This window comes from Polypterus senegalus, chromosome 3, assembly GCF_016835505.1.
Source record: "Polypterus senegalus isolate Bchr_013 chromosome 3, ASM1683550v1, whole genome shotgun sequence".
Taxonomy (NCBI): domain Eukaryota; kingdom Metazoa; phylum Chordata; class Cladistia; order Polypteriformes; family Polypteridae; genus Polypterus; species Polypterus senegalus.
In genome coordinates, this window is record NC_053156.1 from 243606961 (window position 1) to 243679049 (window position 72089).

Consider the following 72089-nt stretch of genomic DNA (forward strand, 5'->3'; position numbering starts at 1 on the left):
GCAGGGTGATATTAAAGCAGACAAACAATCAAATATCAATATGGTATCAGTTTTCAAACTTTCCAAGTGATCATGGCTTCCCCCACCTCTTTATCAACCTGCTTTGGCTCGGTGTCCAAACTGGTAAGGTTCCAATTCCTAAAAGAATTATGAGATATGAGAAGTTAACATGACCTGATTGATGCCATTAAGGGTTTTTGGATGTGCAGTTGTAACAACTGGAATAACACTGGCCGGATTCCAGACTTTGGACAATTGTTGTAAACGCAGAGCCATCTTAAATATGCAAAGAATAATTGCGTACAGTCTTTCTTCACAGAACTCAAGAAGGAATCCACATTTTCTGTCTGGTGTAGAGCTTTTTTTTACTTTAATTTGTTTGAAGAACCTTTTTTGACATCATTTTGATCAAAGAAAATTGACTTCTAGCTCCAGTCCTTCATTTGCTTAACAAATTTTATCTCAGACCTTAGACTGAATTCACTGAATTTTTGAGCCAACTGATAAACAGATTTGACCCCCACCATACGCATTTGATTATTACTTTTACTGTGAATGCCAGCCATTATTTTCACGCATGTCTAAAATGAACCCAGGCTGTCAGTTTGCACTTCACTTTGAGTCTTTATACTTCAGCTTTGTATACCTGATTTCTGATTTGGTCAACTAGAGTTTCTTGACAAGCACCAGGGAATGACATACTGAGAATTGCACAACAGTTAACAAAAGCCTTTTTTAATGATTTTTCTCATCAGAATTGTTTTTAATCAACCAATGCCATAACACATGAATATCCTTAATTAGATTAAAAGTGCACAAATTCATGAAGTTCATCCAGTTTATTTCTGTAGAGCCTAAACATTTACCATGATGAAAGTCAGTTAGTAGGGTGGTTGCCTCACTTTAATTTTTTCAACCTCTTCTTGCTCTTTTAAATTCTTTTTCTGCTTATGTATCTGTTGTAGCAAGTTAGTGAATCGAAAATAGAGGCAAGGATTGATTAGGAATTTGGTGGTAGATACAGTACACATGTTTAGGTAATATCCCTAAAACAACTACTCTGTACTCTATGTAATATGTGTAAGCTAGTAAGGAAAGGCAGGGACACTAGGCTACCACGTTCTATAGCTCCCAGTGTCTCTACATTCCTGTTAACATCAGTTGACTTTAAACAGCATGGACTCTCAGGCAGTTTTTAGGCTACATGCCATAAAAGAGCAAAATGGCTTTTGTCTTTCAACACTAGGATGTTTAGTTGCTTTATCTTTGCCAGTGTATGCATATACAGTATCTTCCTGAGGGCTCAGCCAAAGCTGAACTTCTGCTGTTTCACACCTTGGTGGTCCCTTTGTCCTCCAGGCAACTTACTAGCTGGAAACCTCTTCACAATATGGTCACAAAGATTCAAAGATGAACAATAATAAGAATATCAGAGCAACTGTGATAGTAGCAAGCTATTCAGCTCAGCAGAGCTTGTCAGTCTTGGTAGGTGAAGGTAGGTAGAGGTGCCACCTTATAGATCCCTTAATATTCTCCTCCTTTTTGACTTAAGTGCAGCATTTGACACTATTAATCATGAAATCCTCCTCTCACTTCTCTCCACTGTAGGGATCTCTGGCTTAGCCCTTCTATGGTTTACCTCATATGTTTCTAATAGGCAACGGTTTGTCACACTTGGCCGATATAAATCCTCCACCTCACCTGTGTCGCATGGTGTCCCTCAGGGTTCAGTCCTTGGGCCATTACTTTTTCTACTTTATATCCTTCCTTTAGGTCAGATTATTTGCAGACATGGCCTTAACTTTTCACTGTTATGCGACAATATACAGTTACAGTATATCTTAGTACAGACTCCCCTACAGATTCACCTCCCAGCACACTCATTGACTGCGTCACTAATCTTAAGCTATGGATGGAAAATAACTCTCTCAAACTTAATGCCAATAAAACTGTAGTGTTACTGGTAGGTCCAAAATCCCAACTTTCTAAGGCATCCAATTTCTCTATGTCTGTTGATGGTAAACTTGTCAAATCTGCTCCTGTTGTCAGAAATCTTCATGTTTTGTTTGATTCATCACTTAAGTTTGAGCTACACATTAGATCTCTTTCCAAAATTTCATTCTATCATCTCTGTAACATTGCCAGCCTCCATCCATTCCTGTCCTTTAATGATGCTCAAACTCTGGTTCATTGTTTCATAATGTCTAGTATTGATTATTGTAATTCCCTCTTCATTGGCCTCCCTGCAAAATCTATACAGAAGCTACAGTATATTCAGAACTCCGCAGCCAGAGTCCTCACCCACAAAAAGAGTCTTGCTCACGTGTCCCCTGTTCTCTCCCAGCTTCACTGGTTACCGGTTCCATCAAGGATTAAATTCAAGATTCTGCTTCAAAGCCCTACATAACCTTGCCCCCCCTACCTCACTCAGCTACTAGCTCCTTACACTCCTTGTCGCTCTCTCAGGCCTTTGAGCAGTAATCTCCTTACTGTCCCATGCACCAGACTCTCCACCTTGGGAGGCAGGTCCTTTAGTGCTATAGCCCCTCAACTCTGGAACTCTCTTCCTCATTCTCTCCGAGATTGCTCCACTTTCTGCATTTTCAAATCTCAACTGAAAACTTTCCTCTTCTATGAACTTTCGTCATCTGTGTAATTTTTTTTTTTTTTTACTCTGTATGTAAAGCGACTTTGGGTTTGTGAAAGGCACTCAATAAATGTAACTTATTATTATTATTTGTACCTGGTTGTGGTTGGTGTGTTTCTTACAGGTAGTCAGGTTTCTCATATACCTGAAGATGTGTAAGTTAGGTTTACTATGAATTCCAAAATGACACTGGGTTAAGTGTGAGCATGTGCAAGAGTGAGCACTGCGATGGACAGGAACCCTGTCTATGATGGTTTTTTGCCTCATGTATTCTTGCTCCCAAAATGCCATGCACTGAATCAGAACTATTTGCAGTGAACAAAATGAAGCACATGGAATTGAACCACTTTGCAAAATTAATTCATTGTGCCATTAGGACATATTTTTATCTCATCTGCACCCTTTTTCTTGATGTCCAAAAGCATGACATATTTTAGACTTGTGCAGAGCCTCAAACGGGGCGTGCAGCTAGACAGAACTTACCTGCAAGCACTTCGGAGCTGCTTATAAAATATATTGGCCAGGGTATATGGCCACAGGCAAGCCTGGAAGGAATACTGTTTGGATTGACTTACAAGGTTGGGAATGCAAGGTCTGGTGGTGTGATCTGTGGTACCAAATGAGTGGTGCGAAAGAGCACTGGCAGCATGAATGTTTTGGCAGGCAGTGCAAGAGGGAGATGAGAATATGTATAGTTATATGGAAGTAGCTGTGGAAGATCATGGAGGTTGTGGAATGAGGTCAAAGAAGAATAAAAAGCAACACTATATACCACACTACTTTTAACTCATTCCATGTATTCATATTAGCCTGTGCAAAAAAGTCTAATATTTATACACAATTTATTGTTAACCTTGTTCCAACTGTGCCCCTATGCTCGTGTCAAGGAATTAGATATATATTAAAATCGAGTACCCACTGTACTAAAATCCTTTCATGTGTCTCAACTTCTACTTGCTTAAACTTGAAAGATTTAACTCCTTCAGTCTTTCTTTGCAGCTAACTCCTTCAAAGTGGATATAATTGCTAATCTCTTTAACTTCAGACAGTACTAGAGTTCATTACACCAGCAACAGGCATAACCTCACAGCATCATAAATATAGTGACTTGGCAGTTATTTCTGTTCAATAATGGGATTTAAGCTTAATTAATATATCTTGACCCTCATATTTATCTCAATGGTAAAGGAATAAAACGTAACAAATTTCATAAAACTACAGATTTAAACGCAGGCTTATTTCTCCTTGAGACACTATTTAATTGTTTATAACCAAGACAGTGCTAATTCAAAGATTACTGCCTTTTATCCAAACATTGCTTTAAAAGAAATAAAATTATTTTATTCAGTATTAAGCAAGCAGCAGAATGCAGAATTAATACAAAACAAATTAATATTGTCTATAGGCTTACTTCATGTTTTTGATCATTTGCAGTTTAAGGTGACAAAAAACAGCTTATGTCTTTCTAAGCCTTAGAACATAAGATTAGTGCTGGTAGCTTATGAGTTGCCGATGAGACCATTTTTCTCTTAGGCTAAAACGTCAGCAACACAAGATACTGCATGCCGAATCACATTTGTATTGATCTGTAGAACTTTTCTTGAACGCCGCTCAATCCAAATCCCTTCCAGCTAAATGACCATCTGCTGAAATGCAGGCTCTCTGACAAATGACTCAGGAGTTTCTCACCCCAGGCAGTCAGAGTCTTGCTTCTCTTTTCTCAGTTACTTGCTATTAACAGTTTATTTTTCTTGCTACCTGTACAAATTATAGAAATCCAGTTCTCAACTGTCTGGTTCGTACATCTGTCTCATTTTTCATAAAAAGTGCCAAGCTACTCTGTATGAAAATGGAGTGTTTACAGTACAATTACAGAGTGTGTTTGTTGACAGCTGCAATACATTCATGCATGTCTGCATCTTGTAAAGCAAGCCTCTTGACCAATTTACTCAATTGCTTACAACTACAAAAATAATAAAGAGTAGACTTCAAACCAGTACCCTCTAAAAGACTGGTATCCTATCCAGTTCATGACATGATTCCAGGAACTGCTCCAGTTTCCTGAAACCTTGTATTTGATACAGTAGAATATTAAGAATGTTCTGTCAAGGAAAACAACAGATATACTGATAAAATATATATAGAGAGAAATATTCTCTATATATGTATGTATTAATGTTATCCTGTATTTAAGAATTTAAAAAAGGGGATGTGCCCAGAGTAAAAATTTGTTTCAGTAACTGATACAGCCAAGGCAGAAAGCACTAAAATAGTGTAGTGTATCTTCTGCAGATATCATGTTACTAAAATTGAGTTAGTGATGTTTTTTACTGTGAACCTTTCTTGTATCTCAGGAAAAAAAGATATTTGTTATCAAAAGCATCCAGAGGGCCTGCAATACCTCAGGGCTCCAAAAGCAGAGACAGGCATGATTCCATACAAATGCATTTATTTTCTTTTATTGATTGTGTTGTTTAGAAAATACCTTAGCATAAGAAATGTTGAAAAACCCTAAATTAACAGCATATCCTTTATAAGGTTACATGTTTGTGAGATGGATACAAAGTTTATGCCTCTTTGTATTTTAATTATTAAAGCTAAATCTATGAAATAAATAATACTAATACTAATTTTCACATTAGTCAGACACAGCTTCTTCTAGTCACAAGGATTGAATGAATATTTAGTCTTAGTAATATTAGACTGATGCATCAAAATATCAATTTAAATTGGCCATTTAATTCAAGTGGGAAGTTAGGGGTAACCAGAATTATGTGGTGCAATACACTAGACAAAGAAACCATGAAAATACCATGTACGCAGTGACTGTGCAGGGAATTAAACCAAAGAAGCAGCACCAAAATCTTATATGCTAACCATTTGTCCTGCAGCACAATCTTAGGAATTTAAATTCTTTTTTTTTTTTACACTAGACTGTGTTCAAATACAACAGTCACCATAACAAAAAGTGAAAGAGTATCAGTCAATAAAAAGCACTAAATAGAAATAAAATCCTGCTGTACTTCTTTATATTCCTTGCTTTGTACCCCAATAGGTATATAGGTCATAGCCAGTATACTAACAACCCAATTGTGCTTCACTCATTCAGAATATGGAACCAATGTAGAAAGTATTTTAAGATAGAGAAGTTTTTATCTGTGACACTCGAGGAGCACCTTTTCCCACCCTCTCAAACGTATGCTGTTTTTAATGTCTGGAAAACATTCAGGATTAAATCACTTAGAGAGCTGTACATAGACAATGTATTTGCATCCTATGAACAATTACACTCCAAATGTAACTTTCCAGCAACACATTTCTTTCACTACCTTCAAATCAGAAAGTTTGTTAAACAGAACCTGCCCAATTTTCCTCACCTCCCACCTACCTCTATTCCAGAAAAAATATTGATCACTTTTGAGGACTCAGAATGCATCTCCATAATATGTAAAACCATTTTACAGTCCCTCCCTTTCAAAGATCCAAGAGGACAATGGGAAAAGGATCTCTCACTCAACATCTCAGAAAAGGAGTGGAAGGTAGCAATGCAGAGAATTCACTCGAACTCCATATGCGCAAAGAATACAATTATTCAACTTAAAATGATATTTTGAGCACATCTGTCTCGTTTAATATTGTACAAAAATTTTCCAGGGCAAGATCCAACCTGTGAATGTTGCAATCAAGTTCCAGCCTGATTGGGCCATATGTTTTGGGTGTGCACCAAATTAACATAATTTTGGATAAAAATCTTTAAACGTCTTTCAGACAGCCTTGGTGTTCCAGTCCCTCCTAATCCATTAACAGCTGTGTTTGGTGGACTTCCAGATGGGCTTAAAGTGGAGAAGTACAAACAAACTGTAATTGACGTTACTATACTACTGGCACGTAGACTTATCTTGCTCAACTAAAAAATCCAAACTCACCTACTTTATGTCAGTGGGTAACTAATGTTATATATTATTTGAAATTGGAAAAAATCCAATTCTTACTTAGAGGACCTGTACAAAACTTTTTCAAAACCTGGTAGTATTTAATCAATAACATTTTAAAATAAGCATTTCAATTAAGGAAGCAGATTCTCTCCCCTCTTTTTTATTCTATTTATTTTTATTAATTTATCTATTTACTTATTTTTAATAGTTTAAAGTTTTAATCTGCTGGCCTAGCTCTCTTTCTCATGGGTGGGTGTTAATTTGTTTCGAACCTAGTTTTGTTAAACTTAACTTGCTTGTAAGGAATGTTATTTGATTTTCATAAAATCAGTAAAACTAACCAGATGACTGGAAATCTGATTGTATTTAGTACACAACACTACAGAAAACATTTTTAATTAAAAAGGAATATCTATAAGTGATTAAATAAATTTATTTTTCGCTTTAGATTTGTTGTGTTGATGTTAATTGTCTGCGTTCTGAAAACACTGTTGCACGGCCTCGCTATTTAGATATTTTTCAACTTTCTGTTAGATTTAAGTTCAACCATTCTACTCTGACCAATCTCATTAACAAGGTGTTTTTTCACACATGGGACTGTGATTTAAGGTAGCATACCGGTGTACTTAATAAAATGGTCCTGAATGTATATTAAAAACTTTAAGATTATGTATAAACCACTCTGATAAGAATGTCTAGAATGTTCAGGAAAGTATCCATCTATCCATCCACCTACCTTGTTTAGATCTGATTAGGTAAGATATTGGGACAGCTTAGGTGTTAGCTAAACAAATGAGCTTGATGAACTGAATGGTCTCTCGTTTCTTAGTTTATTATGTTCCTGTGTTCTCATATTACTAAAACAAACAACCACTAATAAATGTAGTACTTTTAACAGAGATCATTTAAATTAACAAAAAACATTTTATTTGGTGGAACATAGGAACTAACTGCCTACAAAAATGCTAATATGCATAGCATACATTTCTTATTCCATTTGTCAGTTAATAACAAATATGATCTGAGATTTTTGAGGTAAGAATGACAGAGATGTCACTTTAAGGCAGTTATACTCTCTTTAATGACAGACGACATGTTGCATGCGGATTCCTACACAAAAGTAAAAATATCACTGTACTATGTACATATGACCATAATGATCATATAAACCTCTTGTCACACACGTGCGATTGGAAGGCAGCTAAAGGGCCTGAATAATAGTAGTACCATGCCAGACCAGGTGGTGGCGAGCTGTACTGACTTTCTCTCTCAATCCTCTGCAGACCATTCACGTGAAATCCCGCTAGGGCCTGGCACTTCTGTTCCCAATGACATCACTTCCTGTCCCATCCTTTAAAGTCACCATATTTACACTTTTAAATCAGTTCTGTTTTGGACTCCAACCTGTGAACAACTCAACCAAAAATACCCATTTGCAGCCAGGGCATAATATACGGGTGGCTGCTCCAAAACGTTTTGATGTCTGTGGATTGTTATTGTGACACTGTAATGGCTTGAAAGAGAAGAAATGACATCAGGTTGAAACAACATAGAATGAAAAGTTTAAAAAGAGTCTAAATGCAATACATACAGATAAATAAATGGGGAAATCGAAACAGACATACGTTGAAATTATTTTTATTCCCATTTACTTGATTTAATTACAAACCTTGAAGTCTTCATCTTGAAACTGGATAGAGAAATATACGGTGTAGCATGTACAGTATCAAACCATGCACTCGTATACTGTATATGAATCCTAATAACCTACAGTTGTATCTGTCCAGTTTTTTTTGGTGTATTAAAAACAATATGAAGATTTAAACACCACACAAAATATTATGTACATGTCTGTTGTACAAATCCACTAATGGAGCAGTAGAGTGATGCAGATGTCTACCAATTACATTTACCATGGTACAAGGAGGCAAAACCTTACCTATTCACAGTGGTGAAAAAAATGAATGTGATGGGTGAAAGATGAATTTTAATGAAATACATATTGTAAGAGAAAGACAAGACCAACATAAAGATTTGGGGTATCACCCTGGTAACCCTGTATATTTCATAGATTAAAAACCAAAAGAAAATACACAACAATTGTAGAAACATCTTCACAGATGTGAGTTCATTAAAGAACCAATTTAGTATTGCTGATCTTCTGAGTTCAAGTTCTTCCCGCAGGAAGATGTGGGTCCAGTTAGACACACATTGGAAGTGGTGTCAGTGATTTTATAGCTGTCAATTTTCCGGTCTTCAGAGGGAGGAAGAGAAAAGGCATTAGGATACAGTGCCAACCCCAAGAGAGACAGGGAAGTACAATCATTAGAGCCCTTGAGCTGTCCTCTATATGCCTGTGTATGACAATATCTTGATTAAAAATAAACCTGTCATACTGTATTAAGTGAAAGTTTAAACCTGGTGAAAACCAAAAATGATTCCTAAAAATTGACAGTTAACACAAAAAACTTTCATTTAGTTCAAAAAGTTTTATCCTACAATCTGATCTCTTTAATAATACATGGGTTGATTATAATTTACAATGAAGGCATTAGCATATAAAAGGTTACTGAATAACTCAAAAGTGCAGCAGCAAAGCCAGATTTCTTGGTTATAAACAAGACAAAATGATGTCACTAGGCAGAAGTCTATAGTTTTCAATGTGATGAGAAGATAAGTAGAGTAATGAAAATCAGTACCATGAATGAAAACCTTTGAAGTGACAGTATAAGTCTGATTAACTAGAAAAACGGACCAAAAAACTGAATGGCATGGTGATGCATTGGTTAGTACTGCAGGTTTACAGCATCTAAGGTTCAAATTCTAAACCTAGCTGTTTACATAAGCAAAAACAAAAGTTTTTGTTCTCCCCTTGTTTTGGGTTTTCCTCATACATCTCCCTAAAGATATGTAAGTTAGGTTAACTGTTGATTTCAAACTGGCCCCATGTTGGCCTGGCCCCCTGTCCAAGTTTGTTCTAAGCCTTGCACTGAGTGTTGGTGGAGTAGGGTTTTGCCCCTTATAACCCTGAATTGGATTAATTGGGTTTAAGGGTGTTACATTATATTACAGATGAAAAAAATGTTTAAAAAATCATTTTTTTTAATTTCATCCATCAATCCATCCATTTTAGAAACCTGCTTATCCAGAGCCCTTCCCAGGAAGCATCAGGTACAAGGATGAAAGAGCAGAACATCTGTCCATCCATCTATTGAACTTTTTATATATAAAACAGTTTTATGGTGATAAATCATAAAACTGTGGGGCAAAGGAACATCTACATATACTTCAGTAAAATAAATCCATTTTATGTGTGAATGTGTATATGAGTAAACTTAAATTTCCCATATGAGATAGTTTTACCTTCTTGCATATCAATTGATAAAATCTTCAGCTTAGTTCTAACCATCTGCCCACTGTGTAAATAATAAAACATCCAAGAATCAAAAAATTGACATTACTTTTTTCATGTCAAGAAATTTCAAAGAAGTACACTAGTCTTTGATTTGTGGACAGACAATTTCTCCTTCTCTCAAATGATATTGAATCATCCAGCAACAACAACAACTGAACACTTTTTGATGGTATAAAGAAAGAAAAAAAATCTCTTGCTAGACAACTTCCACTCTGTCTAAAACAAAACTGACAGCTGCTCTCAGCCTCTTGTTTTATAATGGGATAATTTCAAACCCCTGCTGGCACTGGTGCAGGTATACGTCAGTCTTCAATGTCAAGATGTGTTGTTGGGATGTCAATACTGCTGGTGAGGAGAATGAGAAAATCATATCACACTGCATTTCACATAACCTAGTACCCATGAAAAATAAACAGAAAAACAAAATGCTGTCATGGCATCATTTTACATTTGTTGCGGCTGAAAGAAAGACAAAATACATTGCTACTTGATGACCTTATTCGATCAGAAAAGTATGCAGCTTAACAAAACAGAGAACATTACATCTGAATTTGTAAAGTATTTTTTATGTACAAAAATAACAATAGTGAGATAAATGTGCCAAAATATACATCAACTTATTCTTTTGAATAGTTTGTTATGGGATGTCGGAGCTCTTTCTGCAAGAATAGGAAATAACTTTTTAAAGGCACACCAGTCCTTCTCAGGTAAAACAGGACAACAAAGAGCTCACTGCCAGAATACTTTTGGAAGTATTTATGGATTGTGGCCTGCTGATCACAAAAAAACACTTTTAAATTTTCCTATCACATACTGTTTTGTATTTTTATAATTTCTTTTGCATCCAATGCGGGTTGTGCAACAGGCAGCGGATATACTGAGGCTTAGGCATACCTGGACATGCTTGGTCTGGATGGATGCTGTTAGGACAGGCTAAAAAAGCAGCTTTCATACATAGATGTTTTGCATTACTTGATATCAGTTTCCACATATGCAGATGCACACATCTTCCAGGCTTGTACAGTGTATGCAATTACAGCAGAAATGTCTCACCAATGTAACTACAGCGATGTTACTAATTTATTACTATTGTAAATTTAGGAGAAACTTTATTCAAAATGACTTACAAGATCAGGATAGAGTACAGTTAAACATTTTCTAAAAATGGAATACATTTAGATTAAATGGTTTTCTCAGGGTAACACAGTTAGGAAGCAGCAATTGAACCAGTAACCTTGTGGTATGAAGGAGAAGACTCGATGACTAGATTTCACTGGCTGGCTCAGAATTACTACATATCTGACATATTCTCCAGAAGGAAGACAGCATGCAATGACAAACAAATACAACTTTAGAACAAAATAGGTTTTACAGACAAGAGAAGATAATTTATTTGGGGTGGCCCAATTATACTATGTAGATACTTAAAAACTGAAGGTTTCTACCTCAACCATATCATTCCATAGTTTTTCCAGAGTCTCACAATATTTGTACACCTTGGGAGAGGATGCTGGAACACACATGTTGCTGCTGCTCCTCTCTGTTAACAATAGTTTTCACTAAAATTTGCATTAAATGTGTACTTCTTACATTTCTTTTGCTTTTTTATTGTATATATAGTTCATGGATGCATCTGACTCTACTGTACTGATTTGGATATATTTTTATAGACTTTATGGACTTTGCCTTGACTGTATTCCCAGTCTTGGGGACAACTGAATCTTTCTGTGGTTCACAGAATTAGTCTTATGAATATTTCTTTGCATTGTGGCAATCTAGGAGCAAGGGATGGCCTGACTTCTTGATTGTAATGGATATACTGAATTGCTCTCCATACTTCCATATCTGCTTAATGACTGAGGAATTATCTGATTTTACACCCACCTGGCTTGTGGCTCTGGGGAGATTACACCTGTAATACTCAGCATTATGTGTATGAGGCTGTAAGCTGGAACCTCCAAATTCTGGTATCTTCATGTGCATCTTGTAATATCTCCTACTTTGCTTCTTCAGCTGCTTGCTATTGCTATTCATCTGTACCGTCCCACCCCACCCATCTCACCTACTCCACTGTGCTGTGCTGCTTCTCTGCTACTTTCAGATAAGTATTGCTCTGTATTATGCTAAACTACTCACCTGACAAACTCCTTCATATTAAACAGCTTGTCCAGAGCTAATGTTCAGACTGTAATGTCCTAAAAGACATTGGTATTGAGTGACGCTCGAAATATTTACATTGCAGGTCAGGTCACCACCACTGCCAGACTGCAAATGAAAAGTTCAATGGCAGCATTTGTTCAGGAATATGCTGTCCTATTCATGGCTTTGGAAATAGGAGTGTCAGTGTGCTAAATTTCCAATTTGTTAAAATAAACTCTGATCATGGATCTGTCAAAAATGAACCCTTGTCAGCTAAAATTGCATTGTTTAACTCAAGATTTCATAATGGTAAAATGCTGGAGCTATCAGAATTCATTACAGACTCCAGCCATGACATTCTAGGCCTAACAGAAACTTGGCAAAAAACAAATGATATTACGTCTCTCACGAAGGCTACACCATCTGGATACATTTACTTCTCAGAGCCTCACAGCTCAAGACAAGGTGGAGGAGTCGAAGTAATTGTTAGAGTGAAACTAAACATCATTGTCTTTTAAGTGCTTGGCTCTTAAGCTAATACCAAAACCAGGTCCTGTCCAGGGGCCTCATGCATAACACCGTGCGTAGAATTCACACTAAAACATGGCGTACGAATAAAAGCGGAAATGTCCGTATGCACAAAAATATACAGATGCATAAATCTGTGCGTTCGACAACTTCCATGTTCTTCTGCTACATAAATCCCAGTCAGCGTGAAAAGTAACGGACATGCACGCGCTTCCTGCTGCTCCCCAACTCCTCCCAGAATTATGCCTCTTTGAATATGCAAATCAAAATAAATAGCCCCTAAGCTCAGCGTTCTGTGAAAAGGCAATGGCAAAAGCACGGGGGAAAATAGAAAAATTTCAGCGAATATCAAGTGGAAGCAAGGAAAAACGTACTATTTGTTGGTTTAAACAGTGGTATAAACAAAAGGAAGTTGATCGAGCGACATAGAGTGTCGGAGAAACTCGAAAGCTCAAGTTCACAAGTATATATACTGGACCTGATCTGTACATCTGGCTTATCTGTCAGCAATGCTTATAGCAGAGATTTATGACTCTCTGTTCTTAAAGCAGTACTTTTCACTGTCTCATTAGCTCTCTTAGCTGTAAATGTCAATTTTCTTTTAAAAACATTAAGAATATCTGTCCTTCTATACTTGCTTGTTCCATTTCTGATCTTTTCCTGTCTTCACCTATTCCATCAAAACTAGATTATCTTGTTGACCACTATACCACAGCCCTTCTTTCAGCACTAGATAAAACAGCTCATTTTAAGAATAAAGAAGTTTCCTTTAAGTACTCAGCTCCATTGTACAATTCAGACCTACGGTGTATGAAAAAAAAAGCTAACACGAACCAGCAACAGTGAGCACATAATATCAATCCTACATTGCCTCCACTGGCTACAACCTACAAAGCTTTAAATGACCTCACACCGGACTACATCAGTGTCCTTCTCCATCACTATGCTCCTTTTCACCCATTAAGGTCCTCAGTATTGGCAGTCTTGTTGGGCCCCACACTAACCTACACTCTATGGGTGACAGGGGCTTTAGCTGTATAATAGCGAGTCTTTGGAATTACCTCCCTAAATTAATTAGATCAGCTGACTCAAATCATTCTTTTGAAAAACAACTTTAAGCTCATCTGTTCAGGAAGGTTTTTAACCTGACATTCACTTTCCGTCTTTCTATCTGTCCAGATGCTCAGTATAATTTGTGTGTGTTATATCATAAATGATGTTATTTGTTAAGCTATTCTTTTAATATTGAATTTAGTATTTTAATCTGGTTTATTGTCTTTTATTTTATTTAGTGCTTTTGTTTATCCTGTATCTAGCTGTTTTAATGTTCTATTCTGGAAAGATTTGTATCCAATGTTACATATACCTGCTGTTTCTTTATGAGACTCTGTAGCTCAGTATAATTTGTGTGTGTGTGTTATATAACTAATGATGTTATTTGCTAGTCTTTTCTTTTAGTATTGAATTTAGTATTTGACTCTGGTTTATTGTGTTTTATTCTATTTAATGATTTTGTATATCCTGTATCTATCTGTTTTAGTGTACTATTCAGGAAACATTTGTATCCAATGTTATGTATACCAGCTGTTTCTTTATGAGACTCTGTGGAGCAGCTTGAGCACAGGAAAGGCACTATATATAAATAAAATGTGTTAATTGTCTGTGAATACTAGGCTTTATTATTTACATGATCTATGAGCTGGCAATCAGTTCACTATTTCCAGTATGACTTAACAACAGGTTCAGTCTCTCCCAAATGTTTAGCTTGGTAAATGGTCAGTCTTGTTTAATTTCTAGTTAACACAAATTTATTTTCCTTCCATCATGTCTTCCAAGAGTAGATACATTTATTTGTTATTTGTCCGGCAATAGTTAGAGAACCACTGTTCTCACTTTGTATATAATTATGTGAATTTGACACAAATGATTTATTTAGAATTCTATAAAATTTTAAGCAAATAATTTTAGCGTTCATTAAATTTTAAATAAGCAGGGAATTGTTTTAAGCTATATGCTTTCGGATTTTTTTAATAATATTTTTATTAGATAACTATAAATTGAATCATATAACAGAAAGCAAATAATAAATTTGCCATGTTCCGTGCATCTATTGTTGAGGCGGCTGACTGGAGCTGAGGCCGTAAGGCAGTCGGTGCCTGTCGTGGCAGCAATCCCCGAACCTGTTGGTGGATACCGGCAGTGAGGGATGTTGTCAAGCTGAAGAAGAAATCCTACAGGACCCTTTTGTCCTGTGGGACTCTGGAGGCGGCTAATAGGTGCCAGCAGGCCAAGTGTAATGCAGCTTCGGTGGTTGCTGAGGCAAAAACTCGGGCGTAGAAGGAGTTTTGGGAGGCCATGGAAAATGACTTCTGGATGGCTTCAAGGAGATTCTGGTCCACCACCTGGTGTCTCTGGAGTGGGAGGCAGTGCAGTGTCAAAACTGTATATGGTGGGGATGGTGCGCTGCTGACATTGACTCGGGACTTTGTGGCTTGGTGGGGGGTGTGCTTCGAAGACCTCCTCAATCCCACTAACATGCCTTCCAATGAGGAAGCAGAGCCTGGTGACTCGAAGGTGGACTCCCCCATCTCTGGGACTGAGGTCACCAAGGTGGTCAAAAAACTCCTTGGTGGCAGGGCCCCGGTGGTGGATGAGATATGCCTGGAGTTCCTCAAGGCTCTGGATGTTGTAGGACTGTCTTGGTTAACACGCCTCTGCAACATCGCATGGACATTAGGGACAGTGCCTCTGGATTGGCAGACCGGGGTGGTGGTCCCCCTCTTTAAAAAGGGGGACTGGAGGGTGTGTTCCAACTACAGAGGGATCACACTCCTCAGCCTCCCTGGAAAAGTCTATTCGGGGGTCTTGGAGAGGAGAGTCCGTCAGATAGTCAAACTTCGGATTCAGGAGGAACAGGGTGGTTTTCGTCCTGGTCGCGGAACAGTGGACCAGCTCTACACCCTTGGCAGGGTCCTTGAGGCTACATGGGAGTTTGCCCAACCAGTTTACATGTGTTTTGTGAACTTGGAAAAGGTGTTCGACTGTGTCCCTCGGGGAATCCTGTGGGGGGTACTGGACCCCCTGATAAGGGCTGTATGGGCCCTGTACAACCGGTATCAGAGCTTGGTCCGTATTGCCGGCAGTAAGTCGAACCCGTTTCCGGTGAGAGTTGGACTCCGCCAGGGCTTCCCTTTGTCACCGATTCTGTTCATAACTTTTATGGACAGATTTTCTAGGCGATGCCAGGGCGTTGAGGGGGTCCGGTTAGGTGGGCTCAGGATTGGGTCTTTTTGCACAAGTAGTTTATATATTACACTTTGTAAGCTACATTTAATTGGCGTTAGCCCAGATTTCCTCTGTCACTTCTGCCTGGATGACATCCCAGGAATATTTATGCACACATATTGGTTTTATTTTCTTCTGGCTACCTCATGCATAACGCCGTGCGTAGAACTCACACTATAACATGACGTAAGCATAAAAGCCAAAATGTGCTTACGCACAGAAAAATCCAGATGCAGGAATCTGTGCGTTCGCCAACTTCCACGTTCTTCTGCTACATAAATCCCGGTCAGCATGAAAAGTAACGCTCGTGCACGTGACTGCTGTCCTGCCCCAACTCCTCCCAGAATAACGCCTCTTTGATTATGCAAATCAATATAAATAGCCCTTAAGTTCAACGGTCTGTGAATAGACAATGACAAAAGCAAAAGGGAAAATGGAAGAATTTCAGCGAATACTAAGTGGAGGCAAGGAAAAACGTACTATTGGTAACAGTGGTATAAACAATAAAAGGAAGCTGATCGAGTGACATAGTGTGTCGGAAAAACTTGAAAGCTCAAGTTCACAAAGTCACACAGTGCCCGAAATAAAAAAGAAATTGTGAAATATCAAAGTCGCAGTGAAAAGGCGAGTCATAACCCCCTGTCTGAGTGTCATATGAAAGCTTATCTGTACAGAGAAAAAATAGGCACACAGTGGGGAAAGAGCACGAAATGTCAACTTCAATCTCGAAATTTCCACTTTAATCACATAGTTTATTTTGTCATTAAAGCAGAACATCATAAACTTCATCTTAAAATCGTTTAATTAACTAGTTTCTCAAATCACATTGTAAGTAAAGTAGCACATTAAATGCTTTGTTTTGTATGTGTTCTTCTATGTGCTCTATGTGTGTGAATCACTATGTGCTTCTTAAACTGGCTTTTTCTACCTCTGACAGGACACAGAATCCCTTACATTCGTGATATTACAGCCCTCTGAATAACTAAAATACTAAGATGTATACGAGATATAATTTTCATGATGATGGGAGTTAAAGCACATTACTAAACATGGGAATACGGTGGCCCAGTGATTGTGTGCGACCTTCGATGAAATAGTTCATTGCAGCAGTACTCAGGGGTGACTCTAGGCTTGTGGCGGCCCTGGGCAGAGAAAGAATCGGTGGCCCTTTCGCCAGCCAATGTCAATATGGTATCTTATGCACAGCAGATGGCCACTTCCGTTGTGGACACTGCATAGCCACCTCGTGCTCATGACACAAGCGTTTAACTTTTGCCGAAATTTGCCGCTGCATTTTTAGCTGTGTCATTATTTTCTCTATCTGTTTTATATTCAATATATATTGGTATGGCGGCGGAGAGTAATATGGAAAAAGATGATCCGCTGTGGCAACCCCTAATGGGAGCAGCTGAAAGAAGAAAAAGAAAGTGCAGTGAGAGTAACAACGCTAAAGCAGCTAAGGTATTTAGAATAGTTTGACCATTCCGTGGACCATTATATTGTTACTGGTTAATTACAATCAGATGCATTAAACTAATAAACAATATGCGGTTAATTTCAGTGTATTTATAAAGCCGCGTCAGGAAAAGAAAGGATAACCGCACAGGAACAGTAGTACTGCTTTGACGCTGGGTGCCGCCAGTCTGCAAAACTGAGCGGAGAACTTGCATACGACAGGGTATGAGGTACCGTGGAAATGTGCGTGGCTTTACGCCAAGTTTAGGTTTTATACATCGTGATTTGAACGTGGAAACGTTCTTACACAACATTTCTGTGCGTACACACCGTTTATACATGAGGCCCCTGGTCTTTATCTCTTGCTCACTCTTTTTGATGCCATCAGTACCTGTAACCTTTTTCTACCCCTGGGCATTTCAAGCTTCTCTGTCTATGTGCAGCAGTGTAAACTCTTACTTTTGTGCAAATTATTTATTAGTCTTCTCCTTGTTGCTAGATAGAAAAATCCAGATCTAATTAAAACAAAGAATACACTACTTACTATTTATAATTTGATTTTTCTAAATGTGTGGTGCTGCCATTCCTGATGGTATGGCGCAGGACATAGAATGAGGAACAGGGTGAGAAAGGGATCCTGTTTCAGTTCATTTCACATATTAATTGTTTCTCATTCTGTAATGTCAATTTCCATTCAATTTTTTTTTAATAAAATAACTCAGTTCATGCGGCGCAGTGGTGCAGTGGGTAGCGCTGTTGCCTCGCAGTTAAGAGACCTGGGTTCACTTCCTGGGTCCTCCCTGCATGGAGTTTGCATGTTCTCCCTGTGTCTGCGTCGGTTTCCTCCGGGTCCTCTGGTTTCCTCCCATAGTCTAAAGACATGCAGGTTATGTGCATTGGCAATTCTAAATTGTCCTTGGTGTGTCTGTGTGTGTGTGTTTGAGTATGTGACCTGTGGTGGGCTGGCGCCCTGCCCAGGTTGTGTTTCCTGCCTTGTGCCCTGTGATGGCTGGGATTGGCTCCAGCAGACCCTCGTGACCCTGTAATTAGGATATAGCGGGTTGGATAATGGATGGATGGATAACTCAGTTCATATAAAGAGAAATAAAAACTTAGTGATTAGATTCTAACATTTTTCAGGAGTGTCAGCCAATTAAACATGATTTTGTACTGTTGCTCTGTAAAGTTGTTTTTGATTTTCCTTATTTTTTCGTTTTTTTTTTCTTTCAGAAGACAGTGCCGTTATGTAATGCCATTAGCACAGTAAAGCCAGGCATTGTGAGACATCAAGGCAGGAATTTTCTCTTCTACAAAAGCACACCTGAAAGCAAAGTAAAATTATCATCTCTTCTCATTCTTTTAAAAATGCCAGGCTTCATCTTTCAATATCTAACTGCTATTTTCTTTTAAGCTTATTTTCCATTTTTGGCAGTTTATTCTGGAAGTAAACTGCTTTAGTATTTTGAGCAGATTTTGTTTTGCTTTGTGTTCTTATTTATTTCCATGTTTATGTCTGTACACTTTATACATTTTACAATTCTGTGCTGCATTTTGTTCTTAAAGAGTTATGTCACAGAAGTACTTGAAACAGGGCCTTGTTCAATGAATCTCTCACATGTCAACTTAAAGGAGATAGTACAGTACAAACATACAGCTCCATAACTGAAATAAGCAGTTTCTCTGAATACAGAATGCCTACTACCCAGGACAAAACACGACAGCAGGGCTAACAACATTTTTATAAATTAAAAATTGTAAAAGAATAGACAAACAACACAGAGACTGCCTACCACAGTGGTGACCCCAAATAATAGAAATTTAAAAAAATAAAGAAAACACACAATTACTGCAGAGAAATCATTCCAGATGCGAGTTCTCAATTAAAATGCCTCAATATGGATCAACATGGATCTTCCAAGTCTTAAGTCCTTTCGGACAGGAAAAGGCGGGTCCAGGTGGGCGGGCACCAGAAGTTACATCAGTGTGTTATAGCTGTCAATCTTCTGGTCTTCAGAGGGAGGAAGAGAAAAGGCATTAGGACACAGCACCAACCGCTGGACTGGTGGGGAATTACAATCATCAGAGCCCTTATGCTGTCCCCTATGCACACACAACCAAAATTATACGAGAACAAAGAATTCCTACTAAATTCTCTTGACTATGTTTGCTGTTGTTGCTAAAACCATGAGGCTCCTTTCTGTGTCACCCTGTACAACATATGATCCCACCTTCTGAAACTATAATCTTGAAAAACTTTATGAGAACAGTTTATAATTAAAACCTTTTCCCCTCACAGAGATTCACATTAAAATTATAACCATTGAATAGAAATTAGTGTTAATGACTTCTATAATGAAGCTCAATAGCAAATGAAAGACACATTCAGAAAATTCAAAAAACGAATATGTTCAGCTCCAGAAATTTGCTTTCAAGTAGGCTGCAGGTAACAGTCAGGCTATCATTAGTCCATCAATGGATATTTTTATGTTTTGAAGTAATCAAACTTAGTAGTGTAATTTAAATTCCTTGAAGTCAAATGAAAAAAAAAAAGAATATTTGTATTACAGAGGCATATAGTGCAGATTTATAAAACAATTGTTTGTACCTTTATATCTATCATATGGCCCATGGTGAGGCTTTGAGTCTTGATTAGGGTCTCTTAGAAAAGAAGCTGGGCAAACACTAGCAAATGTGTTTTAAAGTCTGATGTTTTTCCCTACGTCCAAACTAAAGCATATAAGGCTAGATTTTGGCTGACAAAAAGTAAAATAAAATCTATAACCCTTCCACATTTACAGAAGCATGTTTTTTTTTTTTTAATTGTCATGCTGCATTATTAAAAGTGGTTACCGCTAACTCAATTTTAGATTTAGTCCATACTCCAACTATAATGTTTAGTTATATTTAACACTTTAAGAGCAATAATTAAAATTCTACTGTATAAATGTTTCCTTGCTCTTAACACACATGAGCATTACTTATTAATCATTAAATCAGTGATAATAGACCTAAACCTGGTCATTTCAATGGAGTAATAAAAAAGGATCATCTGACACATTATACAGCACTCATGCACTGATCTACAAAGTTTATACCTAAACTCTTTGAAGTTTGAATTCTTTGAAGCAATCATGAAAGAGATTATTAAATCTATTAAATATACATTTTAAAAATAATAGAATACTATTTTTTTTAAATCACAGTGAAAAAGAAATATTTTGTGTGACTTTATAGAGAAGGATGCAGTGCCTTGAAAATTGTTCAAAAGACTTAGGAATACAGTATATCTAACATTTTCTGCAATGGGTTTAGTTGAACATTTTTGATGAGAAAATATTGTTTTGGTTTTGCATTTGTGTTAATTTAAATACACAACATCAGCTTGAAAGTAACACTTCTGTTCATTTTATATGAGCCAAATTGCTTGACTCTCTATATATGGCAACATTTTTTTTATTTTATTATATATACTATATTAGTCCATAGGAGAAATTAAAATGTGAGACATCCTAAGTTGTAGATTTTAGGTCTGCTCATCAGCAGACCCCAAACCCCAATCATGACACAAGAGTCCAAAGGACAGTCTTAAAAATAACATCTCTTAAATGACGAATTATGGTTCTTTACTTGGTTGTGTGGTTTCTCATAGACAATTTGTTTGACACAGCACCGTTTCATTGTGGGAAAGGTTCTCTGCATATGAAATTAGCTCTTTTGGTGCCAAAAAACTTTCTAATATGTATGGTAGGCAGGACACTACCTAACTTTCAATTTTATTACTGGGCAACAAATATACAAGCTATAAAGACCATCAACACAAACTGATGAATATACACGAGCCTGGTCTACAATAGTTATAAAATATTTGTGTACTTCTTTGACCTACTTTGTGTCCCTGTAAATACAAACTATCGTCAATATACTGTTAATCCAGTTGTTTATCAATCACAAAGAATATGAAAACAATGCAGGAAGCACTTTAAGACAGAAAAGCTTTTATTCGTTGCACCTCTACATGATAATCAACTTTTTCTACACTGTCAAACCTAGAGGGTACCTACCTACCTAACTAATGTCTGGAAAACATCCAGAATAAAACACTTAGAAATTTGTATATAGATAATGTCTTTGCATCTTATGAACAATTATGCTTCCACTACTTTCAAATCAGAAACTTTGCTAAAAGAATACTGAAGACTCAACAATATTTAAAACAATTTAAAGTCTCTTCCTTTCAAAGATCTTATGGTATGTTGGGGAAAGGATCTTTCACTTAACATTTTAGAAAAGGAGTGCAAGATAGCAATGCACAGAATATATCTCAGCTCCATAGGGGCAAAGCATTCCATCATCCAACTTAAAATCTTTTATTGAGCACATTTATCTCATTTAAAATTGTCCATAATCTTCAGGTGGGCTTAAAGTGGAGAAGAACAAATTGACTGCAAATGCCTTTACCACACTACTAGCATGTAGACTTATGTTGCTCAACTGGAAGAACCCCAGCCCACCTGTTATAAATCAGTGGGTAACTAATGTTCCATATTACTTAAAATTGGAAAAATTTAATTCTCAGTTTAGAGGATCTGTTCAAACCCTTTTTTTAAAATATGGCAAGATCTAAGCAATCAAATCTTAGAATAAGCATTTATATCAAGGAAAAGGACATTTTCCTTTCTTTATTGTTTTTAAAGATTCGCTCATGTTGTAGTATCTCCTCTCTTTCTCACTGGCAGGGGTTGAGTTATGGTTTGTTAAGTTTGATATGATTGCATAGATGCAACAAGTCATGTAGAGGAGCACAAGAAGAGTAAAGAAAAGACGTTCGGTTATTTTTTAGGCACAGATGAGCACAATGATTTAACATATGATTACAGGCAGTCCCCTGGTTACGTAAGAGATAGGGAATGTAGGTTTTTTCTTTAGTTGAATTTGTATGTAAGTCTGAACATATACATTATTTTAATAAATGCTGTTGTTGACTGACTGTAACCAAGTGCTCTGCAAATGAATGATGGAGTTTCACCTCTCTCTAATCTTTTTATTATTTCTGCATTATTTTCCATGGCGATGGTTTTTCCCTTCTTTACTGTATCACCAGCACTTGCATCAGATTTGTGTTTCAGAGACATTGTTGAAGGGTGAAGACAAAAAGTTAAGATGAGCTCTTCTGCACAGCACTGTACACACTATCACAGCAGGAAGGCACACCTCGTCAGCACGTCTGGTGTACTGAACGAGAGACAACTTCCTGCTATGTATGTAACAGTACAAGCAGGCTTTCTATTGAGAATGAATGGGGGCAATGAGGGGTGGTTCACCACCCGCCCATCACACAGTCACCTTCACTTGCATACAATATGCTGCCTGCAGCGTCCGCACACACCGAGAACAAACAGGGTGCAGACAAAGGTGGGTAATGAATCACAAACCACCGTCCCCATTCAACAGGCTGAGGCACACTACAATGCTGCACCTCACCTCGCCCCATTCACCCTCAATTGCCTCCATTCAGTCACAACCGGGTCACTGCTTGCAGCATCACCAGCCACCCACAGAGAATGAACGGGGCAGCCATTTGAGGGACACTGCAAGGCTGTGTGGTGGGCGGACAGTGAAACACGCCTCTCTGCCCCATCCAGCATCCGTCCAGTCAGGAGCAGTAACTGTGGCGGCATGGTGGGTGGGCAGCAAACTGATCCCCTCTGCCCCATCAAACCTCTGTTCTGCACACGAGTGCTTGCCACACACCCAGCCGCCCACTAAAAGTGAATGGGTTGCGGCCCCCAGTGCCCCATTCGTCAACCGGAGCCACCCGAGGGACACTACACTGCGCGAGCAGTGAAACCATCCCCCTCCAGCCTCCATCCAGCCACTGCTTACAGCGTCCCCAGGCCAGAGATAATGGAGTGGCAGTTACTGAGGAGGCTGCTTCGCGACCCCTAGACAGATGAAGGAGCAGCTGTGGCCCTGTTCGTAAATTGGATGTCCATAACTCAGGGTCTACCTGTATACACAATAGCAGATATCTCAGGCTCAGGAGAATAATTTTACTTTAGATTAAAATAAAATACACAAATTGAGTGGCATAGATTACAAACTAAAAAGTACACTTACAGGAGGCAAAGTGTGGTTGCTATCACCTAATAATTTAGCAGGAATAAAGAACCAAATAAAACACAAGTACACAGCCCAGTTTGCTAACCTAAACATTTTGCAAAGCACAAAGGCATTATAGATGAACCCCCAAGGGTTTGCTTCACGCAGTACACAAATAAACATGAGAGCTAGCCTAACTACCTGCGATTAACTAGCCATTTGAAATGCACACAATATAACAACTGATAAAAGAAGTGGTGTGCTACTGGTTCTATGAGATATGCACTGAAAGCAGGCAACCCTTAGTTTCTTATTCCAGAAGTTGCTTGTATGGAAATATGTCCTTATACAGTAAGTCAATGCAGTGTTTATAACAACAGATGGGTGCATCACAAAAGTCATGTCAGCATGGACCCCATAGTTGTATGTACCACCTGGTATTATATTAGAATAAACAGAATATTTGATTATAACAGTGGACATTTATTAGCCCAAGGTAATCGTTTTGAATACTGAGGATACAGATATTGAAAGATTTTTACTCTGGTCTCAAATTCATCCATCTGTTTTCTTGAACTAGCCTAATCCAATTTTTAGCGTTGTCCATAGCAGCAGTTATAATTCAGGATTCACTCCAGTCAATTGCAAGGCACATCAGGCACAAAAACACACTCACAAACTCTAGGTCAGTTTACAGTTGCAAATAAAAATAACACAGTAGGACTTTTGGAATACAAGAGAAAATAAGAAACACACAGTGACCAGACTGAAATTTGAACCCCATCTCCTGGAGGTGTAGGGTAGCAGTGCAAACCAATATGCTCAACTAGTATGATAAAGGGAATTATTATTAGTATACTGTGAGTTTAGATTGGATCGATAAATTAATTGCACAAAACAATATTTCAAATAAATAATACAGTATGACTTTTGTGATTTATTAAACACTGAAACAAATTAAATTATAGAAAAAAATCAGCCATACACAATTTTATAGTTTGTTAGTGTTATTCCAGAGCAAGTCGCTGTTTAAAATACCTCAGTCTATTATACATCATAATAAAGTATTGGCTGGCCAGTTTTGAGCAAGCCATGATCTAATACAGCAAATGAATGTTACTGGACTGAGTGGTAATGAATATTACAAATCAGTTTCATGCTTATTTCTCTGTTAATATCTGATTCGTGTTATGTTTTGTGTTGTTTCATGTGAAATTTATATTGCTTTTTTATCTCCATTTCACCAGTGGTGCAGAACAAATGTTTTGACACATTTTTAGATGCATTATTTATTTATGTCTGTTGAACCAGAACAGCAAAATAATAAAATCATAATAAGAAGTATTGAAAAATAACCTTCACACCCACCCACCAGCCTTCTTCCTCCTCCCCTGCACTCTGAGCTTCAAAAGCAGACAGAATGGTAATAAATCAATGTTTTTATTCCTTTAGTCACTCCAGATTTAAATAAAGCTTTGTTTTTTGGTGGCAGACAGCTATTATTGGGTTAAATGCATAAAGTGAGAAATGTCTATTACACAAAATCTAAACTATTCTATTTTGTCATTGTTAACCTTTTGTCACACATAGGACTTGCTGTAGTACCTAATAAAACTGTGTGGTTTTTTTGGGGAAAATAAATATAAAAAACAATAAACTGTATTGGGTTTGGTAATATTGTGGAAGGAAGAATTAAATTCCTATTTGCATGTTTCCTGAGAACAGTTGAAAATAAAACAATACAAAGACACAAATATATATAAAACATATTCAGTATATTCATCCATCCATCCATCCATTTTCTAACCCGCTGAATCCGAATACAGGGTCACGGGGGTCTGCTGGAGCCAATCCCAGCCAACACAGGGCACAAGGCAGGAGACAAACCCCGGTCATGGTGCCAGCCCACCACAGGGCACACACACACCAAGCACACACTTGGGACAAATTAGAATCACAAATTCACCTAACCTGCATGTCTTTGAACTGTGGGAGGAAACCAGAGTACCCGGAGGAAACCAATGCAGACACAGGGAGAATATGCAAACTACACACGGGGAGGACCCAGGAAGCGAACTCGGGTCTCCTAACTGTGAGGCATCAGCGCTACCCACTGCTCCACCCTATTCAGTATATACAATTATACACAGTATATACAGTAATCTCTCCTCGATCGCGGGGGTTGCGTTCCAGAACCCCCCGCTATAGGTGAAAATCTACAAAATAGAAACCACATGTTTGTATGGTTATTTTTAAGCCCTTATAAACTCTCCCACACTGTTTATAAATATTCCCCGCACAGTTATACAGCATAAACCCTTTGTATTCTCTTAGATTTTAGGTTAGATTCATTGAAATTATGTATGTAAACACACTGTTTATATACAGTAAAACCAAAATATTATTTTAAAGATATCGAGCGTCTCCGATATCGCATATGTTACAGCCATTACGATAGACAGGCCACCAGCAATAAATACGTACAATGCAAGAAAAATTGTATACAGTAAATGTGTGTACAGTGACACTAAACATACGTACATGTACGAAGTACTGTAAGTAGAAAATTAATCATGGTTACTCACCAACAATGACTCGACGACTTGTCCGATAATGATGAGTTTAATTTTACTGCACAACAAAGGAGAGCATTACAGCCCTTCTGAAGGAGCCTCTTCAGGCGACTGTGTAGCACTGCCGTTGTTCTTCTTCCGGCAGTCTTCAATCCAAATCCCTAAAGCAGATTCCAACCAGACTACTACCTTATTACATCCACTTACAACTCATTTTGCGCCCTGGTTAAAAGGACACTGAGGCCGTAGATCTTATATTCTTCTCCTCCTTTTTAAATAAAAAGAATCATGGACTCGTTGATGCCGTAATGGCATCCTACAGCAGTGTAGCTTTTCCCTATCTTCAACATATCCAAAACTTTTACCTTTTCGGCAATTGTTAGCATCTTCCATTAGCGCTTGGGCACGGCCCCTGAAGCAGTAGCAGGAGCAGATCGTTTTGGAGCCATAACGAAGAGCTTGACTATGCACAAAGATAAACACAAAAGAGCACAAAAGTTAACTCTTTACACAGCGAAACATGTTGATGCTGAATCAGCGAGATGAGACTTGGAATTGAATTTGGCGCTCCGTCGCTGAGCCAGTCAGCACACAGGAACTTAACTGTGTGTTCTGATTGGTTAGCTTCTCAGCCATCCGCCATAGGCGTCCCTTGTATGAAATCAACTGGGCAAACCAACTGAAGAAGCAAATACCGGAAGTAAAAAGACCCATTGTCCACAGAACCCGTGAAGCAGCGAAAAATCTGTGTTATATATTTAGATATGCTTACATATAAAATCCGCAATAGAGTGAAGCCTCAAAAGTCGAAGCGTGATATAGTGAGGAATTACTCGCTATATATTCACAAGTATTTATTTATATATATATATTGTGACAGACGGCTGGGGGCCTTGCCCAGTTGGGACGCCCTTCCGTTGGAAGGACCGGAAGAGAGACAATACCTACTCCCGGGACATGAGAGGGCAGCCCCCCTGGATTGCATCAGGGCCACAGGCTTGGAGCTTGGAAGCTGAACAATGCTGGGGCCCATGGCCACCGCCAGGGGGCACTTGGACAATTCCGGAGCCCTGGACAGCAGCACTTCTGCCACACTCGAAAGTGCTGCCAAAAGAAGATCCAAGTGCACCTGGAGTGCTTAAGGGTGTCCATGCAGCACTTCCACCACACCAGGAAGTGCTGCCAGATGATCGTCAGGGAACACCTGGAGCACTTCCGGGAAATATATAAAAGGGGCCACCTCACTCGATTCAAGAAGGCAGAATAGGGAGGTGGAGGGCAAAGCTTCTGGGAAAGGAGAGGAGTGGAGGAGGCAGAAGACAAAAAGAAAGAAAGATAGAAAGAGAAAGGAAGATAAAGGACTGAGCATTAATTGGTAGTGGTTGTGCACTGCGCTGTAAAGAGCAGCAGAAGAAAAATAAATAAAAGCGTGTGCTTTTGGATGTGTGTCTCTGTGTCTTGTCTGCGCCAGGACTGATCTTCCAATATATATATATATATTGTCAGAGGTGCCAGGGGCGACGACCCGGCCGGGACGCCATGAAGGACCGGAAAAGGGAGTGCGCCTACCTTGGATCACGTGGGGGCCACCACCCTGGCTGCTTTGGGGGCCACGGGTACAGAGCTTTGAAGCTCCACCCTGTAGGGGCCCGTGGTCACCGCCAGGGGGCACCCCTATGCCTTTAGAACCCTGGATCTCAGCACTTCCACCACACCAGGAAGTGCTGGGGGGAAGAAGAGCAGGGACACCCGGAGTGCTTCCGGGGATGCAGCTGGCACTTCCACCACAAAGGGGCGTGATTGCCGGAACCCACCTGGAGCACATCCGGGTGATAATAAAAGGGGCCGCCTCCCTTTATTCGAGGCAAGAATCGGGAGTGGAGTGGACTGAGCTGGAGAAGAGATAAGGAGGCGGTCTGTGTGGCAAGGACTTTGGGGGTTTTGTGGTGCCCTTTAAGACTGTAAATATTGTAAATAAATGTGTTTGTGGGTGACATGAATGTGTCTGCCTGTCTGTGTCTGGGCCAGTCTCCACAACATATATATATATATATATATATATATATATATATATATATATATATAAATATATAGTGGAGAATCACATATATATAGTAGTTGCAAATTTCTCCGCTAGTTGTAGCGTACTTACAGTATTCTATGACTGTCAACCAAGTGGCATTGCTCTTATATTGTTCATATGGCATTCCGTGACGGTTTTTCCTGGTGCTTATTAAACGCGTTCTGTGATTTTTGTGAATGGGTGATCATAAAGAATTCATTTTGATTTCTCTTAGGAAAAAGTAGAACACAGGTCTATGAGGGGTTTTCGCATTTCAAACAAGGTGGAAATTTCACTTGAAGACAAACCAAGATCTGGCCCGACCTTTCACAATTACGAATGATGAAAATCTTGAGAAAGTTTGCAATGAAATTTAAGAAAATCTTGGTTGGACTATTGAAGAGATTTCTAAATTGACTTGTGTGTCTTGAAGTTCTTGTCACCTTCCCTACTCACCTGATCTTGCTCCATTGACTTTTTCATGTTACCGCATATGAAAAAAGAACTGAAAGGAAAGCATTTTTTTACCATGGAGGAAATCAAAGAAAAATTACAGCAAACACTGGACATTCCTCTTCAGGAATTCCAAAAATGTTTCCACCAGTGGGAAAACTGTTGGGACAAGAGTATTCATTCACATGGAGATTACTTTGAAGGAGACTAAAGTTTCAGTAAGTAAAAATTATAATTCCAGTTATTTTTGGCTACCCCTTTGTACATATATATATACAGTAAATAAATATATATATTGTCACACGTGTAATTAGGGGGCAGTAATACATCTCCCCAGGGGGTGGCGGTAGGGAATCCATTTCCGGACGGGTTTATTCATTCCCAGGAATTCGGGAATCCTGCATGTCATTCCCGGGCTCCCGGGGATGACACAGTGCACGGGCATCTCACATGTGAACAGTTTTAGAACGACCGACACTTATTTTTAATAAAACTACTGCAATATGTTGACACCAATAAAAGACTAACCTTATCTACAAGCAGTTCATGCTGTCATATAAGTACATGTATCTAGTTCAGGGGTGCCTACACTTTTTCGGCTTGCGAGCTACTTTTAAAATGACCAGGTCTAAATGATCTACCTACATTAAAAATGATATATCTATACTAATAAAAGGCAAAGCCCTCACTCACTCACTCACTCACTCACTCACTCACTCACTCACTCACTCACTCACTCACTCACTCACTGACTCATCACTAATTCTCCAACTTCCCGTGTGGGTGGAAGGCTAAAATTTGGCAGGTTCATTCCTTACAGCTTCCTTACAAAAGTTGGGCAGGTTTTATATCGAAATTCTACGCGTAATGGTCATAACTGGAAGCAGTTTTCTCCATTTACTGTAATGGAGATGAGCTTCAACGCCGTGGGGGCGGAGTTTTGTGTGACATCATCACGCCTTCCACGTAATCACGCAGTACATAGAAAACCAAGAAGACCTCAAAAAAGCGCTCAAGAAAACATGCATTATATAATTGAGAAGGCAGCGAAACAATAAGAAGTGAGCGAGTGACATATACAACCATATTCATGAGTTCTGCTACTTGAAACAAAGCACGATGTAAACCTACACTTTAAATTAAGTTCATAGACAGGCTGCCGCTGGCGTTTGTAATTTAGTGCCTGCCCATATAAGGCCGTCCGTCAGCGGCAATCCAATAGCAAACTGCCACGGGTAAATATTCACGGGTGAAGGACTGTGCTTATGGAGAGGAAGATGAGATGGTCAGGGTGGTGTTTGACACAAACTCAGCGAAACTGCGAGAGAAAGTTTTAAGTGCCAGGACTAAGGTAACATTAAATACAGCTATGGACATAGCACGAGATGGCACCAGCACAGCTGGGAACCTTCGATGCATGTACACCGAGTGGCTCACGTGAACTGGCGCAGTGCACAGATAAAAGCAACAGTTCCAAAAGGCTGAACAAAACCGAATTACACAATTGAAAAGGCAGCAAAAATATGAAGCGTCTGATAAGCATATTCATAAATCCAGCTACTGCGGAAACAAAGCACACGGAGGAAAAAGTCAATGTCCCGCTAAAGGAAGACAGTGTAAAAAACCTGCATGCAGTGTGTCAGGTCTCAGATAAAGAAGAAGACGAGCTGTTTATTGATGCAGTAAGAACGAAACCTGTCATCTTTACAACGATTGACAAACACGGAATGTAACTTGAACACAACACATCCTACAAATACGAACCTGATTGAAAGAAATAATGATAATCAAATCCTTGATGACAGCAACACTCAGTAACACTCACAAAACAAATACTGTATATTGACAGTCATGTTACGTTATTTTTAAAATGTTCCCTTTTCTTTTTCTAGCTTTTTTAACACACTACTTCTCCGCTGCGATATGCGGGTATATATATATGTATATATATATCCCGATCTACATACTCGAATAATGGATACTTTATTAGCCATCAATGATTGTTTTGGTAAAGCCATACTCAGTGTATTCATTAGATGAGCGGTAAAAAGTAAGAGCGAGGGAGGATGACTCATTGAGGCATGCAGGCTGTAGTGCGTCAACTCTATCTGAATTGCGATCACATTTGAAAAAATATATCTTTTCAAGTTCTATTTAGTCCATATGTGTCAAACTCAAGGGCCGCGGGCCACATCCGGCCCGGCGTGTAATTATATCCGGCCCGTGAGATCATTTTATATACTGTATTATTGTTATTAATGGCCCGGGTATATGAAGCGCTGGTAACACAATAAACTACAGATCCCATAATGCAGCGCTTCAGCTGCCTTGCCGAACACTTACCGCGTTAATCAAGTCTACCTTATGATGCTGCAAGTTATTGCGAAGCTAGAGTTATTGCGCACTGAGTTTGCGGCGCTTTGGTGACTTTGAAGAACAAAAAGTACGTCTACATGCGGCTCGAACCTTGTGCATGTTTGGTAGCACATATCTGTGTGAGAAGCTCTTCTCAGTGATAAAGACTAACAAAACAGCACACAGGAGTCGCCTCACTGATGAGCACCTGCAATCCATCCTGAGAATCTCCACAACACAGAACCTCACACCAAACAGAAACGAACTTGTGGCCAAAAAAAGATGCCAGGCGTCCAGCTCTAAAATGACATATGAGCAAAGACAACTGAATGATTTGATTTGTTATTGCACGTAAGAGCGGAGTCAACCGTTTTAACAAACAGCGTATTGCACTGATCTGAAATAGCTGTGTGTGTATATATGTAGATATGTATGTATATGTATATATATATTTATATATGTGTGTGTGTATGTATGTATATATATATTTATGTATTTGTGTCTATATATGTGTGTGTATGTATGTATGTGTGTGTATATATGTGTGTGTATATATGTAGATATATATATGTATGTATATGACGACAACACTCATCACTCACAACAGTGACAAAACAATTACATTGACAATCAGGTTACGTTATTTTCAAAATGTTTCCTTTTCTTTTCATTGCTTCTTTAACACACTACTATTTTGCTAGTATATATATATATATATATATATATATATATATATATATGCAGTATATATATACTAATAAAAGGCAAAGCTCTCACTGACTGACTGACGGACTGACTGACTCACTCACTCACTGACTGACTGACTGACTCATCACTAATTCTCCAACTTCCCGTGTAGGTAGAAGTCTGAAATTTGGCAGGCTCATTCCTTACAGCTTACTTACAAAAGTTGGGCAGGTTTCATTTCGAAATTCTATGCGTAATGGTCATAACTGGAACCCATTTTCGTCCATATACTGTAATAGACTGCAGCTCAATGGCCGTGGGAGGCGGAGTTGCGTCTTGCATCATCGCGCCTCCCATGTAATTGAGTGCCTGCCCATATAAAGTAAATATTCGCGGGTGAAGGACTGTGCTTAGCATATTCATAAGTAAAAATATCTGAATCACAAACTGATGTTAATTATATTTTGTCCATGAATACGTATTAAATAATTCTAAACAGTATGTCCGCTTCCTTTCATAGCTTTTCCGATGGTTGTGCTGCTTCTAGGCATGTATTTTTGTATTAAAGCATTTAACCAATCACATTTCAGCCATCATTTGTTTCCAGGCAGCAAGGCCTTCACAATCCGTTGTGCAGGCCCTCTAACACAGAATAAATGTTGATTAACCTGTTGTTTCAACCAATCAGATTTTGAGTTGGTGTCAGTACGGCCCTCTAGCAGGCGTACAACAACGCCACTGTATTCAGACCCATTGATTGGATAGAAGCCGATATGAGGAACTCTACGAGGCCACTGAACACACTGCAAGCGCTCGGAGCCCAAGATCCTCGCGTGCACTACGGCCAACTCCATCGCAGGATTCTGGACAATATTAATTGCCAGACACAGACCAGATTTCAAGACCACGAGAACCTGATGTTTGTCACGCTACTCGAGCCCCAGAAATTTCGGAAATACAAGAAAAATTTCCCGCATGCAGCCTTCTCCAGTTTAACACAAGAGCCACGGAGCGGTTTTTGATCAGTCTTGGCTAAAAACAGAACTGACTGTAATGTATGCCATGCATGATTTTGCAGGAAAATCTCCCACTGATCTTCTTGACTTCCTTCATAAGAAAAATCTGAATGAGAGCATGGGGCAGCTGTTCACATTGGTATATTTGGCGGTGACCATTCCCGTGTACACTGTGTCTGTCAAGCAGACATTTTCAGCCCTAAAGTGAATTAAAACTTATGCCAGAAATACGACAGGGCAGGTTCGACTTTCAGCATTAGCTTCGATGGCGATAGAAAGGGACTTTTTGATGGAACTGAAGCGCACGGATAATCCGTACGACAGAGTAATTGAACTGTTTTTGAGGAAAGAGAAGAGGATGGATTTTGTTTACAAACAATCCGAATTTTTGGTGAGTAAAATGTTGCGTTTTTCCTAAATAATATTGCAAGTTTATGAGTTATTATTGATGTTTTTTATGTGTGCCACTTAAGGCATTTAGTGTGGCCATAGGAGTTATCATATATATATATATATATATATATATATATATATATATATATATATATATATATATATATATATATATATATATATATATATATACTGCTCAAAAGAATTAAAGGAACACTTTTTAATCAGAGTATAGCATAAAGTCAATGAAACTTATGGGATATTAATCTGGTCAGTTAAGTAGCAGAGGGGTTGTTAATCAGTTTCAGCTGCTGTGGTGTTAATGAAATTAACAACAGATGCACTAGAGGGGCAACAATGAGATGACCCCCAAAACAGGAATGGTTTAACAGGTGGAGGCCACTGACATTTTTCCCTCCTCATCTTTTCTGACTGTTTCTTCACTAGTTTTGCATTTGGCTACAGTCAGTGTCACTACTGGTAGCATGAGGCGATACCTGGACCCTACAGAGGTTGCACAGGTAGTCCAACTTCTCCAGGATGGCACATCAATACGTGTCATTGCCAGAAGGTTTGCTGTGTCTCCTGCACAGTCTCAAGGGCATGGAGGAGATTCTAGGAGACAAGCAGTTACTCTAGGAGAGCTGGAGAGGGCCATAGAAGGTCCATAACCCATCAGCAGGACCAGTATCTGCTCCTTTGGGCAAGGAGGAACAGGATGAGCACTGCCAGAGCCCTACAAAATGACCTCCAGCAGGCCACTGGTGTGAATGTCTCTGACCAAACAACCAGAAAGACTTCATGAGGGTGACCCAAGGGCCCCATGTCCTCTAATGGGCCCTGAGCTCACTGCCCAGCAGCATGCAGCTCGATTGGCATTCGCCATAGAATACCAGAATTGGCAGATGCACCACTGGTGCCCTGTGCTTTTACAGATGAGAGCAGGTTCACCCTGAGCACGTGACAGAAGTGAAAGGGTCTGGAGAAGCCATGGAGAACATTATGCTGCCTGTAACATCATTCAGCATGAGCAGTTTGGTGGTGGGTTAATGATTGTCTGGGGAGGCATATCCATGGAGGGTCACACAGACCGCTACAGGCTTGACAAAGGCACCTTGGCTGCCATTAGGTATCAGGATGAAATCCTTGGACCCATTGTCAGACCCTATGCTGGTACAGTGGCTCCTGGTGCACGACAATTCCTGGCCTCATGTGGTGAGAGTATGCAGGCAGTTCCTGGAGGATGAAGGAATTGATACCATTGACTGGCCACCACACTTTCCTGACCTAAATCCAATAGAACACCTCTGGGACATTATGTTTTGGTCCATCCAATGCCACCAGGTTGCACCTCAGACTGTCCAGGAGCTCAGTGATGCCCTGGTCCAGATCTGGGAGGAGATCCCCACAACACCATCTGTCATCTCATTAGAAGCATGCACCGATGTTGTCAGGCATGTATACAAGAACACAGGGGCCATACAAAGTGCTGCGTACAATTTTGAGTTGCTGCAATTAAATTTTGGCAAAATGGACTAGCCTGCCACATAATTTTTTCACTCTGATTTTTGGGGTCTTTGAATTCAGGGCTCTGTAGGTTGATCATTTTCATTTCCATCAAACGATGTGGCATCCTTTCGCTCCTAACACATTACCCAGTCTATATCAGTATAGATATCCAGGAGGATTTCTTTTCCCATTGAGATCTGATGTGTTTTCAAAGTGTTCCTTTAATTTTTTGAGCAGTTTATATATATATATATATATATATATATATATATATATATATATATATATATATATATATATATATATATATATATATATATATATATATATATATATATATATCCCGATTTACATACTGTCAAATAAACAAACCACACGCCGTGGCGCAACACAAGAGGCTTTGCCTCTAGCGCTGACGTCCGAGGTTCGATTCCCGAGAGGGGGTGCAAGGAGTGTGTATGCCTGATGAGCCCAGAATTAGGGCAAAACATGTTCCGCATACTCTTTGCATTATTTGACAGTAGAACTCTACTCTGTCTCTATATTATGTATATCCACATATATTATATATACACACACATATACATATATATCAGTGCTTCCAGATTCATTTTACCCTCGCACCCCCTGTGACGGACAATCCCGATTTTGCACCCCCTTGGTTTGGGAAGAAGTATGAAAAAATATGCAGAAAAATAGATCGCCAATTGAAGCTTTATGAATAATGGATACTTTATTCGCCATCAATAATTGTTTTGGTAAAGCCATACTCAATGTAATCCTCCTTCCATTTTCTAATTTTTTCGTGACTAGCCATGATTAAATGAACAGTAAAAAAGTAAGAGCGAAGCAACAGTGACTTATTGAGGCAGGCAGGTGAGAGCACAATAGCACGCGGGCTCGATGTAGTGCGTGTCAGGTCAATCTAAAATGCGCGATCAGATTCGAAAAAATATATCTTTTCAAGTTCTATTTGGATATAAGTAGGTTCTATTTAGTTGACAGAAATATCTTTGGTAGGAATGTAAGTTGAATTTAGTCTTTAAATTTCTATGGTGAAGAAAAATTTATGCAATGATGGCTAAATTTAACTTACATTCCTACCAAATATATTTCTGTCGACTAAATAAAAATGACTTATATTTAAAATTTAAATAGAACTTGAACAGATAAGATAGTTCATAATACCCACGCAGCACTAAGTGCACGTAAGAGTGGGAGTCATCCGTTTTAACACGCAGCGTATTACACTGATACGAAATAGCCTGCCCACTTAATTATTTAGGAAGGGATAGATAAATTAAGATTTTGTACAAGGCTATTTTTTTTGTATGTTGTATTTTAGGTGCACTAACACTCTTTCTAAGTTCCCTGCAGACCTTTCCCAGGAAATTCCACCAGGGGCCACTGCCTCGACTCGGGACACTCTACTTCCAGTCCCGGCCCCGAGGATGACATCACTTACAGTACATACATACATTAATAGATCGATCTACAGTATATACACTGTATATATGTGTGTTTGTGATGTAGCGGGTCCACAGCTCATGTCAAAAAGGCCACTTTTTTGAAATAAATAATCGCTGCACTCGCGGCTTAGAGAGGGGGCGTGGTATGTGTATCTGGATTCTGTTCCTGCGTAATTTGTGATGTGGACAGTCCTTACTTAAGTGCACAGGTGAGGAGTCGTCCGCATCCATAATTGGCGGCAGGAGCTGCTAATTGCCACATCTGATCCACATCCCCATAATTAACAGAAGCACGAGGTGGCTAGGGAGGGAAAAAAAGAAAAGAAAAGATATTTACCGAGGTTAAGGGAGGAGAAGGCTGGAGAAGTGGAGAGCCAGTGTGAGCAATAGCAGGCTCGCTTGAGCATAGGCAGGCAGCTGGAAGGAGAGCCCTGAGGGAATGTTTGGCTGATACTCAGGGTGGATGGATTGGGTCACTCCTGCTAAGCTTTTCAGAGGAGTAGGAGTGACCAGAATAATGGACGGCTCACCACATAAGGCCAAGAAGGCAGCGGCAGTCGTGGAGGCTTTGGGCTTATAGAGCACCAGTGCGAGCGCCCTGGCCACTGGGGGAAGGAACCCAAGTCTCGGTCCGGCTGGAGGCCGACATAGCCAGGGATCGGAGGGCTACTGGACCAGTAATGGAGACAGCTGATTTTTGCTGGTTGGGCGACTCCCTGTTGCGGGGCCCTGAATGGAGAAGCAACTTAGTTGCTGGGTTAGAGAAGGATGCACTGCATTTCCAGCCATTATTTTAACCTCATTTTTTTAAAGGGATTTTTTTTTTTCTATTGGATTTTAACCTCCACCTATCACTCGCTTTTATGGATTATTTATTTAATGACTTATTTGATGAACAGCACTTTCATTTGGTCACATTTGATTTTTGATTTTGCTGTTTTAAATAGAAGCACTTGCCGCATTTTGCACCATCCCCTTGCTTCATTGTTTGTGCCTCACTATCCAGCTTATCAGTGACATTACCGACGGTGTCAGGTTCAAGAGTTCCCAAAAGGCAGATGGCAGCATGGAGTGAATCTGCATCATCACCAGTGTTTATGTGTGTTTCAGTATTTGTTATTATGATTAGCTGTTAAGTAACTTTACAAATTGTGGACAAAAACTGTCCTTGAATCCACAAATCTTCTGGTGTGAGTGCCAATAGTTCTGTATCATTTGCCATGAAGGCACAAGTTAGAAAATGACTGTGCAGGTTTACTGAGGTCTTTAATTATCCTGTTTTCCTTTCTAAGTCAGTGAGTATCATAGACATCCTGTGTAGAAAGTGGTATTGGTTTTATGTTTTTAAGCCAAGCAGGTGCCATACCTCGATGTGATGTAGTCAGTGAGAATGAACTCTTCTCTGCACCTGTGGAAGTTTGGGAGAATGGATAGAGACATGTGATCTGACCTTGAACATCTGAGGGAGTAATAGAGGTTCTGATACTTTGATATCATAAGATTTTTGGAAATAAACACATTCTGCAGCATTTATGAAGGACCTATTTGCTATTTTCCACAAAAAACATGCACATCTAAACGACACCAAAGCTGGTATTTAAAGGATAAAGCCCTAAAGGAACTTTAACATTTAGAGGTCTGCTGATACAGTTTCAATGACAAACACAAAACCTTTACCACTTCATACTAGATTTGTAGGCCATATGAAATAATATGACCAAACCACATTGAGACCCTTTGGTTTCAGTGTGGTACTGAGTGAACCCTGGAGCATTTCAGATGAGGTATGAATGTGATGCGATATGAGTCTCATCTAACTACGGGATAGATTCTGATTCTGAAGATGGCGCCGACTGGTGTGGCTGACTATCTGCTCGTCTTGCTAATCCATGTTTTATCTTTTTTATTAGTTTATCTCAACGACCACTGTCCTACGATCGTGTTTCTTTACTTAACATATTTTCTTGCTTGCTTTCCTCTCAATTTTCATCTCCTGTTGGGATATTATGTGAACCTCCACCTTTGTTTTATTCATCTGCTGACTTATTCACCTGGACGCTGGTGTTCAAGTATCAGTGAGCTGAATGCCTCTCAGAGACGCAAATGCACCCGCCGCCGCCTCCATGGAAAAAGAGCCGGTATTGCTGTTAAACAACACCGACTCAAGTCCCAGAGCTTGAATTCCCGATGCCTGCGAGTCGTCTATGACCCATCTTCTCCTGCACAGGACTCCATCCCTGGTTCATGGGCGTTGGACACTGGATTTAATTTCTCCATTTCAAGGAGGCATCACTCGTCCTCAGTGTGCTCTCGGGAAGTAAACGCTGCTAATCTTTGCACACTCACTTGTGCTCATCCCGCAGCAAGCTCTTCTACTTCTATCAAGGCTGCTCTCTTGAACATGAGATCAGTGTCTAATAAAACTTTTATTCTGCAAGACTTTATTATCTCAAATAATCTGGACTTCTTTTTCATCACTGAGTTCTGGATTGTAAATGGTGATTCTTCATTTTTACTGACTTGGTACCATCAGGTTATTCATTTTTAAACTCTCCTCGTCTGACTCATGGTGGTGGCATTGTCGCTGTTTTTAAAAGTATGTTGTGTTGGAGCCTTACAAGGAGTCCGTTCAGTAGCTTCAAACTGCAACTTTTTGAAGTGTGCAGCTCCCCTTCTTTGTTGTTTGCTGTGCTTTATAGAACTCCTGTAATTAATGATAATGATAATGATTCATTTCTGAATTCTCTGATCTCCTGGCTGATATTACCCTCTCCCATGACAAAGTATTTATTGTTGGTGATTTTAACATTTACGTTTGTTGTCAATCGAAACCTTTGGACTTTTTATTACTATTGGACTCATTTGATTTTATCCAGCATATTAATACGCCAACTCACTCTCTCGGTCACACCCTTGATCTCGTTCTTACACATGATATTTCAGTTAATAATATTGATTTATGCGATGTTTCTTTTACTGATCACTTTTCTATAATGATGGATTTGAACATTACTGTAGATGTCTCTACTACTAATTGTGCTTCACGCTTTTTACATTTTTCTATTATATCAGGATATAAAACCATATTCTCTAGTCTCGATGTGCATGTCCTATATGATGGTATAGATGATTCTGTGCTGTGAATTAAATTTTTCTTGTAAAACGGTTTTAGACTCATTTGCTCTGCTCAAGATACACTGTAATAAGGGAAGACCTGCTCCCTAGCTAAATTAATCTCTGTGCCATGCCTGTCGAACTGCGGAACGGCGTTGGTAAAAAGATGGACTGATAGTTTCTAAACAGATTTTTAGAAATTCTCTATTCAACTTCCAGGTTGCAGTTAAGAAAGCTAAACTTGATTTCTTTGCTGATTTGGTATCCCGTCATTCTAAGAATCCTAGGGTTTTATTTAATTCAATTAATACGGCCATTCACCCTCATTCTGTGATGGGATTAAATAGCACTGTTCTTTCATGTGAGCAGTTTCTTTCATTCTTTGTCAGTAAAACTGATAAAATTCGCTGTGGTATTGTTCCAACTGGCTGTGAACTTCCTACTGTTAATCATGGTATTATCTTGGAATCTTTTGATCTTGTCTTACTTTCACAGTTAAAAACAACTATTGACACTCTTAAACCAGCTCTCAGTCCTCTTTATATTGTACCACCACGCCTCGTAGTGGAAGCCTTTGATATTTTGGGTCCATCTTTACTAGCCATTATCAATGGTTCTATTAGTGAAGGAGTTGTGCCCTCATTTTTTAACACTAGAATTACCAGAGCCTACGAAAAAACTTGTAGATCCATCCCACCTTAAATCACTTCGTACCTCTCCATCAGCGTCTTTTGTCCTGTAAATATTTTGATAAGCAGCAAGCAGCCTGCTATCACATCCCCAACCACCGCACAGTTTTCTCAGCTCAAGTCTGTTTACCTGTGTGTCAGTTGCTTGGAGTTGTATAGAGTGAGAAGTCAAGCAAAATCACACCTTTTATAAATACTATATAGTTATTTGGAACACATGCATTTCATGTGTGTTCCATGTCTACAACAATATGTACAGCAAACACATTGTTAAAACAGAAATGTTTTTCATGTTTTAGTAATAATTGGCAAAATGTAGACATGTGTATAATGTGTTAAGCCTGAATTCCAAATATCAAATAAATACTTTCACAAAAGGTACAAATATAACAGAACAAATTCGCTTCTATTCAAGAATATAACTGCAGAAAATGAACCCGTGTTAGGGTGTGACATTGACATGCATTTGCTACGACCGCTTTCGTGGCGCAAAGGTATCAGCTGTTGACTGGTAATCAAAACTTCACGGGTTCAACCCCGGACGAGTCCGTTTTGAGAAGTGAGCTGCTCTTATTCTAAATAAAAACATACATTTGATTTCAGTCTGTAACAGCCGCTGTAAATGTATGATACTTGTAAAGGTTAGCTTTGTTTTTTGTTTTCATTCAGTTTTATTCTCTCAGTTGCGTTCACGGTTCTAAATCCCAAATTCATCCCCTTCCCCAATCTGACACTGTTGTTTTCACATAAAGACATGCTATAGCTCTGCAGTCTACTTGTGACTTTATGTTGTAGGAAATTAGTAAATAAACCAAGGTAAATAAGTAAATAACATTCGATCTGGCACTTATATACAAAGTACAGCGATGGCAGCTTCCACCTGCAGCTATAAACTCTTTAGTACATAAACGATTATCCATGCTAGTGTTTAGATCTGGACGGTGCGTCCCTGTCTAAAAAAGGCAGAATTAGATCCTGGAGTTTGAGCCAATTTTCGCCTGATTTCCCAATTGCCATTTCTGGCTAAAATATTAGAAAGAATTATTTATAATCAATTGGTTGATCACCTTAACTCCAATAATTTATTTGAGATCTACCAATCTGGCTTTAGGCATTATCATGGTGTTGAGATGGCCCTCCTTAAAGTATTCAATGACATCTCTATTATTACTGACTCAGATGGCACTGCATTCCTTGTCCTTCTGGACCTGTCCACTGCCTTTGACACTACTGACCATGAGATATTACTGTTGCGGCTTGAACATCTTGTTGGGCTTAAAGGGTCTGCTCTTAACTGGTTCAGGTCATATCTAACTGATAGACATTTTTCAGTGACTTTAAATTCCTCTTTTTTGTCTACTGGTCCTCTTAAATATGGCGTTCCTCAGGAATCCATTTTGAGTCCTATTTTATTCTCTATATACCTTCACACTATTGGAGCTATTTTTAGGAAATGTAACATTTCTTTTCACTGATATGTTGATGATACACAGGTTTATATCCCTGTCTGCAACTCTGCAATAAATCGACGGCACACCTGTCTTTCTGAACTAAGATCCTGGATGGCTAATAATTTTCTTAATCTGAATCAAAATAAAACAGAGGTGCTTATAGTGGGTCCATCTGCTAAAGCCCAAACTGGTCTTGGACTTCTCGGTTCTTTCTTTGTCTTTTACAAACCTCAAGTCTGCAATCTTGGTATTATCTTTGACAGTAACCTCTCTTTTGAGAAACAGGTTAATTCTGTAGTCAACAGTTGCTTTTTCCAGCTTTGTCTATTAGGTAAGATCAAGCCTTTTTTATCTTCTAGGGATCCTGAGAAAGTTACTCAGGCTTTTATCTTTTCTTGCCTTGATTACTGCAACTCTCTGTATTCTGGGATTAGGAAATCCCTGATATGCAGGTTACAGTTGGTCCAGAATGCTGCCACGTGCTTTCTGGTTGGGGCAAGACAGTATGATTCTGTTTCTCCAGTATTAGCTTCTTTATTACACTGGCTGCCTGTCAGTTTTTGAAATGATTATAAAATCTTGTTGCTAGTTTTTAAATCTTTACAGTTTATCTGAATTGTGTGTTTTACACCAGCCATCTAGAGTGCTTAGATCTTCTGGTCAGTTGTCTCCTGTTTTCCCTCGTACCAAGTGTAAAACTAAGGGGGACAGGGCTTTTGCAGCTGCTGTTCCTCGCCTGTGGAATTCTTTACCTCATCATATAAAGGAGTCGACTACAATTGAACTATTGAAAACAAGATTAAAGACTCATTTCTATTCACTTGCGTTCCGTGACTTTCAGTAATATTGATGGTTTCCTCATTGTGATTATGTAACATTACTTCTGTTTATTTATTTTATTTATGTTCATTTATTTTATTTCTATTTATGTTTTTCATGTTAATTGTATGTTTTTCTTTTATTCTATTATTGTAAAGCACTTTGGCCACAGCATTCCTATGTTGTTTTAAATGTGCTATATAAATAAATTTGATATTGACATTGATATACTGTGCATTATGGGAAATATTTGTGTGAGATGTGGTTACCATGTTTCTGCCACTAATTAGGTAATCTCAGCATAAAAGCAAATTCACACATACATACTAATTTGCATAAAACATCTTGCTCAAGTACCAATCAAATAGATCAGTGCAACCACTTGATTCAGCTTTAGATCCTCTTTATTTCTGTCATAATCGGATAGCAGTTGTCCGCCTTTTGTGATCGAATGGATCCACCAACATACAGTGTTGACGAGAAATGAATTGCCAGTGAGGACAATCCCTTAATCTGCAGAAGAATGATACATGTGGGTGGGTGTCTGTGTAGTGTGATTGCATTTCGGGCATGATGTGGACACTGGAGGCACATTAACTTTAATACTATGTAATAACTGTTAAACAAAAATCCCATTATAATTCCATATTAACACATTTGTACAGGTCTAAACACTGTAGACACATGATTTGAGATAAACTAAAGAGAGGTGACATTCATATAAAGTAGGGTGCTGGAAAGTAAGTACACATCATACAATGAAATTAAATTCATCTGATGTGTTCACTGCCTAAATGAAATGTAAGTATATCTATATATGCCCTCACCAGAACTTCCCATCTTCTGCACAGTCACCTAAGTGAAATGTGTCCTTTCTGTAGCATGTGAAGTATTGCATCATTTGTATGTCCTTTTCTAGTTATCAGATAATAGGAATTCTGCTCACAGAGCTGGGCTTGGGTAAACAAATCCCATATTTATTGCAAATATAGAGGTATATAAGTTTACCTCTTATTGACACTTCATGATCATTTTTACTAGTAAAAAATCACAATGAAAGAAGCCCATGACACACTCATAGGGTGTTTATTATTACTTCTTTGAAAGGTAACCAAACTACCTAGAGAATGAAACAAAGTAAGTAATCATCTCCTGATGTGGTTAGAAGCAAATGGACTGTAAGTGAAAACACCTTGATGCCAGTGAAGGAAAAGCCTCAGGATAATACCCACTGATCTTATTTTTGAAATGATGTATCAATTATTGCTGCCTCATTCATTTGTCAGAAGCGACATTTTTTTTATTCCATTTCCCACATGAACATAGAAATCAGGATTTTGATTTTATCATTAAACTTTGGAGAAAGGTTTGCCAAATTTTAAAACCACGAAAAAAAAAATTTCCTTAATGAATATGACTATTTTAATTGGTTAAATGTGGCAATACTAATATGTAAAGCTGTTGGAGTAATTTAGATACCATATACAAACTATATGCGAATTTTGAAACCATCTTTAAAGATGCTATGTTCTCAGAGAACTCCCAACCCTCACAAGCAATGTTCCAAATTCACTGAAAGAAGATTTATGCAGTATTTAATGGCACTGAGGGAACCAGGGAGATTTTTTGAACCAAAGAGAACTTTAGACATACATTAGTAATGAGGTCTGTAACATTTAAAAAGTAAATATAATGTATATATGTACTAGTATAGACATATTGTATAATTGTGTTCTGAAATGTTAACTTATTTAATTATAAACTAGTATCTTTTAAATAGGAAATAATAGAACCTTTTAAAAGGTTTATTGTTTTTAATATAAGGAGTAAAATGTACCAATGGGACATGATCAGCTGTGATGAGATGATGAGTGTTGCTTTTCTCTTAAGAATGAATGTGAAAGTCTGTGAATTTTCTTGGTTAAATTTCCACCCTCCTTTAGATCATGAAACCAGCCTCATCGACAAATACAAGGATGTGAGATGTTTCATTCCCTTCCAATGCCATTATTCTCTACAATAGAGTAAAAAATCAAATCAGTCATATAGAGGAGTCATACACAACAGAAACAGAAAATTACATGGGATTGTTCTATGTTCTCCTCCACAAGTTCAATATAGCCTGCTACTGGCCACTACTCCAGTGGTTCCAAACCTGGGGTACAGGCCTATGCAGAGGCACTGCAGGGAGTATTTGACACAAAGAGGGAGAAAATATAATGCTGTAGTCTTACAGCCAAATTGGGAACCACTCTTCTCTATAATAGAAACTAACCATGTCACTCTGTTTTTCTGACTTGATTTCTGACAGGCTGATAGAGTTGACATTTTGGAATATGGCATTGTCTTGAAGGATTGCATCACGGATTTCTTTTATTTGCAAAGTAAACTTTTGTTCTGTAATGTAAAAATCTATCCAGGCTGCACTCGCGCCCAGCCTCTGCCATTGTCAGGCGATAGAATCTCATCCGGGACAGCACTCGGCCTCTTCCCCCTATTCCACCACCACGCATCCTCACTCCTCCTCCTCCGCCTCTTCTTCTTCTTCCTCTTCCTCCTCCTCCTCCTCCTCTTCTTCTTCCTCGAGCAGGAGGTTGCCCTTCTTGATTTACTTGGTGAGGTACCTCCATGTTCAAATGGTACTGGCCCTAGCCAAGCTCTATATATACACGTTTGGCAGCTTCACAACAATAGAATCAGGTAACTAAACAAAGGGGTTCTAATTTCACCTGATTGTCAATTACTGTCATGAATTTATCAAACAAGAAATCATGAACAACCATTAGACTGAGAATCAACTAATCAGTTTAGATCAGCAAGATCTATTTATTTGGAAAATGTGCTAAATGTGGGCTTATTGTTAACTGCAGGCTACTTGTACTTAACCATTTGCAAAGATGCACTGAGACACTTGAGACATGTACTAAGGCATTTGCAATTTGATGAAATCAATGAAATGCCATTCTGTTGTGAACATTTTCTTGAAACAGAAAATATAATAACCATGTATTTTTCTGAAAAGTGTAAAAAATCTATCCAGTAGCACACTTGAATAGGGGCACAAGATGTTTTTTTTTTATTTTGTATTTTTCTTGAAACAGATAAAAAGTGCTTTCCTTTAGCTAGTGACTAGGATACTGATATATGTCCCCTGATGCCTAAAGGTTTCTTGCAGCAGAGTGAGCAGCTGTTCCTATGTTAGAAAGGCTGTATCACCAATCAGTCAGCACACTACCAGCATGCCAAATCACAGCCGACTGATCCCATTCTGACTGAGGTCAGCCCTTACAGGGCTATGGGGGAGACAGCACAAAGCAGAGATATTGATTAATGTGAATGCTGTGAGGGCAAAATCAGGTTTCTCTTTCTTGGAAAGAGGGAATATACTAGCTAGTGTAAGATATGAGAAACTTTCAAGCACTCAAAGAACAAAAACTTGATAGAATTTCTAAAACTGAAGCTAGAAAAAACACATAATGGTTCCAATTGTGTTTCATATTTTTTGTTTCACAAATATATTTTAAACCAGATGCCTGGAAACGTTCAGTTATATAAGTGAAATATACATTAAATATATACAATTAAAAAATACATTTTAATAATAAATTAACAGGGCAATCAAGGGAGTTGCAAACTTGTCATAATTCAATAGCCACTACACATTCTTTAAAACTGTAGTTCAAAACAAGGTCTACACATGTGATACAGATTCAAAAAATGAAAATTCACCAAGCTGAATTAAAACAAATCAATTGCAAAATGGAAGAATTATGGATTGATAGATAAATGACAGCCTATTAAAAAATTGCGTAGTGCTATGATGATGTATTTAGTTTGTATCAATTTAAGCAGCTACACTTTACCATAAACAGATCAGTGTTACATGAATCTTATATTTTCTTAAACGGCTTAACTGTGGTAAACTCAGTTACTACACACATGATGATTATTTTGCTGATCCATTGCTATAATGTGTATTCCTAATATTTAGAACAATATATCATATATCTGATCTTTTGTGACATGATCCTTTTAAACCTGAAATACAATATAACTGATTTTATTAGTATGTAACCTAGGGCACATTTTTGAATGTGCTACCAGCATTTATACCAAGGGATTCATGAGAGATTATTCAATTAGTCTGTACCTTTTTGATGTTGTAAAGTATATCTACTTTATCCCCCTGGATGTATCCAGACGATTTAAGAATACAGTACAAACAGGTTCAAACCATTCCACCAAAAGGCAAATTTAGTTATGAGTCTGCAACTCTAAACTGAAAAAGTGGGTTTGAAAATGGATCCCATATAAATTGATTTGTCACATTTGCATTAAACCACATATTTATGTGGGGAACAACCATAATGCAGGGTAAGGGAAACCAAACAATAATTCAAATCAGATATTTAAAATTAGGAGTCCTAGTTTCATCTAGGTGTTGTAGTGGACTCTTCACTTTCTAAATTCGGACAGCAGCAATTAAGAAGGTGTAAGTACCATGGTAAATGGATTATTATCCCGGCTAGGATGGAAGGTGAATCCTTGCCCATTCAGGAAGCAGTTAACAGAAGGATAACGTGCTTGATTATTATACCAGTAAGGATAAAAGATTAATGAATGCACTGGGGGCTGGGGTAGGAGAGGGGGTGTTTGTCAAGAGTGGTTCCTTACACAGTACAATAGATGGTGTGAACCCAGTATGCACACCTGCAGGGATTCATGGGATTCGTAGGCCTGAGGGACAATCGTGTTGGCGTCCTTGGGTTTCACCAGAGGGCATTGCAGGGAGAAAAACTACTTATTACGTTGGGTTCTGTATGATCCAGAGGTGCATCCACCATTTAGTCCTATGGCAGAGGAAGCACTCCTGGGTCCAACATACAATTAGCCACTTGACCTTATCCAGGTGAGTCAGAGTTGGGAGGCAGAGGGTGAAGCTTCACCTGGAGAAGCAGAAGGAGCTATTGTGGATTGAAGATTGTGGTGTAGACTTTGAAAAAGTTAATTCTGAATAAAAAAAAAATTATTTACACCTGGGACTGTCCTGGTGTGTTTAAGAAGAGAGACAACCGTAATTCTGTGTTAATTCTGGACCATTCTCTGTCCTTGAGAACAGCATTTGAACAACACCGGACTGTTTGTCCTTCTATTATATCACTGCTTTTTCATTTCTTTTGTTGAAGACTTGTCTCATGTTAAGCAGGATTATAATGATGGCCTCACCCTCTTTATATTACAAATGACAAATTATGAACAAGAAGAATGATGTGGACACAGAGAAAAAGAGAGAATAACTCAAAAAGTCAATATTTATAAATTGTACATCTCCAAACAGCAAAATACTCATGCATGTTATGTAATGGATAAAATACAGTATATTACATGAAGTTAAACAACTTTGCCAATTGTCCACAGTAAATGCATAATACTGACATAAACTTTTAGACATCACATGAGAAACTCACCTGGAGCCTACTATAAGTGTAAAAATGTAATTGTCATACAGTATTTGAAACTGTTTAATCGTTTGGTATTATTTAATCTCCTGTGCTGTAATTCACTTGTTTCTTCCTTTCTTTGTTGATTAGTTTGTTAATATTAATAATTAGCTGTAATAATTCTTTATAAGGTTGAACTCTCATCTGAAAAAGCATGTGACCTGGATTTCACTAGAGACAGAGGATTTAATGATCTTGTCACCTTCAAGCTGATAAGTGCTAAATATTAAATAGTTGTTTGAGCAGCCAGGTGGAGACAAACTGGTTTACTTCCCTTTAGTCAATAATGGTATACGGTACAGCTAACTGTATCTTAGATCTAGAGGGGAAATGATTTTTTTGAGGTTCTGAATCAGGGTGCCAAAAAAAGAAAATTCCATGACAACTAATAAAACAATCTGATTTAACAATTCCTACTGTAAAACATACAGTACATCCTAACGTAAACAGATTAAAACTTCAAATTGTAAATGCGAAATAGATGAAATAGTTTTGAATGTGAAGAAGACCATTTGGTGAACATAAACACAACTTTAATTATGCTTCCAATATTTTAATGTAAATTTTAATATACTGTACAATCTCTCTATTTTAATATACATTGGCTTGAACACATGAGAATAAAAAACATCCAGGCAGACCATTACAAGGAGCTTGACTTAATGATTTGGAGACCGTGGGACTTTCTGCTATAGAATATGAAAACTTCTTTTCAAATCCAAGAGTCTGATACTGTAGTTCAAATTCATGGATGCAGTTTATGCTCAAGTATGCATTGCAGGTTACTGTCAGGTCTCTTGCTGTGACGTACTCTGCTTACTTTGAATACTGGCTTGCAGGAAAAATGGCATAGTTTTCTGGATACCATAATTGGATTTTAGCAATTTTGGTTTGTCAACCACAGATAGACCCTATGACAAACAAATTCTTTCTCATGAACCATTTTTACAGATTGTGTCTGTGCCTGCAGTAGTTCACCAAACAGTGAAGTATAATTTTTTTCCAGTCTCTTGAGCTTGAGAGAGATGTCAGAACTTTGTAAATTAAAATATGGGTTTCTTGATGAAATATTAACTATTTGATCCTTGCTTTACTGTATCTCCACAAATCACTTAAGTGTCTAAGATATCTAAAAACTAACATTTACCCAACTGTCCTAAAACAGTTTAGTGAGGAGTAGTTAAAGACAATAAAGCCAAAAGGGTAATTGTAAAGGCATTTTTAAAATTAGCCTTAAGTAGGCTTTCAGGAGACAATAACAGAAGCATATAATAAGCATATGAACAGATGAAAAATTGTCCTGCAGGACTGAGTGAGCCAGGCTTTAGTTTAAGTTAGAACAGACCTAGCAGGCTCTTTCTCCCTGAAACAGCAGAGGATGTATTTAACTGCATTAAACCTGGAAATGGAAACATTTTCCATTAGTTAACACAGATAACGTAGTGTAAACATTTAATATTACAAATAAAATTTGTAACTAATGTAAAAATATTTACTTAATTATAGACAGTAAAATAAATAACTAAATATATATATATATATATATATATATATATATATATATATATATATATATAATAAATTGATGCACATAGTCTGACAAGGGTGTTCATTATCAGCACTGTTATTTGTAAAGTGTAAGACCGAATGGTAAAACGTGATAATTTATTAAAGTGGAGGTCAGCAGCTAAAATAGTGAAGTATATGGATATAAAATAAGAGTTCTAAGTAGTGACAGAATTAATAAAGGGATGTGTAAAACTTTATAGTCAGGAATTAAAGTTGGTAAGAATAGGTTTTGGTGTCAGATTTGTTGATATAACAATAGTAATTTACAACAGACAGAACAATATGTAATACATGACAAACAACATTACAGGCAACAACAGCAAATAATAACATATTATGCATTACAAAAAATATCCATCCATCCATATCCTAACTACAGTGTCACGGGAGTCTGCTGGAACCAATCCCATCCAACACAGGGCACAAGGCAGGAAACAAACCCTGGGAAGGGCGCCAGCCCACTGCAGGGCACACACTAGAGACAATTTAGAATCACCAATGCACCTAACCTGCATGTCTTTGGACTGTGGGAGGAAACCGGAGTGCCCGGAGAAAACCCACACAGGCACAAGCAAACCCAGGTCTCCTAACTGTGAGGCAGCAGTGCTACCCACTGCGCCACCATGCCGCACTACAAAAAATATACTGCATATAAAACAATAGAACACATATTGCAAAAGAATCAACTGATAAGAGGTTAAAGAAAATCTCTCTGCCAGTCGTATAAATAACAGTTGTATTGTTTTATGATGAAGGAACTGGAAAGAGAGGTCCAGATGCCGAATCAGTGCTCTTCTTTCAGTATTTGTTCTATTTTGAGCACAAAAATGAAGATGAGTAAGATAGGTTGTCCCAGAAAAAAACAACCCAACTCCCAGTGTCCCTTTGAAATTCCTCCATATTTCTGTAAGAAACAGACTTTGTCAGTGTATCTGACTGTTGTAAAACTGCAGCATAAAATGGTACAAATGGTGACAAATGATCAAAATCACACAAGAAAAGTCAGAGATTTGCCAGGTCTGCATCCAAAATAGACCTCACCCCAGGATGCCTAGCCCTAAATTCAAAAGGCTGAGGTAAAAGAAGAATCTTATTTATATAAACAAAAAGAACCACAAAATGGTCAAACAGAGAAAAAGGCAAAAAGAAAGGCGAAAGAAATTTGCCAAAAAGGGCAAACCAAGGCTAATTAGTCCAAATCAACAGCAGTAGCTAATAACTGGAAGAAAAAAATCCAATAAACCATTAGAATCTGTTTTGTCTTACTTTCCCCTTTTGTATTATTAATATGTAGCCTTTGTCAGAATACCTCAAAACGCACAGACTTACAACTGTTTATAAGGTATTGTACCATAAAACTTCTCCCCACCTTCACTTCTACATTTATAACCTCAGGCAATTAGGTGACAAGCAGGAGTTAAGTTACAATTTAAATAATGTTTTATTGATAATATTCATAAATAATAATAATATGCAAAGTACAAGTGAATACTGGCAATCATACAACCAGATAAATGATGATGTGTAGTTTAAATGTCTCTAGTTAAGACATAATCTTTGGCCACTTTCTTCAGAACAGGCCAAATGCCTGTTTCAGTATGGCTGCCAAGTTGTACTCCTCATGACAATGGTGTGACAGGGAGATGCTTCTTCATTGTGATGTTTGTAAGAGAGAGAGAAACAGAGGGGTAAAGCAAACATATTTATAGACTCTCTGTCCAAACCCTACAGCCAATAGGGCGTCGTGGTACAAAGTGGCTCTGATTCAGGCCAATTCCAAACAGCTATACTTCAGACCAATGGAGCACACAATACCTTTCACACCTGCCCCCAAAACCATTTGTTGAGCTGATTTTTGCCAGCTATGTAATTTGGCATTCCTGTGGGGGTTGACTGAGGGAGTCCTGCAGAGAATCAATTGCCAAACTGGATTCAGGCACTTCATCCAACCTTGTTACAAAATTACTAAGAGAGTCCTAAAAAGGGGGAGGTTGGGGAGAATCTTAAACATCAAACCATTGCTGTTCTTATCAATGATAGACTTTAATGTTATAAGTTACAAATAAGGACACACAAAATATTTATCAACTTATATGCAATATTTCACACCACAACAGAATCTAAAACATATACTTACAAAAGAAACATGTTCCACAACAATCAATAAACCTCTGGGGGCTATCAGCAATGACTCATGGTGGCCTCATGTCTTGAGGTACTACCTGCAAAAGAGAAGGAACATAGGTAAATACATAAATACATAAATATAAAAATAAAGCAATATTTAAAAAAATAATGAAAAATCATAATTCAAAATCTACAGAAAAAAACAAATTTAGGCTGAAACATAATACACCCATACCTTATAAATTAGAAAGAGTGGCAAGGAGAGATATGGGGGAAATGCATCAAAACTATGCTTGTACTGATGGACTCCAATAAAAAGAAACTATTGAAATGCTGAAGGGATCTTACTTTGATAGACTTATAACATTTTTTGAAAAGTAATTACTGAAAGAGATGGTTACCTGTGTGACAGTTGTCTCTGATCTTATTGGTTTCTTGTTTCCTGACCCCATATATGAGCAGAGTTCAATTTCACACCTTTAATCTCTTCTACCATCCGAACAACACATTGCTATTTATGAGCAGGTGCAGAAGATTATAGAGGAAGTGTGAGGGCTTTCTGTGTCTGCCCTACAAAACTGAACCAGCATTTCTTGGGACAGATTAACCTTTGCAGGATGGGTGCATAAAACCATATGCCGTTGGAAAAGGATATTCATAGAAGAAAATTTAAAGAAGAATTTGAATTTAAATCAATTGCAGGAAAATGTCAAAGGGTTTTGTAGGGTAAGTCAAAATTATGAGAATACAAGTCAAATAGTAGATTAGAATTCAGAATTCCTGTGAAGGAAAAATGGATGGAATGACTTTTTAATAAAAATATAGCTGTACTGCTGATAGTACCTGTAGTATTATCATCAAGTAAAATAATAAACAGTATTGTAGGATGTTTGATTCATTTTTTGTTTGGGCCAAAGTGCAAATTAATTCCAAGAGCACTGCTAACATGGGCATAAAAAACAAATAGATAGCAATTTTTCCTCAAATTTCCAACAACAAGAGGTGCTGTATTTACAGTCACCACATTGGTGTATTGGACAAGAAAACAGGACAGATAAGATATTCAATAGGAACTACCAAAAATATGAAGGAAACAAGCAGCACTTAATATTACAAATCAGTACAAGAGTTTTACAAATGGCTTAAAGTATGTGAGTGAGACAAATAAACATTTTTGATAGTGAATAACAATTTTAATAAACAAATATTGTAAAGTAGAAAACCCAGCCAAGGATTCTGTTTGGTGAACTACAAATACATTGGTTAGGTAAACTGGCATAATAAAATAGATTAAAGAGATTTTAAAGATGTGCTGAAGAAATTCAATAAAACAGAGATGAACTTAACAATTGGAAGAGAAAAGTAAATAGTAACTGACAAAAAGTTGTACCGCTAGACTGCAATGAATGTAGGAGAAAAAGCAGAAGCTGCAACTAATGGTGTAGCACGTTTCAAATTGAGATATCCTGGAGCTGAATTTAGATTGGAGAATGACATTCTGTAGCACAACTTATAATTTGAGAAGATGAATACAAATGATGAAAAGTTCTGATTTTAAGTAATTAAATTTGGACAAAGAAACATTTAATAGCCTCTTTGTATTTGTTACAGATTTCAAGATTTCATGCAATTGCTTGTATACAATCATCAGATGCATGCTAAATTTAAAATTCACAAAGTAGTAAATGTTTGAATTATTTTATTTAAAAAAAAAATTATCTTAACATTTACTTTACAGTACTGTTCGTCTTTTCTACTTTATATCACTTTACCTGTTGTTTCAGATTTCTATTGGTAAAACAGGCATGGATGGCTCAATGTATACAAAATTCTCTCCCACACTAAGGAAATAAAAATACTAAAATCTCATTATTTTAAATGCTTATATTTGCATCCCTAAAATAAAATATTAACCATCAGTAAGATTCCTCCTTCTGTTATCTTCATATTTAGCTTCGTTTTTTACAGAATTTGTTAAATGTATGGTTTTAGTTTTACTGTTGTACTATCACAGCTTTATTACAATTTTCATATTTTGTAAATGCCTAAAAAATTAAATTGTTAAATGTTTACTAGAGATTTTAATATTATATCAGAACATTTTTAGATGTAACTTCAACACACTCATTTTGAAACAGGACACATTTTTATGATTAGCTCAGGTTATTTTGCATGTATTTGAGTTCTCTGAGAACTGTATAAACATAACAAATCCAATTTTATTGGGATTTCGGACCTTTAATGTTTGTCAGTTTTCCATGTGGTAGTACAGATTACAGTGTATTGTTATGATACCAAATCCCTTTTAGGTTTATTTATTTGGTTAACTAGTAAATTGTTTTAAATGTATTCAAGCAAATGAAGTGTGGATAATTACTAATTCAGTTTTACATTAAGTACAGCTAAAGTTATATTATGGAATGGAATGGGATTTAGTAGTCCATTTGCTGTTTACAATGAATTTCTAATCTATTTATCTTTCTACAATACAATAAAACACTAAGGTCTGAGTGTCCAGTCCCTCAGAGCAATCTGATTGTTCAGTTTAGTTTTGGCGTGACTGCTCAATTTAGCTTTGGTGAAACAGTGAAAGAGACCTTGTGAGTGTGAGATGCACATGTAGGAGTAAAGGCATACACTGAGATAGTCACCTTCAAAGGTGGAAAGTACAAAATCAAACAGGAGGCGAGAAGGGCATCTCAAAAGTAAAGACAGAGTCTGAGAAGCAGGCTTTACAGGTATTTATGCTTGGGAAAGGAGATGAGAGGTGAAGAGAGGTTCAGACACATACTAAAACAGATGTCAGACACTGAAAATGCATATAGGGGTAGAGACAGCAAATATTTTTAAAATATTGTCTTACCTGTTTCCGTAGCTAGTAGACTATTTTTTTCATTTTAATTTTATTCATATTTAACCTATTAATTGGGCTTGATGGAAATATAAAGCTAATTATTTTTTTGGTTGGGGAGAATTATTGCTTTAATTTTTTAACTTTTTATTTCAGGCACACCTGGCACTAAATTCAGGTGGGGCTTGCCAACTGAAGTGACAGTAAACGTTAAAAATAAGCTGGTCTTCTTTATAGTTTCTGGACAAAGTGGTGGAGGAGGCCTGGAGTGCCTAAAGAAAGGCAGCATGCTGAAGAACTATCTTTATAAGTGCACATACGCAGGCGTGACGCAAAGGTGGAGGGAAAGATTTCCTATGCTTGTGATTTCTAGGGCTGTAATTTAAATTTTTTTTTTTTTTTTTAAACACCATCCCAGGCATTTGCATTTCTATTCTGTGCAGACTCAAAGATCTAGTCGGTATATGTTTGCTTCAATTCTTTTCAGAATGCAGAGAAGCAATAAAGAAATAATTGCTGCATTAATTTATTTTGGGGGGCCAGTAAAAATATTTTCCCTGGGCCCTGTGATGGAGCTCAACACACCTACACGTATGTGTGCAAGTACATGGCAGTGTGAGGTGCAATTCTCAACAAGTTTATATCCAATCCTATGCTCACAACATTCCAAACACATGTAATCTTTCTCAAAAAAATGTTTAAATAAACTATGACAATTTTACATACTGCAGCTAAAAATTCTCAAGGTATTCCGGAAGTGGCTATCAATTAAAATGTGATAACTGAAGGCAGGTCCACAATTCAAATGCTTGTTTGTATCTGAGCACATTCTGAACATTTTTGTTCTCAACAACATTTTCTGTAGGTGGTTTATTTTATATTTTAATAAGAATACATGTGTTTCGAATGTTGTGAGTATATGAAACAAATAATGCAAGATTTTTTTTAATTGATATTTTTGATATTGTTAGCTGATGTCTAGCGCTGGCCACCATAAGCTCCTATTCTTTCAGAAATTTTGCTCTCTATTCTCTACAAAACATGAGATTCAATTTTTTTTCTTGACCATCACTGCAAACTACATGCAGTGAATAACATATAAAAAATATTTTGAGGGGAGTGTTCCTTGAAAAGGAAACAGCAAAAAATGTGGATTTTTGAACTAATGTATTAACACAAAACACACACATTAAAGCATTAACTCTCAGATGATCAGGGGAATGGAAAAACTTTATCTGACACCTTCCTATGATGTCAGTAGATGGATTGGGAGAGCACGGGAGGTCATGAGGTTGCTGGAAAAGGGTGTGTAGACGCTCCCGATATCTATGCAAAACGACGAAGGTCCAAGTCTTTAGAGTCCTGGTGTTTCCTGTCTTGCTATATGGTTGCGAGACATGGACGCTATGCAGTGACCTGAGATGAAGAATAGACTCCTTTGGTACTGTGTCTCTCTGGAGAATCCTTGGGTACCGCTAGTTTGACTTTGTGTCGAATGAACGTTTGCTCATGGAGTCCTGAATGAGGCACATTACCTGCATTGTGAGGGAGCGTCAGTTACGGCACTACGGCCATGTGGCGCAATCCTCATTGTTGGGGACCTGAGTGGCTGGACCAGGCCAAGGGGTCGCCCACGTAAAACACCTCGCTGCGGCAGAAAGAAGGTCATCTCCAGAGGGTGGGACTGGACCTGTGTCTGCCTGGGGGGTTGCCAACTGGGATCCCGAGCTGTTTTGTCATGTGGTGGGTGCGGCAATGCACTGTACCAGTGCATGCTCCCGAACTTGACTTGACTTAACACCAAAAAAATCTGGAACAAGGTATCACAATATTACATTCGGTATGCTGGGCTCATTCGGCATTCTCAATTATATTTTCATTTGTAGCAGAAAATACTTATTTGCAAAAATAAAAAGTGTGCATATAAATGACATCTCATGAAAATGAAGGCCAAATACTCAAGCTATTACATTACATTTAATTGTATGCAATTTTAATGTTTTTTTTGCTTAATTACAACTCTTACAACTTTACAGCGATTTTGTGGTGCAGAAACTTTGGACCAACCCTTTTTTGATTTGCATGCATGCAGTCTCACATTTTATTTCAGATCCAAAGCAGGGAAGGAGAAGCTGGAAAAGTTCAAGAAATGTTCATAAATTGCTTGAGAAGATTTATCAAAAAAAAAAAAAAACTACTAGAAAACACTGAAATTGAAACAAACAAGAAGATTAGTTACCAAGGATATTTGAATAATTGAGGGTTCTGTGCTACTTAAGACAGCTCAGACTGCAAGGCGACAAATCAATTTTTTTAAGAAATGGAAAGCTTAATATTTTTGGAGATCATTTAAATAATCCACTGTTAGGCATCCCTAGAGAACAACTAAATATGACAATTACTGTTCATTGCTGCTTTTCACCTGACATTTCAGGATCTGTAATGTAAATCAGCATTACAGTTGGGCAGAGAAAGTCCTTTGTGCATCAAAGGAAAACCACTTTAGGGGAGTACTCTTCATCCTTTAAAGGATTTAGCTTTCAAGTAGTAGTAAGAAGCTTGTTTCTAGCAGTGTCTGAGTATTTCCATTTGTTTCTATCATCTCTTCTATTTGACTGCCAGTTATGTCTTTATATCTGGTTAGACAGTGCTGTCATTACTGGGAGAGGGATTAAAAGCAGTATTCTCTTTTATTTCTTACTGGTACCTACGTTTTTACTGCAAAGCATGCTTTATGTTCAAACTAAACCCAAATCCCTTTGGACAATTCTTAGACAGATATATGAAGACTATGCATAATCACCAAATAAAGTAAAGATGGAGGTTTTAATGAGTTATATCTCCAATGCTATTAGCACAATTAATTTGCCAGCCACTGTAATTCACCTCTGGCTAGTTGTGAAATGAAATCTTATTTCAAAGCATTCTACACTGGATTTCTGTTAGGAAAAAATATAATACACAAATGCACATTGATACAAATGAAAAAAATGTGTAATTAATAACAAAAGATGATTTGTATTAAATTGCATGTGCTGTTGTGTGTTATAATATGTATATGTATATGCATATAATTTAAGTTTAAAAATATTGCAAAATATAGCCTGCATACAGAATAGAGTACATACTCTGTTTCAGTTTCCTCAGGAAAGAGCAGGATTGACTTTAAGGGAAAGGAAAAAAAAAACTTTTATCAGCTAATTATCCACATGTGCACACCAAAGAGATGAAACAAGAGCAAAAACAGACAGCCGTACTTGAGTGCTTAGTTAATTTATACATGGATGTTAGCCATCTATATTGCATCATTCCATTACCCAACCCCACACATCCTGATCAAAACATCAAATGAGTTTCCATCACTTAACGAAGCTGATTCTGTCAGAGACATTGGAAGGGATTAAGAAGGTGAATAGATCAAAGAGCCATCCAGCTGCTCAATCTGAATAATATTAAGAACTACCAGATATTATTAGTAGAGGATCCAGTTGCATGCCCACTTGCATGTGAGAGTATTGAAACACAAAAAAGGGACAGATTTTATTTGATGCAAAATATAACCAACTTGCACAGTTCACATGCATTTGTTTGGCAGATGAAAAAAAAAACATTTTCTGATTGCTTATATCCAGATAACAGTATTTTTAGATTTTTGTTAATGTTCATATAAGAGCTACTCTTAACAGGTTGTTATTACAATATTTAAACTATTGAAAGGTACAGTAAATGAATGTTAGTATACTTTTTCTGTTGCATACATTTTTATTTTATATATGAAAGATATAATCAGTCAGGGGCAGAAACGCACATAATGATATATTAGAACAGTGATATTCTTCATATTTATTGACTGTGATTACGAGACCTCATCTTGTTTTAAAAGATGGCAGTAAGATTTAATTTCACAACATTTCTGCCCGTACTTGTAGCATATTAGCCACTGTACAGATTATGATTTGTAGCTATGATTTGACAATAATCAAGGACATATTTATTACAAGTACTGGCATAGATTTTATTTTGTTTTGTAAGCTCAAGCCCACACATAGGTAAGGGAAATCACTAACCTTAAGAAGTATTCTTTTCCCCTTAAATTACAGGTAGTCAAAGCTTAGCTTTACACAGTATATCTGTCTTTCAAGGGTATGTTTCCTTATAAGTGTTTTCAAGAAGTAGTCTTTTATTATTTTTATCATCTCTTAATTTAATTTACCAGGTGATTAATAATCTAATTGTTTCAGATTTTTTTTATAAACTAGGGGGCTTTGCCCCCTGCTCGCTTCGCTCGCCAACCCCTGTTTTTGTTTTTCCGCATACACACTTTTAAGATTTGTTTTTTCTTTGAATTGTTGCTTTTCATTAGTCTCACTTTTATTTTTAGAACTTCTGTAAAAACAATATTTGGATCCTTTCGAGTCCCAATGTGCTGAATCTTTTAAATGAGGTCAGTGAGATATGTGTTTAATGACTTTGTACCATAATTCAAGATGGGTTTCTCTATTTGAAATTTCAGCACAGACAAAACGATCTACAGCATCAGCAGTTAATAATTTTTTTTGCACAATAACCAATAAATACATGTGAGGTTTTTGAAATTCTCTTGACTTAAACTTCAAAACCTTGCAATATTTACATACATCTGACATATCACCTATGTCAATATATTCGATCTCTATTCGCCTTTTCGTTGTTAATAATTTCTCTTTCTTTGTGCTAATGTGATGTTTAATTTCTTTGTTTTGAAACTGTCGCTTTTTTCTGCTTTCATATTTTGCATCTTGCTCTGCATGTGTTTCCACAAGTCTTTTGAATTCCAGTTTTCATTATCTGTAACCTGTTCTGCATGTGTTTGGCCCATTGTTTTTTAAGCTCTTTATTATGTTTTACTTTGTTTTCTACTCTGTCTTTTATTTTTGACTTCGCTTTATCCTGCTTTTGTTTCAGTGACACCTGGGGCCTCATGTTTAAACGGTGTGTACGCACAGAAATGTTGCGTAAGAAAGTTTCCACATTCAAATCACGATGAATAAAACCTAAACTTGGCATAAAGCTACGCACATTTCCACGGTACCTAATACCCTGTCTTATGCAAGTTCTCCGCTACTGTTCCTGTGTGGTTACCTTTTCTTTCTTAGATGCACATTCCTGACTCGGCCTTATAAATACACTGAAACTAACTGCATATTGTTTATTAGTGTAATGCATCTGATTGTAATTAACCTGTAACAATATAATGGTCTAGGGTATAGCCATAGTATTCTAAATATCATAACTGCTTTAGTGTCGTAACTTTCACTGCACCTTCTTTTTCTTCTTTCAGCTGCTCCCGTTCGGTGTTGCCACAGCGGATCATCTTTTTCCATATTACTCTCACTGCACCACTCGGAGTATTTATATCACTGTATCTGAGTAGTGAATCACAGCAGCAGCTGATCGGAAAGAGAATTATCGGGATACAGCATCAAGCATACGCTGCCTCGCCCACGGCAAAACGCTTCAGAGACTTTCCTGTACGGACCTTGCGGTTTAGAAACAGTTTCATCCCAAGAACTTTAAACACAGTCAATCAGTCCATCAAGTGCTCCTTGTAGAACTGTTTGTACTTAGAAGTACAATTACCTCACTGTAAACTTGCACTTCAGTTATAATATTGCACAACCTGTGCCACTTTATAAAGCGTGTATTTACATATGATGACAATATCATTTTTAAGATGAAATGCAGCAAAATAAGTTCATTATATTATACAGATAAAACAAACTTAATTCAAATAATCTGTATTGTTAATAATTAAACATGTGAGGCCACGGTGCCGCACCGCTAGCTAGTTCACAGATTGATCCTGCTTGATTGCTGTATACTGGAAGGATAGATGGATAGAATAATTAAACACGTACTACGAAGATATTTCAATGTTCCTTAAAAGTTTTGAAGAATCGTCATTGTAAGCTTATAGATGGCTTAACGTCTATTAAGAGCTGATTGTGTGGCGATTGGGTATTTGGAGAAAGAAAAGTAAGGACAGGAATTGGGGGTTAGTACGTTTGAAAGAGACAGTACTGCCACCGTGTTCCCATGTTTAATAACGTGCTTTAACTCCTATCATCATGAAAAAGATATCACGTATACATCTCAGTGTTTTAATTATTCAGACAGCTCTAATATCACGAATGTAATGGATTCTGTGTCCTGTCGGAGGAAGAGAAAGCCGGTTTAAGAACCACGTAGTGATTCACACACAAAGAAGATCAAATATAAAACAAAGCATTTAACGTGCTACTTTAGTTACGATGGGATTTGAGAAACTAATAATTTAATCAATTTTAAGATGAAGTTTATGATGTTCTACTTTAATTAAAAAATAAACTACGTGATTAAAGTGGAAATTTTGAGATTGAAGTTGACATTTCGTGCTTTTTCCCCACTGTGTGCCTTTTTTTTTCTGTACCCTAATAAGCTTTCATATGACACTCAGCTATGACTCGCCTTTTCACGGCGACTTGGATATGTGACAACTTCTTTTTTATTTCGGGTAGTGTACGACGTTCGGCTTTTGTGCTTACGTCAAGTTATAGTGTGAATTCTATGCACGGCGTTATGCATGAGGCCCCTGGTCCGTGGTGATTACTTTCCCTTTTTCGAATAATAATTTCCATTTGTTTGCGCTACTGCGATCTTTACTTTCTTTTTTTTATACTTTCTAATTTTCCTTCTTTCATATCTTTAAGTTTCTCCACGTGTGTATCGCTCCATTTTTTTTTTTTGAGTCTTTCGAATTCCACTGCTTTCATAATCTCTAACCTGCTCTGCATGTGTATAGTGCCAACGTCCGAATTGGACGTGCTTTTTTTCAATCCCACTTGTTCTGGGCTGATAATTACTTTCCTTATTTTCTGAATTTGCACCTAGATTATTTTTTTTCTTTTTTTTTCTCTCCAACGCTTTTTAAGTCTCTTTTCTCCACGCTGCTTTCTTCTTCGTTTAGTTGTCTTAGTTTCATTTATAACGTATTGTCCTTATATGCTTTATATGCGCTGACAGCCCTGGATCTGTGTGTGCTCAAAGCCAAAACACGACTGAGGGTGTTGCTGCCCGTGCTGTTATTTGGTTGTAAGTAGGATGTGTCTTGCAAGACTCTCATGTTCTACATCATGGCGAGACGGTCCTGGGTCAATCTCTTGGCACAAAGTCTCATATTTAAGGTCCCCGCAAGATGCTCCGTGGCCAATCTCTTTAGTCTAGCGGGTCTTTTAAGTGTCTTCCGTGATCTTATAAGATCACGTCTCGTCGCCCTATTGTTTCTCTCCAGGGTTTTTTTTTTATAATAGAGAGATTTGCCTTGTCTGGTGTATTTTTTAAAATCTACTAAATTTCTATTTAACTGTCTCAAATTTATTTCAGTCTATATGTTTTGTAAACCTGGCAAAAATCTTTTCCCTTGGCTCTGTGTTTGTGCTCAATGCCTTCACACATATATCTATCTACAAGTGCATGCAAGTTTAAATAAGTTAAACAAGTTTAAATAAGTTTAAATCCAGCCTCTGTTCAAAATGAAAATATTTGAGATTCAACTTAGCAGGTTTGATTTTTGCTGACGTTATATGGCAAAATACTAAGAAATTTATTACTGAATGAATAGCAATCTTTTCAACCTTATATACTGTAGCTCTATTCCAAAGCCAAGATCACACCTGGAAATATAATTGCTGATGCAAATGAGAAAACTAGGCAGGGCAGGAGTCCATTGCCAGGCATATCTGGGAAGAAAATAATTAACATTTAAAGTAGTATGAATGTTTTATGAGTGATACGAAGAAATCTATAACATCCTGAGAAAAACCCATATTGGCAAAGGGAGAATGCACAAAGTCCACAAAGACAGTGACAAGTGTGGAGTTGCTTCTAAGAATTGTAAATTATTAAAGGATTAAAAAATCATAAAATAAAAAGACAGTGGGATGAGCTATTAATTTCTGCACATTATCCATAAGAACACAATATATTATTCTTACTGTAATTTATTTATTACAAACATATTCCATTACATACAGCTACATCTTGGTGCATTTGTCTAAAATGACAGCCAAATAGAAATTAAAATCACAAATTATTCGACAAATTATTTTACACAAAAAGCCACAGAGATGCACAAACCAATGTGTTTGTTCATGCTGTTCGCAAACCCAGATAAATGGGGAGGGTTGCGTCAGGAAGGGCATCCGGTGTAAAATTTGGCCAAGTCAATATGTGGACAACAATAGAGATTTCCATACCAGATCAGTCGAGGCCCGGGTTAACAATGGCCAGCACGAGTACTGTTAGCCAACAGGGTGCTGGCAGAAATTGGGCTACTGTTGGCCAAAGAAGGAGAAGGAGGTGGGGACATGTCCAAAGGCAGGAGAAGAGAAAGAAGGTAAAGAGAGTGGAACTGATGGTAGGAACTTTGAATGTTAGTAATATGACTGGTAGGGGGAGACAGTTAGCTGATGTGATATTGTGCATGCAAGAGACTAAATGGAAGGTGAGTAGGGCCAAGTGGATCAGACGTGGATTCAAATTGTTCTGTAATGGTGTGGATGGGAGGTGAAATGGGGTAGGGTTAAATCTGAAGCACCAGTATGTCAAGAGTGTTTTGGAGGTTAAAAGAATGTCCAACAGAGTAATTGGTTATGAACCTGGAAATTGAAGGTTTGATGATGAATGTTAGTTCATATGCCCAGCTAGTTGGGTGTGCAATGGATGAGAAAGAAGATTTCTGGAGTGAGTTGGATTAAGTGATGGACAGTGTACCCAAGGGACAGAGCGTGGTGATTGTAGTGGAATTAAATGGACATATTGGTGAAGGGAATAGAGGGGGTGAGGAGGTGATGGTTAGGTATGGGGTCAAGGAGAGGAATGAAGTAGGTCAGATAATAGTGGATTTTGCGAAAAGGATGGACATGGCCAAGGTGAATACAAATTTTAAGAAGAGGATGGAACATAGGGTGGAAGAAGATGCACACAGGTAGATTATATACTATGCAGGAGGGTTAATCTGAGGGAGATTGAAGACTGCAAAGTGGTGGCAGGGGAAGTGTAGTTAGGCAGAATAGGTTGGTGGTCTGTAAGATGATGCTGGAGATAAAGAAGAGGAGGAGAGTGAGGGGAGAGCCAAGGATCAATTGGTGAAAACTGAAAAAGGAAGACTACAAGGTTGAGTTCAGGAAGGAGGTAAAACAGGCACTGGGTGGCATTGAACAGTTTACAGATAGTTAGGCAACTACAGCAGAAGTAGTAAGGGTGACAGCAAGAAGGGTTCTTGGCGTGACATCTGAACAGAGGGAGGAAAGAAGGAAACCTGGTCATGGAATAGGGAAGTACAGGAGGTTATACAGAGGAAAAGGTTGGTGAAGAAGAAATGGGATAGTCAGAGAGATCCAGAAAGTAGACAAGAGTACAAGGAGATAGGGCGTAAGGTGAAGAGAGAGGTGGCGAAGGCTATAGAAAAGGCTTATGATGAGTTGTATTAAAAGTTTGTTCACTAAGGAGGAAGAAAAGCGACTGTACCGGTTGGCTAAACAGAGGTGCTGAGCTGAGAAACATGTGCAACAGGTTTTGATGATAAGGGATAAAGATGGAAACATACTCATAAGCGAAGAGAGTGCGTTGAGAAGACTGAAAGAGTACTTTGAGAGGCTGATGAATGAAGAGAATGAGAGAGACAGAAGGTTAGATAATGTGGTGATAGTGAATCAGAAAGTGCAATGCATTAGGAAGGAGGAAGTAAGGACAACTATGAAGAAGATGAAGAATGGAAAGGATATTGGCCCAGATGACATACCTGTGGAAGCATGGAGGTGTTTAGGAGAGATGGAAGTGGAGTTTTTAACCAGATTGTTTAATTGGAATCTTGGAAACTGACAGGGTGTCTGAGGAGTGGAGAAGAAGTGTACTGGTACCGATTTTTAAGAATAAGGGGGACGTACAGAGCTGTAGTAACTACAGGGGGAGAAAATTGATGAGCCACAGCATGAAGTTATGGGAAGGAGTAGTGGAAGATAGGTTAAGAAGGGAGGTAATCATTAGTAAGCAGCAGTATGGTTTCATGCCAGGAAAGAGCACTACAGATGTGATGTTTGCTCTGAGGATATTGATGGAGAAGTATGCAGAAGGCCAGAAGGAGCTGCGTCGTGCGTCTATGTGGACCTGGAGGTGACAGGGTGCCTAGAGAGGAGTTGTGGTATTGTATGAGGAAGTTGGGAGTGGCTTTGAAGTATGTAAGAGTTGTACAGGATATGTATGAGGAAAGTGTGACAGTGGTGAGGTCTGCGGTAGGGGTGAGAGATGCATTCAATGTGGAGGTGGGTTTACATCAGAGATCAGCTCTGAGCCCTTTCTGTTTTGCAATGGTGATGGACAGGTTGAGAGACGAGATTAGACAGGAGTCCCCTTGGACTATGATGTTTGCTGATGACTTTATGATCTGAAGGGAGAGTAGGGAGCAGGTTTAGGAGACACCAGAGATGTGAAGATATGCTCTAGAGAGGAGAGGAATGAAGTTCAGTACGAACAAGAAAGAATACATGTGTGTGAATGAGATGAAGGTCAGTGGAATGGTGAGGATGCAGGGAGCAGAGTTGGCGAAGGTGGAGAATTTTAAATACTTAGGATCAATAGTACAGAATAACGGGGATTGTGGAACAGAGGTGAAAAAGAGAGTTCGGGTGTAGTGGAATAGGTGGAGAAGAGAGTCAGCAGTAATTTGTAACAGGAAAAAGAGCTGGAGGTGGCAGAGTTAAAGATGTTAAGATTTGCATTGGGTGTGGCAAGGATGGACAGGATTAGAAATGAGTACATTAGGGGGTCGGCTCAGGTTGGATAATTTGAAAGAAAGTCAGAGAGGCGAGATTGCGTTGGTAAGGACATGTGCAGAGGTGAGATGCTGGGTATATTGGGAAAAGGGTACCAAGGATAGAGCGGCTAGGCAGGAGGAAAAGAAGAACGCCTAAGAGAAGGTTTATGGATGTGGTGACAGAGGACATGCAAGCGATGTGTGTAACAAAGCAAGATATCGAGGGCAGGAAGATATGGAACAAAATGATCTGCTGTGGCAACCCCTAATGGGAGCAGCTGAAAAAAGATTTAATTTATAAGTAAAGTATCTGCATGCACAACATAAGATACTGTGCTTCTGGTCAGAGACACTCTTTTTTATAATACAAATTACAAATTACCAAGTTTTACAGCATATTAAAAACCATTCACAGCATAAGATAAACCTTGCATTGCACTGATCAGTTTCAAAAATAGTACCTAGTGGATTTTGGTTCATCACATATATTTCTTCCAATCGGCAAACAGCAGTAAGACAATAATAACAATAATATCATTTCAGTATTGCAACATTTTTTACTCAGTTCTTCAGTATTACAGTAGTGTCACACAACATATGCATACTTAAACACTTAAGAATGAGCAGACTTTTATTGTTGTTATGACATACATTTATTAAACCTATGTCTACACTTTTAACAAACTGTTATTATTTAAGACTAAAAGACCTGGAAAAAACAGAAAAAGAAACATTGTAATATAATAAAGAAACATAATATTTAAGATAATAAAAGTATAGCATAACCTGGATATTACTTCACATTGATTAATGCTTTTGGATGGCAAATGCTTATTGAGTGTATTGTCCCATGATGTCTACTAACTGTATTAATTATTAATAAATCTCATTATATACAAAGTAATAACCAATTATGACTTACACCTGGAAATCATATGGTGCAAAGAATTTTGGCCAGTTTTGCTATTTATGTATCTACAAATTACAAAGATATGCAATTTCAAATGATGGAATGACCGACACATTTATTGCAACTCATGATTAATGTCCGTAATGGAAGTTCTGAAATGAACACCACTGTGTTAAGAGACAAATCTTTATCTCTCGGCAATCTAACCATGATGATGGTTTCATTAGAAATGTAATGAAATTGGAGCTGTGTTTGGTCGCACAGACATAGGTTAACAAGAGTACAGCAGGGAGCTTAGTATGATACACAGTGGGGTTGAGGATCAGCATGGAGGAAGTGATGCTGCTCATCCACACATACTGGAGTCTGCCAGTTAGTAAGTCTGAAGTTAGGTAATACCAGTTAGAAAGTCCTTACATTTGTAGATGGTGGCACTAAGTTCAAGTCTTGGTCTTTGATGACTGACTTTGATGAAATAAGTGTTCAATACCATAAATTTTACTCTGGCACAGCAGGAGTTACTATCCAGATATCCCAGAACGGTATGATGACAAGAGGACATTGCATATCACCATAGCATGTCTGCAAAAGATTTAAGTTTAAATTGTTTCAGTACCAGTTTCTCCAAGTATTTTATCAAAGCTGTAGTGGGTGCTGTTGGTTAATAATCTTTGAGAGAATTCACCTTTGTTTTCTTTGGCACAGGAATAATTGTGAAGTTAAAACGGATTCTCTCGGTGACGCACTGAAAAGATTTCTCTGAAAATGGAAAGTAATTGGTTGCCTCCTGAAATTGGCTTGTTTAAAAATACTTCTTATGTCATCCGTAGAACCAGGGAAAATTGAATCATGTAGTGCTATGTAGTTTGTAATTGCTTTCCTGAACTTGTATGTGCATTCTCTTCAATGTTGTATTATATTGTATATAGTATAGCACATACAGTACATAGCTTAGCTAAACCAATAGGGAATTTTCACCATAACATTGGTTGTACATATAAATAACAGCTTAATCATAAATAAAAATAAAATATGTCTGGAAATTTATCTAACCCAACCATATAGAAGTAAAGTTAAGGTAGGTTTAACCTTACAAGTGTAATATACAATAACATAAACTGAAAAAATGTATCAAAAATAGAACTGTAAGTGATCTGATACTTGCCAAAGGAGTGGCTAAGAATTAGAAGGATGGATACTAATTAAAACTAACCAAATATTGATAGCATCAGCATTTTCAAAACAATGCTCCCTCCTCATGCAGTGCCATTTATTAGTTGCTGGTTAGGTGAACTACTGGCTGAAGACATATTTCTTACAGATGCATGGGCTATTTTAGAAAAATAGTTTTATAGATACTGATTAAAATGCACATATCTGTTACACAAAATGATTGGTCTGCATATTCTTTGCATTTTGCTTTATGTGAATGATTGTCAAGCTATAGTAGTTTCAGTTTATAGTTATCTAGCAAAACTGGCTGACATTATGTAAATTAAAGGACACTTATTGACATATTTGTTTGATTGATTTGTTCTACTGAATTTCTTACATGTACACCCGTTTTAATTGTAATGTTAAAATTTACAGTATAGCACCCTAATAATTATTAAGAAATAATATTGCTGTGAGCTAATCAGCACAGAGGAAAATGATCAAAAGCAAAAATGTCTTTGAAAAGTGTATAACCTAGACCAAATACAACTAAGCCGGAGCTCAATTATTTCTGTGAATCCACCCCACTTCTGAACTTCACACATCTTCCCTTTGAAGAAACAATCTCTTTCACAAACTTACTGTAGCCCTGCATAACTTTTAACCACACATTCGAAATTTACCCTGTAGCAATTCATCTCTGAGGGTTTATGAGGTGGAGGCATAATACATTGCAGATAATGAACTCAACCTCTATCTAATTCTTGTACAAGAAATTGATCAATTAAAATAGAAGCTTCTACAGCAATCCTTGGTGTCTCATTTAAAGTTTCCATGAAAGTGGATTAACATCCTACTACCATTTTATAACAGAGGGGAGTCCCATAAGATAAGCTGATGATTTCAAATACAGCTGAACCAACATAAAAAGTATGTCCAAGGCAACATGATCTACTGGGGCGCGAAACAAACTACTGGAACTTAAAAGGAGATTATAATGCAGTATTTCGTGGGAGCAAAATTCAGGCCCCATATAGACACAATTAAGAATGGTATAATGCTGAGAAAGAAACAGATAGTGAAAATCACTGGAGATGAAAAATTTGTTTTGATTCTGTTATTTTAATGAAAGCCAAACAAGCTAGAACTATGTAAACTTAAACTGTTCCAATGAAATGTACTTCACTTTATCAAAAATAATGTCAATCAGCACAATGGATATTGAAAGGAAAATTGGATAAAAAAATCCAATCTACCCAATTGTCCAAAGTAGCAGAAAATTGGGCTATGATGTTAGAAATACAATCACCCATACTTAAGTACTAGAGGCAATCAGGTATATTGCTCCATGAGATCAGCCAAGCTTGACAGTCTACAAGACATCTCGGAGGATATTATTTATGTGCACCTTAACAAAGCATAGATTGAATGAGACAAACAATGTTGACCCAGTGCCACTGAAAGCAATATAGGCATTAATCACTCTGGTGTTTGATATACACACCCAAATGCACTATTTTATTTGAAATATTTAAAGCTACGACTACAACTAAGATTTTTATGTTTTTGATCAGCACTCAGTAAAAAAAACAACTTAAAATATATTTATGACTTACAAATACAGTGTATTGTAATATTATTAGTAAGATCAAATATATTGCAAAGTAAATTAAAATAATACTGATTAAACAGAAAAAGTTTACTTTTCAGCAAAACAGGATATGGTTTTAAATATTTCATGCTAATTTCCTTATGCATTGAATACTTTCTACTCATCCATTTTCTGACCTTATGTTTTCCAGTTGAAGGTTAGGAGTAGGCAAATCTATCCATGTACCATCTGGATCAAGAATTCAGCATTCAACGAAATGCTACACTTATTTTGTTATTTTTCACAAGCATAATCTAACTTTCATGTCTTTGGATAGTTACAAGAAACTGGAGAACATGTAGAAAATCCACACAGACAAGACGAGAATGTTCAGACTCTGTGTCTGAGCCTCAAACTGAACTTACTGCCCATATACATTTTTAAAAAATAGAAAAAATATATTATATTTACTTAATTGACACAGAACATTTCTTCCTAAAATTCATCATGTAAGGAATCTGTCTAATTCATTGGCCGACAAATGGAAATGAAACTGCAAGTGTAGGTTCTTAAATTTCAACACTATACTGGAACCAGTTATTGGGTGGACTTGACCAACTAATAATGAGGAACTATTTTAAGTTTTATCTTTTAACATTTAATCATTCATCAGTTTCCTAACCAGCTTAGAGTTACAAGCAATACTAAAACAAATTAAGCTTATTTTTTACGGCAGACTTGGCGCCTTGCAAAATTAAGACAGCAAAATGCTACTCTATCATTAAGAATCAAAGATCTACATCTCAAAATGATACTTTCAGAATCCTCCTCCTCCTCCTCCTTCTTCTTCTTATTCTTCTTCTTCTTCTTCTTCTTCTTCTTCTTACACTTAAAGCTTTAAATCGTCTAGAGCAGTGTTTCCCAACCTCGGTCCTGGGGACTCCCTGTGGTTGCAGGTTTTTGTTCCAACTAGATTCCTAATCAGTGACAACACCTGATAACACTGATCAGATTTAATTAGCTGGTATTATTTTTGTTTTATTCTACATTCAGAAAAGCACAACAGCATGTTTTTTACATTTATAAGACATGTGGAAATATTTCTGCTTTTGCTATAGATTTAAACGCTTAACTCTCTTTTGTTGATTTCATTATATTTTGCCCTTTGTCTGTGCAGTTTTTTCCTTTCATTGTATCTTATTAATGACAATTAAAAATGAGCAGAGCAGACACGCTGGTAAACAACACTGAATAATCAAAGGCTGCAACTACCATAGCAGCAGACCCACTAATTAGTAAATAATGGATTAATTAAACAATTAGAACAAAATGAAAATCAAGATGAAAATATGGTTAAAAAGAAAAAAATACATTATTCTCATATAACTGCTTGGTACATTTTAATATATTTATATTTTTTTACCAAACTTAATTTTCTAATTTCTACATTGTTCCCAAAACACAGAACTTGAGAAACAACACATCACTTAATTAGTCCAGTAGTCCAATTAAAAACAGAAGCTGTTTGGAACAAAAACCTGCAGCCACAGGATCGAGGTTGGGAAACACTGGTCTAGACCCCACTTGTTTATCTGAGCTGATCAATACATTCACGTCACTGGTTTGAATATGTTTTGATATTTTATTGTTCAAGAAATTTAGAAAGATTCATGTTTGCCAATTAAAATTTCAATTGTTCACTTTTTTATAAGATTACTTACATTTGTTTAAAAGATTTTTTCTTTTTTTATACAAAATGAGTTAATTGATGTATTGCATGCTTTTCTTTTAGTTGCATTTTCATTTAATTGGTTAATTGATGGATTGATGCTTGATTTCTGCCAGGTGACGTTAGTTTAAGATGATAAATAACAGATGAGCGGCAGGTTAGGGAGGAAGGGGATCCAGAAGATGACCCTGTGTGGGCTGGAAACACAAAGCAAGGGGAATGATGCTGGGGGTGTTTTGAGTTTTTTTTTTTGGTAATATCCCATGTATCTTTCATCTGAATGTTTTAATCATTAAAATGTTATCTTTTTGTTCAATATGAAAACTGCACAACTTTGTTTTTTTTTTAATAATTGAATGAAAGACCTGGAAAAGTGAACTGCACGGGGTGGTAACCTTGTGTATCAGACAAATTCAAGATGCTTAAAATCTGGATGCTATGTCAAGGATGGAAGTTTTGGAGAGAATTGGCTGGAAGTTTCTAGATTAAAATAAAGTGCCTGGTGAAGTAGGAACCTGACCACGGATGGTGGGCACTTTTCAAACCCAAAATGAGATGCATTTCCACCTTTTTTATTTATTTTTTAAAAAAGATTTTGCACAGAAAATTAATAGTTTCATTGTGTGGAACCTGAGAAAGAACCTGGTTTAAAAATTAATAAGTGCTCACAGCATTTTTACCACTACGTGAAAAAGTCAGCCAATTTTGTCTATGTTATTTGGCACTAACATTTAGGTCACAAACACAATCATACATATTATAGCACATATCGTAGTTCCAAGATGTTGGAGTACTAGTTTAGTTAAAACTAAGTGCTTCTTGGTTTTTATTTTGAATGTAACCTTTACTGATGTTTAAGTATATGATGGACTGGGTATTTAACTGAAATAATTATATTGAATCAAATTTATCAATGCATTACAGAATATTTAAAATCCTGAATAATTTTCCATACAAACTTCACTGTTAATGACTGAAAATATTAAATGCTACATGCAAGATCTACGTGATATATGGGAAATACAAGGTTCCCAGTGGTAGCTACTCGTGTTTCTGCCAAAACGTGCTGTGTTTAACATAATGGTGATGACCTCTGACCTTTTCTTGTTGTTTTATTGGAGTCAGCATGTGCAGACAGGGCTAAGAAACCTACTGCATTCGACGCATCATACCATAAAAAAGTCGGCTCTGTACTTGACTAACAGAGATCTTCCTTAACTTAATGGTGGGATTGGTGATGATGTCCTGAATTTGAATCTCAACTCTGCCATCACAAAGAAAGAGTGGGAGCATTGACCTGAGTGAATTCTTCCCTAGGTACAATGGGGACTTGTTCGGGTTCACCTGGTGTGGGGACAAATGTAACTGTTCAGCACATCCAGCAAGGCTGACACAGCCACTTCACAGGAAAGCCATTTCAAATAATAATCTGTTTATGTGGCTTCATATATTAAAAAAAAAAACAATCAGATATTAAAGTTATGTTTGTGTGGATGTGTAAATCAAGTAGTAAAGGAAAAGGGACCTAGCACCCTTCTCCCACCCAAATTTCTGACCAGATGCACACTTGAAGTTAAAAGGATGACCCTAATAAGTGTTCTAGAGTGTATGAACAGTTCAGACTTTTTTAAAGGTATACCATGTTTTATTTGCCTTTAAAACTGCTTCTACACATTAGCTTGAAAATAACAATTCTGCAATAATGTAAAACTCTAAATCCTGTTCTATGCGT